Source organism: Arachis ipaensis, chromosome B7 (genome assembly GCF_059453495.1).
Source record: "Arachis ipaensis isolate K30076 ecotype BB chromosome B7, ASM5945349v1, whole genome shotgun sequence".
In the NCBI taxonomy this organism is placed as follows: Eukaryota; Viridiplantae; Streptophyta; class Magnoliopsida; order Fabales; family Fabaceae; genus Arachis; species Arachis ipaensis.
The window spans coordinates 97999137-98071225 of NC_142442.1; the positions used below are offsets into that span (position 1 = coordinate 97999137).

General features: G+C 38.6%; 2 non-coding genes across 2 annotated transcripts; one reads left to right on the forward strand and one right to left on the reverse strand.

Moving 5' to 3' along the window:
- Positions 1-33789: 33789 nt before the first annotated feature.
- LOC148553469 (small nucleolar RNA R71) lies at positions 33790-33897 on the reverse strand. Its single transcript, XR_015893616.1, has one exon. It is a non-coding gene; the product is annotated as a small nucleolar RNA R71 (small nucleolar RNA).
- Positions 33898-48632: 14735 nt separating this feature from the next.
- On the forward strand, positions 48633-48740 carry LOC148553470 (small nucleolar RNA R71). The gene has a single exon (XR_015893053.1). It is a non-coding gene; the product is annotated as a small nucleolar RNA R71 (small nucleolar RNA).
- The last annotated feature ends 23349 nt before the right edge of the window (positions 48741-72089 follow it).

The window sequence follows — 72089 nt, forward strand, 5'->3', positions numbered from 1 at the left end:
CGCCGAGGTAGCTCCTCCTGGGTCCGATCCTAATGTGGAGATGTTGAATGTCCCAGATGGGGTTGTCAATGCCGTCCCTCTTGCCACCAGACCTCCCTTTCATAAGGATGCTGCTACTGGGAAAAATTTAGATCCTTTATAAATGCTTGTATTTATAGTCCTGTTTGTGAACTTTTAGACTTTTTTTTGTAAATCTCTTTACGGTTGACTTTGTTGACACTTGGTTGCTTCTTAGCAACTTTATTTTGTTAAAAACACTTCAAACTCTAAGGCTGCCTTTCAGTAGTAGCCTTTTGAGTCTTTAAACGCTTTTATCATGGATATGCTTTTGCTGGTGTGTGATGACATGTCATCATGTCATATTTTTCTATGCTTTTTCGCACAAGAAGTTGATGATTTGTGCTTAAATATTTCATTCTTTGGTGCTTAAATGGTATATTTCCTTGATCTTTTGATTTTATAAATTTTGTAGGAAATAAGTGGAAAAAGAAGCAAAATAGCATAAAATCAACTCAAAAGGAGAAAAGAAGAATTTTGGGTACACTTTGAAGTTAGAGCACACTTTGGAACCTTAGGCCACGCTTTTAAAAGCGTGGCCCATGACCATGAAGCCTTGGCTTTATTATCATGAATTATCATATGCATGCATGCATTATTATGCCAATGGAGAATGAATTAAGTGAATGCACTCTACCTTGGCTTATTCACGTTAGTATAATGCCATATTCATTAAATGAAAACATTGGCATTAGTAATTAATAAGGCCATGGAAGCATACATGAAACATTCATTATCAATTGGCAAATAAGCAATTCAAGCTTACGTTAATACATTACATTAGTTAGTAAAGCATTTCATGAATGAATGAACGCTAGCATTCATTAAATGTAACGGAGCGCTCATCCAAGGAAGAAAGGGAGCGCTACGTTAATTTTGTTCACTTTTTCGTGACTTCTAGCCAAGCGAGCAAGAGAAAGCAAGGAGCGCTACGTTGCAACTCCCAACTGAGCGCTATGGGCAAAATGAAATTGGCAAGAGGGGAGCAGCCAGGGTTCGAAGAAGGAGCCTCACTCCAAGGCATGTAGTGCTACGTTAAAACCTCTCACTGAGTGCTACACATGATGAGGAAATTGGCTCAAAAAGGAATCGATCAGGGCTCGAAGAGGGAAACAAAAGAAAAGCAAGGGGCGCTACATTGCAATTAGTTAACTTAGTGCTATGTATGAGGCCTGGTTTGAAGGGCTTGACACAAGCAAGGGAGTGCTACGTTATTTAACTTGACTGAGCGTTCTACTGGAAGTGCACCAACCCACCTGACCCAAGCGACCAATCATCTCAAAACCAAATCAACCTATTTCATTGAAGCCCCAAAGCAAGCAGAACCCAATAGATATCACTCAAAGGCACAAGGATCAGTAGATTAGGAATTTCATTTAATTATAATTTGTTTTCAATTTCAATTTTCATTTTCATTTTGTAAAAAGCCTATATAAAGGCATCTGTTCCATTTTAGAAAAAAAAGCTGGCTCTGCTAGAGAGCATTAGGAGTAGGGTGGAATAGAAAATTCTCTTTGAAACACTTTTAATTTTTCTGCACTGTTACATTCTAAGTATTGAATTCAATATTGGCTTATGCAAATTTCAATTTCCTTTCCTGCAAAAATTTCCTTTTTTGCTACGATTCTCTTCTGCAATTTCACTTTCTACAATTTTTCATTTGAACTTACTGTGATCTGATTTACTCTTCCTGCAATTTAATTCCTCTGCAAGTGTTCTGCATTTTACAATTCTTCCTATGATCTAAATTTACTCTTCCTGCAATTTAAATTTCCAGTCACTTGTTCTCAAGATCTATTCAATTGGTTGCTTTACTGCTTTCATTTAATTTTCCAGTACCCAGTCCCCCTTTACATTTGATGCAATTTATTTTTCTTGCTCTTTAAGCTTCTGCCAATTTAAGCTTCTGTTCAATTTACTTTCTGCATTTTACAATTCCTGTAATCTACATTTTGTTGCTTCAATTTCATCCAATACACCAATGTTAGCTTGACTAAACTAATCACCCACTAAAGTTGCTTGATCCATCAATCCCTGTGGGATCGACCTCACTCTTGTGAGTTTTACTACTTGATGCGACCCGGTACACTTGCTGGTGAGTTTTTGTGTGGAATCTAATTTCCACCCATCAAGTTTTTGGCGCCGTTACCGGGGATTGATTTAGATCAACAATGATTAAGTGGGTGAGAAGTTTAGATCAAGCATTTTTTTTGTTCTCTGTTTTAAATTGAAACCAAGGTGTTTGTGTTTTTGCCTCACTAAGAAATTCTCATCTTTGATATGAGTAATTTCAATTTTCATTGGTGTTGTGTTTTACAAAATTCAAATGGCGTTCAACTCATCTTGTGATCAAACAAATCTTATGGGATATTACCCACCATCACCAATTGATTATTCTAATGGTGGCTGGGAATATTGATAAATCCCAATTTTGTGGTTTATCCATTGCTTATTTTAGGGGATTTCATCACCTTTTCCGACATTTATTCAATGAAATAGCATGGTTTTGTAATTCTCCCTTGAATTATGCTTAAGTGCAAAAACATGCTTTTTAGGCTCTTAAATTGGTGATTTTAACTCACTTTAATTCCATTCGATGCCTTGATGTGTTTGTTGAGTGATTTTAGGTTCATAAGGCAAGTATCAGATGGAAGAAATAAGGAGAAAAGTATACAAAGTGGAGAATGCATGAGGAAACAAAGATTGGAAATACTTCAAGGGGCGCGCAAGCGTACAAGGCGCGCGCGTGCAGAAGTGGCATCGCATGGCGACGCGTACGCGTACATAGTGTGTACGCGCGGATGAGAAAATTGGCCAAGCGACGCGCAGGCGGACATGGCGCGTACGCGCCGTTACTCGCACGTGACTCACTTAGAGGAAAAATGCTGGGAGCGATTTCTGAGCTACCCAGGCCCAAATCTAACGTGTTTCTGAGTATATTTCATGCAGAATTGAAGCCCAAGAAAAGGGGGAGCAATTGTTTTGTAGCTTAGCATCATGTAGGTTAGTTTCTAGAGAGAGAAGCTCCCCCTTCTCTCTAGAATTAGGGTTCTTAGGCTTAATTCCATCTTAGATCTAGGTTTTGATTATTGATTTCATCTTGTTTTCTTTACAATTTCTTGCTTCTACTCTTTCATTCTCATGGTTTCTAGTGTTAATTTTACTTTTTTGTCTCTTTTATGTTCATGAATGTTCTATGTTGGATTTGGTTTACATTTAATGAAATTTGATGTTTGATGTTTCCTTTATTGATGATTGAGTTGTGAATTTACTTTTCTTGCAATTGGTAGTTGGTAGATTTATCATTCTTGCACTTTTACCATGCTTTCCTTTTGTACCCACCAAGTGTTTGACAAAATACTTGGTTGGGCTTTAGAGTAGACTTTGAGCATTCTTGGCTTGGAAAGAGTAATTAGATAATCTTGAGTCATGAAAACCCAATTTAGATTGGTGATCTAGAGTTGTTAGTTAATATTAATTCCATTGACTCTAATCTCTTACTAATTTAATTAGTGAGTTGATTGGGACATTTGGATTGAGATTAGCTAGTCTTGTTTGACTTTCTCTCATGGAAGATAACTTACACCTTCTTCCAATGTTTGAGATGACGAAATAAGATAAATTCTTGTTAAGTATTGTTATGATTAATGACTAGGATAGAAAGTATATGATCTCAAACCTTGCCATGAATGTCTCTCTTCATTAGTTACTTTCTTTAGTTGCTCTCTTTACTTTTCTTGTCATCTATTTTATCGCCCCTTTTATCAACCAAACCCCCTTGCATTTTCATAGCCAATAATTAAACACTTCATTGCGATTCCTTGTGAGACGATCCGGAGTTTAAATACTTTGGTTAATTCTTATTGGGGTTTGTACATGTGACAACTCAAATTTTTGATTGGGAGGATTGTTTGTTGGTGTAGAACTATACTTGCAACGAGAATTCATTTGGAGAATTTCTATACCATCACAACAATTCACTCTATCAAAATAGTGCCGTTGTCGGGGAATTGCAATGGTGCTATGTTATTGGCTATTGTATATATTGTGAATAGCTTGATTTTTGGTTTGCTTGTTGGTTTTTGCTAGTTGTAGGACTTAGTTTTCTTTATTTCTTGTTAGATTTTGTTTTTATTTTCTCTTTCACCATGAATTCTCATCACTTTGGCTATGAGTGTGGTTCAAACTATGTTGTAGGAAATGGAAGCTTCAATGAGGATGTGCATCAAGGATTTGGAAATCAAAGATGGGAGGAGCCCCAAGCTTATGGACAACCTTCTTGGCAACAACCTCCTCCGAACTCTTATGGGTATAATCCTAATCCTAACGCATACCAATCCAATGTGTGTGATGACCCTTATTGTGATTGTTAACCACAACCACCACATGCATATGAACCCCCTCCTCAACATAGCCCTCCACCATACTCACAAGCCTTCTACCACCATCCACCTCCATATGATCCCAACCCGTATCCACCATACCAACCACCATATCAACCATATCTAGAGCCACCACCATTCCAACACCAATACTCCCAAGAGCCACAAATTCCACACACACCACCTCAAGAGTTTCACCAATATGAACCACCTTCTAATTACAACAACCTTCCCTCAAATAATGAACCCTCTCTTCCACCATCACCCTCCGATAAAGCCCTCATACTAGAATTGAGAGATCTTGATTCTCATATCTTAAGGCAACACGAGGAGGATGAAAAGAAATTTGAGGAGTTAAGAGCAAAAATGGCTATCATGGTAGAAGTCATTGGCAACATACACTACAAAATATTTATTTAATTTGTTTGTGGAAGTTTTTTAGTGAGAGTTATTAGAACCTCCACAATATTTTTTATTTGTAGCAATTTTAAAGAATTAACAAAAACTCCCACCATTTATTTTCAACCCAGTTAATTATAAAAAATCCAACCCAACAAATATTTACCAAGCCCATACCAAAAATAAAAAAATAAAAGAGTTACTCGAGAGAGAGAACGAGGAAGAGTCTGAAACCTTAAGATCGTGATTCCATCGCAACCGTCGTTCATCTCCTTGCCGCCGTTGCCGCCAAGTCTCCTCCGTCAACGCATCACCCACTGGAGTTATAAATGGTGGCCAGGTTCACACATTCATCCACTATTTTATCTCTCTCTCTCTCTCTCTGATTTTTTGAATTTTTTTTCTAATTATCGCTTTTCATTGTTTGCATTGAGGCCAGCTCACGGAGGAAGAAGCTCAGACTCTTTCAAAGAGGTAAATAAAACGCTCTTTCTCTCAAATCAGATCTGTTTTTAGGTTTTTTTTTTGTTCTCTGTTTTTGAGTTCTTCGTTCTCTGATCTGATTCGCCTACTAGAAAATTTTTTTTCTTGTGTTTTCTTCGATTCCCTTCGATCTTTGTGTTATTCTTCAATCTTTGTGTTTTCTATTTTTCATTCGGTTATTTTCGTTCACTTAGTTATACTTTTGTTATCTGAGTTGAACTTGTCAATCTAACTTTTACTTTTTCTTCAATGCAACATCAGTTGCTGCAGATGGTTGAGAGCAGTGAAATTAACAGATCTCTGTTGGCACTTCTTGATGAAAACATAGCCGATGCACATAGGAGTAACCAAGTAAATATATACCAATTGTGTCTCTGGAGAATAATGCTTGTTTTGACATAACATGTTTCCATGTTATTTTGTTGCAGAAACAAGCTGCAAAATATATGGAGAAGCTTCGCGGGCTCTACTCAAGTACATTACAGTTTAATGTGCATATTTTTTTTTCTTTGTTACAAGTCTGTGGAAAATATTTGTTGTTGATAATTGTAGTACTTTATTATACTAAAGAATTGTGTTGTAGCAGATTTCTCCAATGGGATATGGTATCAAACAATTGTCAATTTTGAATTACAACTATGGTTGGGTTCTCTAGTTGATCAAGTATGAAATCTAATTTGAAAACTACTTATGTACTTCATGCTCAGAATCTTCTCGCAATGAATTTCCCTTAATTACTATCAATTTTTTTTTCTTTGGCTATAGCAACTAGCCAACTACACCATTTTCGTCAGAACAAGTAGACTTCATATAGCAATGTTACCATATTGACTGAATAGGCCAATTGTGCTGATTTTGTTAAAACCCATTGTAATAGGTTTGCGAACTTGATAAATGTTAATAGAGAAACTTCATTGACAAATAACAAGATTTATGTTATAATAAGGGTAGGCATAAAGGAGGTATGGCTTTTCTTTTTCTCTTTGGTCAAGATGCCATTGCTATTTCTTCTTTTTTAAGGTCACTAACTAGGCAATCTAGTAACTGACTGAGGCGGGCCCAATCATGCCTTGATTTGATGCTCAAATTCTGCTTGGTAAGTAGCTGATATGTCATCTTAGAGAAATTCCAAACTTGGTAAGGTTCTTTCCTACCGGTAGAAATTCCAGACTTGGAAATCTTGAAGTTGTTTTCAATCAAGATTCACAAGATATGGAGCAATCCACCTTCAAATGGATGGTTTCAGAACTTAATAAAGTTAACTCTGGAAAGTTTGTAATAGATTTTTATTATAATTTATTTATTCACTGATCTAGTTAGCCATATATCAATGCATTTTATTTGCTAATGTTCATCATTATTAAGTGACCCTTATTGAATGACTTTTTATTACATCAAAATAAGTTCGTATCTTTCCTCAGTTAGAGGAGATCCAATTGAGGAGAATGGAGAAGTTAAGACATATGGCCACATGAGATGAAGTTAGTGCAGATTCATTTCCAAGTCTCATTTTTGTTGAATTGCTAGTTATATAGTTCAATTTTGATTTTACCGTAAAAGCAAATCAGTTTTGATCTCACTATAAATTGATCAATTATATTGTACTTCTTGATTGTTTACTGTAAAGATCATATTCTTTTGCAGGATGGAAGACTCAAAGATCAACTTCGTAATGATAATTTTTCTTCTTTAGAGGTAAGTCTTCTGCTGAGGTTTGATTTTGTGGAAAAATAAATGTATGTATAGATTAGGATGACAATAAATAATAAATAGAGGTTCGATATGCTGTTGTGATCTCTTTCATTTGTTGCCTGCTCCTATGGATCCCAATGAACTGATTTATATACCATGTTGATATTTATTACTTAGTGTTTAATTCCATGTCATTAATATTTTGGTATTTATATAAAGAATTTGTCATATCGCAGAGCATGTAAATTCCTTTTGATTGTAGGCTTTTTTTTATGGCTAAAATTGGAACCTTGCCTATGAGAAGGTTGCATTTTAAATAATACATGCATGAATTCTGTTGTCTTTTGATTTTTTATTTTCATTTATTTACTTTTGAAGAGACAACTAATAGAAACAAAGGAGGCAATTGAACGTCAGCGCAAATTATTCAAGAAAATACAATATGGTATTATCCTATTACCCCTTCTCTATTTAGTCCATTGTTTTCTAAAGTTGGAAGGTAGGGCTTGACCACTTGTGTGGATCAAATTTAGGGTTGTTTTTCATCTTACCATTTTCCATTCCCCTTCTTTTTTATGCGTACTAGTTATATGAACATATGATGGCTATGTGTCAATCAAGGCATTTAGTGCTTTGTATTTATTGACATCTAATGGCTTTCATTATGTATTCACTTTCCAGATATATAAATAATAACTAATATTATGCTCCTTTTGACAGCACAATTACTTGTATAAATAATAACTAATTAATTAACATTTCAATTATTTGTATATACTTGTGTAGTTATAGTTGATTAATGGGCTTAGTAATGTAGAGTAAATAACGGTCTCTATTCTCATGTCCTCTCTAATTTTATTATGTTAAAGGATGTAACAAATCCAAATCAAAGGAGTCACCAGCCAAGAATAAAGGTTAGATAATGTCAGTGTAATTATTATGTTTATTAATCTGCAAAATACAAATTGTATGGTGGATTGTCTCTGTACAGGGTGTCATCATATTTTCAAGTGACAGCTAGAATGCTTTAATCGGCCAAATTGATTTTAGTGCTTTGTATAGATGAAATACAATCTTTATTTCATCCAATTGGGATGTAAAGGGGTTCTTATATTAGTTTACTACCCAATTTGGTCGAGGTTATATTGACAGACCTTGTTTTATATTTCAAATTATTCGTGTTAAATTTTGTTCAAATATGTAATATTTTAATTTCCTTCAAATTTATAATGTGTCTTATTTAAAGATTTCTTTTAAATATAATTGATTAGTAGTATGATAATGTAATTCTAGTATTTAGATTAATTGTCTTAAGATTAATACTGATATGTTTGTGGAGGTTGAAACACCACATGAATGTCTTTTTTTTTAAATATAAAATTCTTTTTATGGGGGTTCTAAACCGCCACAATGATTAACTAAGAATTGCCACAAAACACAAGCACAGAACCCCCACAAAAGGTATAGAAAACTACCACTGAATGGAATTATGGGGGTTGTGAAAAACAGCCATAAAGGAGCTCATGGAACCTCAAATTTTGGGGGTTTCTAAAACTGCCACGATCCTTTTTGTGGGGGTTTGAACCCACCACAAACAGGAAAAAAACCGCCACAAATGAACAAAATCCTTGTAGTGATAGTCTCATCCCGCCTAAGCCTATGCGATCAAGGCACTCCCATTGTTGAATATGGAGAAGCACCCAAAGAGCTTAGTAAGGGAGTGGAATTGGGGCTTCAAGGTGGAGAAGAAGAGTTGAAGAAAGAAGTGAAACAAGAGGAGAAAGTAGAGATCATTGAACCAAAGGAAGTAGTGGTTGGAACCTTAGAATATGTTGAGTATACAGAGGAGTCACAAGTTGAAGAGCCTTCTTCCATGGAGTTTGAAGTTAATGTTGAGGAGGAGAGTGCACAACCTCCAAGACACAATGTGATTGAAGAATTGGAAGAAGTGTTCCAATCAATAGGCCCTCCTATTTATGATGATTTCGCATCAACATATGATCCTTTAGAGTTTGAGGAATCCTTCCCCATTATACTTGGAATTGATGATGAGGTAGATTTTACTCAACCTCCTATTTATGATTTGAGTGATGGGGAAGAGCTAGAGGACATTGGAGAAGAAGAACTTGAACTTGAGGAAGCTTGGCAAGAGGAGGAACTTGAAAAACCTTGCCAAGTGGTAGAAGCCTCTAGAAGAGGATGGACGGGATTAGAGCGCGCCTTGTCAAGATCATTAGGAACTCCTCCACCTAGGTTGTCATCTAATCCTTCATTTGAGTGGGTAAAACTTCTAACTCTTAGCTTTATTATCCCACTTGAATTTGGTTTGCTTGAGACGGATGGCCAACTTAGGGCGCTTTGCGGAATTAAGCGTAAAAAGAGGATGTTTAGTGGTTGGCATTGTAAGTCTAGGCTCATTATGGTTGGAAGCTCAAAATTGAGGAGCATGGATTGGTGTAGTGCTCAAGTAGATGGGTCTAGGAGGATCGTTTGGTGCCTTCATGAGAATTCATCCCTCTTGCCACCTAGAGGAAATCACCATGATCAACTCGAAGACGGGTGTAAAAACAAAGTGTGGGATCCCAGATCACACAAGGAGAATCAACTTTGGGAGCCTATGGTTTGTGAAGAACTCCATCAAAGTTTGGAGTTATTAACTTTGAATGATGAAGCACAACAGAAGTCCAAGCATTGGTGGATGTTCAAGGATGGATTCAAGAACAAGCCACCTTGATGAAGAGCTCCCCATAAGTCCAACTTAAGGACAATAAACAAAAGTGCTAGGTGGGAGACACCCCACCATGGTAACATCTTTCCCTTTTCTTCTTTGTAAATATTGGTAATTTAGGTTAAATTTCATGTTTTGATTACTTAGTTGGGTTTATTTGGGAGTCTAGTAGGTTAAATAAGGTTTTATGATGTTTTGGTAGCTGTTTGGAGGTTTGGAATGCTTGGTTTGGTGCAAAAGCATAGAAAAATTTTGAAAAATAAAGCACCATCCACGCGCACGCGTGCTTCACGCGTACGCGTGAATCAAGCAATTTCGGCCATCCACGTGCACGCGTCATGTATGTGTACGTGTGGATTGAATTTTTCCACTTCCCAGCCATTTTCCCGAGAGTTGTGCCTGCACTGTGCACGTTTTCTGCCTCTCGCGCAAGGCTATGCACGCGTACGCGCACCTCACGCGTACGCGTCGATCTCGAAATAACCCATCGATGCACACGCGTGCCTCACGCGTACGCATCGTTTCCATTTTACCAATCCACGTGTACGCATCGTTTCCAACTATCTTCTTTTCTCATCTCCTTTCCATTTCTTTCCTTCTTCTTTCTTCTCTTCTTTTCTTTCCACCCTTCAAACATCATCCAACACTACCAAACACCATATAACACCATTTCTTTTAGTTAGTTAGTTAGTTTAATTTTTGTTTAACTTTTATTTTCCATTATAAGTGTTGGATTACTAATCTTGTTTACCATTTACTGCTGCTTATTACTAATAGGATGTTAGTTTAACATCATTGTTGTTAATTGTCATTGTTGAATTTCTTTGTTGAGGTTGTATTTGGATACGTGGTCGGAACTTTTCACATTTAATGTTTTTGAATACCAAGTACTTGTTACATTGCCTTCATGCATCTTAACTCCTTGAATTGCATGTTTTGGCTACCATGCATTCATCATCTATTGTTAGGAAATTGTACATGATCAATGCATTTTTTTTAGGATGCTTGTTCTAATTGACCATCACCTATTTTATGCATTGAGAATGTGGAATTGTGAAATTGGATCGAAAGCTTACCTAGTGACGTATTTTTGAGCTTTTCAAGTTTTGTGGACCATGCTTGTTATGTGAAAGGATTTTTGACTTCTATATCCTTTTTCCTAAGTTCCATAGCACCCATGTGTTTCACCTCTATGTCACTTAAGTGTTGCAACAACTTCAATATGTGTCATTGTTTGATGTGTGAGCTCTCTATACCATTTTGTTCACCAAGTTTACTTACACATCAATCAATCTCCATTCATTATCCAATTTCACAATTGCTTGATTTTTGCTTGAATGCTTTTATGCTTCTTCACTACTTGTTTGGTTGCCTTAACCTACAAGTCTTTGAAAGTATCTCAAGCACACTAGAATGAGTGAAGTGCATGTTTTCTTTTGTGTAATTGTGACATAACTTTTTGTACTAGTGTGTGCATCCTAAACCCCACGCAATTTTAGAACCCACACACTTATTTTTCATCAATATCACACTAATTCACTCACTCCATTCTAGTGGTTCTTACCTCATTCCAACAATTCACACTTCCTCGCTTTTGTATTTTCTCATCTTATAGTGTTTATTTTCTTTTTCATGATTGATGCACCATAAGCAAAAATGGAAGCGGGAGCAAGAACACGCATCAACCGATTGACCTACCAGATGAAGGTGGCAATTTAGAGAGTTGCCGTACCCCCTTGCTCATCTTTGAGTGCACTGAGGATGGTCCAAAATTTTAAGTGTGGGGAGGTCGTCCGACCATGCGGCGTTTTTGGGTGACAAGTTTCCAATCCCAACACTTTTGCATTTCATTTTAGGATTCTTAGTTGCATTTTCTTATTCTGCATATGTATATAATAAGCTTAGTCAAAATAATGAAATTTTTCAAGAATTTTATCTATAGGGCACCCCTATTGATTGAAAAAATTTTTTTTTGGAACTTGCTTGAATTATATACTTTGTGGATCATGTTTTGAGCTAAGAACACAAGCATGTAAGTTTTGAGCCTTAATTGTGTGGTAACATCATACATAACCACTTACTTTCCTTCTTGTGTGTATTATTCTCTTCCTATGATTGTAATCCTTGATTTGTTTGATTCTTTATGTCTATTATTTTGTGTATACATGCATTTGTATGATTGAGACCATTGTTCAAATAGCTCACTTACCTAAATAGCCAACCTTTTATCTTCCATTGCTAGCCAATTTTGAGCCTATGCTTAACCCATTTGTTCTTAATTGTAGCACATTACAAGCCTTAGTTAAAAATAATAAATGTCCTTAATTTGGATCTTTGATTAGCTTAGGCTAGTGAGTGTGCTCATCATTTGATTTTGGAAAAGTTGGAAACATTGGGTAGAGATAAAAGTGTGTTTACATTTTTGTTGGAAAATCTTGGAAATTGGGTACATACTCATGTATTAATCATGTGTAAACCATATGCATTGATGTTCTTGGATATATGTTAGTTTAAAAAAATGAGAAAAAAACAAAAAGAAATATATATATATATATATATATATATATATATATATATATAAGAAGAAAAAGAAAATATATAGAAAAGAAAGAAAAAAAGAAAAGCAATAAAAAGCGGACAAAAATGCCCCAAAGTGAAGTTCAATAAGAGTCAATGCATATGTGTGGTGATCAAAAAGAGAATACATGAGTTTGTCTGAAAAGTGAAGAATGGGTAGTTAGGTTTGTTTAGAATTGTATAGGTTGTCATAAGTTAGGTGGGAAGTTTAAGTTAATAAATGATTCGAATTTCAAGCTCACTTGACCATATGCATCCTATCTTGACCCTAGCCCCATTACAACCTATAAAAAAAGTCCTCGTGATAATTGTGTGAATGCATGAAGTAATTGTTAATTGTTAGATGAAAAACAAATCTTGGAAAGCATGATTAGGGGAGAATCGAGTGAATCAGCCCCATAAAATTGAGTACCTAGAGCGGACACACATCCGGTGAGGGTTCAATCGATCAATTATATGTTTCCACCCATGATCATCTTTTCTTGCAAGTTTGTAAAATCTTTCAATGATTCAATTCAATTGTGGGTTGATTTGATTTCTATTGCCTTAGCCCTTGTGCTTGTATATGTATTCTTGGAAATTGACTTGTTTTGACCAAGTGGATGCATTCATGTAGATAGGTTGCATATAGATAGGTTGCATTTAATTAGTTTGCATTGAATAAATGTTGATACCCCTTTGCTTCTTTCTTGATTTTAGCATGAGGACATGCTTAGTTTAAGTGTGGGGAGATTTGATAAATCCCAATTTTGTGGTTTATCCTGTGCTTATTTTAGGGGATTTCATCACTTTTTCCCATATTTATTCAATGAAATAGCATGGTTTTGTAATTCTCCCTTGAATTATGCTTAAGTGTAAAAACATGCTTTTTAGGCTCTTAAATTGGTGATTTCAACTCACTTTAATTCCATTTGATGCCTTGATGTGTTTGTTGAGTGATTCTAGGTTCATAAGGCAAGTATCGGATGGAAGAAATGAGGAGAAAAGCATACAAAGTGGAGAATGAATGAGGAAACAAAGATTGGGAATATTTCAAGGGGAACGCAAGCGTAAAAGGCGCGCGCGCAGAAGTGGCACCGCATGGCGACCTGATAAACCCCAATTTTGTGGTTTATATTGTGTAGAATTTGGGGGGTTTTGTCAATATTTCTCACACTTATTCACAAAAATTGCATGGTTTTGTGTTCTCTTCCTGATTTTGCTTCATGATGAAAAACATGCTTATTTTGCCTTAGAATTGCTATATTTTAATACTCTTTTATTGCCATTCGATGCCGTGATGTATTTGTTGAGTGATTTCAGGAATTATAGGACAAGAATGGCCTAGAAGAGAGAAAGAAAGCATGCACAAGAGGAAGGACCATGAAGATTTGGATTTTGGGAACTTCGCAAAGGGCGCGCACGCGCACTGCACGCGCACGCGTGCATGAGGATAGCTGGAAGCGGCGCGCAAGAATGGACGCATCCGCGTGGATCAAAAAAATCACATCGACGCGCACGCGTGGATCACAAAAGCAATCGGCACGCACGCGCGGGAAGCTGCAGGTGACCTCATTAAAGGAAATCGTGCCTGGCGATTTCTAAGGCTCATCAGGCCCAAATTCAAGATGTTTCTGCATGAAAAAGACCCAAGGATGCTAGGGGGAAAGGGGGGGATCATTCATTTTATACTTAGACACAATTTTTAGCTAATTTTTGGTTCTTGTTCTTCTAGAGAGAGAAACCCTTTGTTCCTCTCTAGATCTAGTTTTAATTTGATCTTCCCTGTTGAATTCTGAATTGGATCTTGTTAATTACTAGTTTTGATTGTTTACTTTGAATTCCTTAGTATAATTTTGCTTACATCTTGTCTTAGTTTTATGAATTCCTGTCAATTGTCATTTTATACCCATTTCATGAATGTTGTGAACCTTGACTTGTTAATGCTACATTGATGATTTCTATGGTTAATTGTGTTGTTTGAAGGATTGTATGTTGATAATTGTTAGTGGGTATTTGTTAGTTTCAATTTAATTACAATTTGAACATGTCTTTTATTAATGCTTACCATGTGTTTGATGAATTGTTTACTTTGATTATGGAGTAGTTCTCTTTACTCTTGGCCTAGGCTAAGGGAATTGGGTAAACTTGAATCATTGGGTCTAATGGATTTGATGATTTGGGAACCCTTAGTGGTCAATTTGATAGCCATTGACACTAACCTACTACTAAGCCAATTAGCAGTGAGGTTAGACCTTATGAGTTGATGTTGACCAAACCATTTAACGTACTTCAAGTATAGAAGTAGACTTAATGAGTTTGGTTCCTCATAATTGTCAAGATATGGTTATTAGACAAGGATAGTGACTCCAATTCCCATGCCTAGCCAAGAGTTGCTTTTATTATTCATATTTGAAAACCCAAATTTTAGTTGTCTTGTCTTATTCATAGTTATTGTTTAGTTTTAGAGTGGAATTATATTGAATGCTATCTAATTAATTTGGAATTGCTCACATCTTGCTTAGTTATTTGAATAGTTCTTGCATTTCAGGATTACTTGCTTGTTAAGATTCCTCTTTTAATTTCTTGCTCATGAATCACAACCCCGGAATTCTAACCAATGATGAAGCACATGTTTGCCTATTCCTTGTGAGACGACCTGAGGTTTGAATACTTCGGTTATTTTTATTGGGGTTGAACTTGTGACAACCAAATCTCTTTCTAAATTTGATCCTCGAGGATTGTTGTTGGTAGATCTATACTTGCAACGCGACCTTATTGAGAAATTCTTTACCGACGTAGTCCACGAGGTAACATCAAATTTTTGGCTCTGTTGCTGGGGAATGGTTGCAACATATGCCTTGATATTGGTTATGTGAATATGTGAATATTGTAGATAGTTTACTTTCTTTCAATACTTAGCTCTAGTTTAGATTTCTTTTGTTTGTGTGCTATGACACCCAAGTTTGATGACTCGGTCTCAACCAAATTCTAGCTTTGCCAAGTTTGACCCTGAGATTGAAAGAACTTTGTTACACACTCGGCAAGCTAGACGACGGTTGGACTATACGGCTAGTACTTCGGCCTCTTTTGAGTAACATACCGAATCACTAGGTGGTACCGAAAGTGACTTGGAGTCCGCTACTTCCTATTCTTCTGGCACTACTAATACATCTTTGCATCCTACAGGTGAGCCATACATGGCGGAGCCACGACGGATCACTTTGCATGAGCAAGGAGCTCCGGATATCATACTCCAACCTTTGAAAGCAAGGTATCCTAACCTTGATCCAAACTTTGAGTTGAAGAGTAGCTTGATACATCTATTTGCTAAATATCATGGGTTACCGTGTCAAGACCCCATCTGACATCTAAGAAATTTTCAAGTTGCTTGCTCTACGGCTCGAAGGCATTTTGCCAATGAGTTGGCTATTATGGTTTTTGCCTTTCCTTTCTCTCTTGAAGGGCAAGAAAAAACATGGTTTTATTCGCTACCGGATGAGATTGCGACCAATTGGGATTTCTTGAGAAGAGAGTTTCTAGATAAGTTCTTCCCACCGGAGAAGACCGATTATGTCTGGAAGAAGATCTCAGGAATAATGCAAAGAGACCAAGAGAGTTTGTATGAGTATTGGACTCAGTTCAAGAGGCTATTGGAATCTTGTCCACATCATGGATTGAACACTCACTTGCTCATTAGCTACTTCACCGGATGTCTTTGTGTGGAAGATAGAAGATTGCTCACCGCTTCTAGTGATGGTTCCCTTTCGAAAAATAAGACGGAGGGAGAAACTTGGAAGTTGATAAATGATATTGCCGAGGCTACACAACATATGAGGGTGAGAAGTAATCCTCTCAAGGGTGTGGTAGAACCATCCCCTTCCAAAGCAAGCCCAACCAAAGCACTTGGGGATATGACCACCATCCTCACGCAAATACAAAAGGATCAAAAGGAATACTACTCCATCCAAGCCATCCAAGCCCCACCTCCATTTGCTCAACTTGAAGGCCCTCCTAGGATTTGTGCTTTGTGCTCTAGCACCATACATTACACCGATCAATGCCATCAAATTCAAGAGGAGCATGCCCTTGTTGTAGCCAATGTGAACTATAACAACCGTCCGCCCTATCCTTCTCAAGGCCAAAACAACTACTCTCATGGTAGTAATCAAAATCAAGGGAGGAGGGACAATGCACAAGGGAGCAATCAAAACCAAAGATGGAATAATTCTTCTTCTCATTACAACAACAACCAATCTTCATCCCAATACCAACACAACAACAATAACCACCAAGCCAACCAAAATCTCCACAACCAAAACCAAAATAACTACACCAAATACCAAGCACCACACCATAGACAACAATCTAACCAAACCTTTCCATCTTCCAACAATCAAATTGATGAACTTAGAGCCGCCATGGAGAAACGGAATGAGAGCAACAAGGCTCAATTTGATGCCTTGGGCGCTCAATTGGCTAACCTCACCAACATGCTTTCAAAGATGGCCATGTTAAACTAACCCTCAACCTCTAACAACAACACCAACTAACCCTCAAGCTCTTCTAATCTTCCATTCCAACCCCAACCAAACCCCAAAGATGGTCTCAACGCCATCACTCTACGGTCAGGGACTACATTGGAGGAGATACCTCCAAGGGTCATGGGAGACATTCATGAGGAAGAAGTGGTTGTTGAAGCTCCACATGAAGAAGAGGAGGTAGATAAAAGGCATGAGGAAGAAGGAGTAAGCCTCAAGGAACCCTAGAGGAAAGCTATAGTGGATGAGTCCATTCCTTTTCCATTTCGTTCCATGGTGAAGAAAGCAAAGAAAACGCTGGAATTTGATTTGAACATGCTTTAAGTGTTCAAGAAGGTTGAGGTAACCATACCACTTCTTGATGCTATTCAACAAATTCCAAAGTATGCAAAATTTTTGAAAGACTTGTGTACACACAAGGATAGGATAGGAGAATTGGGGACATTATCCTTGGGTAGTTCAATTTCTTCCTTGATGGAGCCTATTCCAAAGAAATGTGGTGACCCTGGACTTTGTTTGGTGTCTTGTTGTATTGGTGGGTGCATTTTTCATGACTGTATGTGTGATCTAGGAGCTTGCGTAAGTATCATGCCGTTATCCATTTTTGCACGGTTGAATTTAGCTCCATTAAAGAAGTCGGTGGTGAAGTTTACCTTAGCCGATAAAAGTGTGATCACGGTGATAGGAATAGCCGAAGATGTACTTGTGGCGATCGAGGATTTGGTTCTTCTGGTTGACTTTTACATCCTTGAAATGCCTCCAACAAAAAATAGAAGCTCATCCTCTGTTCTACTTGGTAGACCCTTCCTTAAGACCTCTAAATTCAAGTTAGATGCCTTCACCGGCACATATTCCTTTGAGGTTGGAGACAAGACTATCAAGTTTAATTTGGAAGAAGCCATGAAGCATCCTCCCGAAGAGCATTCCGTTCTCCGATGTGATGTAATTGATGAGGTGGTAGCGAAAGTGCAAGAAGAAGACCACAACAAGCTATGCTACCCTATTGTTGAAGAGACGGATGACCAAGAGGATGAACATGGGAAAATTGTTGAGAATAAACTCTGTGAGCTTGATGAAAAGGAATCTCAGCTTGAGGCAAAGAGTGAACTGAAGCCTCTTCCATCTCATTTGAAGTATGATTTCTTAAAGGACTACCAAAAGTTTTCGGTCATTATTGCTAATGAGCTTTTGTGTGAAGAAGAAGAAGAGCTCCTAGATGTTCTGAGAAGGTACAAGAAGGCAATTGGTTGGAGCCTAGCTGATATTGTGGGATTGACCCTCGCAAGTGCATGCATCGTATATTTCTCCAAGAGAGAGCTAAGCCGGTTAGGCAACCGCAAAGGAGGCTCAACCCGACCATCCTTGATATGGTAAAGAAGGAGGTCACTAGGCTACTTGATGCGGGTATCATATATCCAATTTCTGACAGTGAATGGGTGAGCCCGGTCCAGGTCATTTCCAAGAAATCGGGCATCACTGTGGTTAAAAAGGATGATAGAGGAGTGGTCACCAAGAGAGTACAAAAATGCGTGGCGCGTGTGCATCGATTATAGAATATTGAACGCCACTACGAAAAAGGACCACTACCCTTTGCCCTTTATCGATAAGATGTTGGACCATTTGGCGGGTAAATCCCATTATTGCTTTCTTGATGGATTCACTGGTTACTTCCAGATTCACATTTCCCTGAAGATCAGGAAATGACCACATTCACTTGCCCTTTTGGCACCTTTGCCTATAAAATGATGCCATTTGGACTATGTAATGCACCTGCTACTTTTCAGCGGTGTATGACCAGTGTCTTTTCTAATCTAATGGAGAATTGTCTGGAAGTCTTTATGGATGACTTCAGTGTTTATAGAACTTCATTTGATTGTTGCTTAGAGAACTTGGCCAAGGTCTTAGCTAGATGTGTTGACACTAACCTTGTCTTGAATTTTGAAAAGTGTCACTTTATGGTAAGATAAGGCATAGTGTTAGGACATGTAGTATCTCATGAAGACATTTCTGTAGACCCAGCCAAGGTCAATGTTATCACCACTTTACCTCACTCCTCGTCTGAGAGGGAGGTCCGCTCTTTTTTAGGACATGCAGGATTCTATAGGCGCTTTATCAAAGATTTCAGCAAGATTGCTTTGCCATTGTCGCGTCTGCTCCAAAAAGATGTGGATTTTGAGTTTGATAGTGAATGTGTGAAAGCTTTTGAAGAGCTAAGGAGAGTTCTTACCACGGCACCGATTGTGCGAGGCCCCAACTGGACGTTGCCATTCGAGATAATGTGTGATGCTTCAAACCATGCTGTAGGTGCCGTGCTTGCACAGCGCGATGGTAAACTCCCTTATGTCATTGCTTACTCTTCTAAAACACTAGATGCAGCACAATCCAACTATACCACTACTGAAAAGAAACTCCTAGCTATTGTTCATGCTTTAGATAAATTCAGATCTTATTTGCTAGTATCTAAGATTGTGGTATACACGGATCATGCAGCTTTAAAGTACTTGTTGATAAAGAATGAGTCAAAGCCTAGACTCATACGTTGGATCTTGCTTTTGCAAGAATTTGACATTGAGATTAGGGACCGGAGTGGGTCTGAAAACCTGGTTACAGATCATTTAAGCCGCATTGAAAATTTAAAATTTGACCCATTCCGATCAATGACTCATTCCCATTGGATAGTTTGCATGCTGTGTCGGATAGCTTTACTTGGTTTTCCCCAATGGCGAACTACTTGGTTGTAAAACTCTTCCCTCCTAACTTTTATAAACACCAAAGGGATAAGTTGAGGAGTGATTCCAAATACTACATTTAGGATGACCCTCTCTTGTGGAAGAGGGGCGTAGACCAAGTAATTCGAAGATGTATGCCGGAATCTAAAATCCAACCCATTTTTGAAGCTTGCCATTCGTCCGAATGTGGCAGTCACTTTGGCCCACAAAGGACCACTAAAAAGGTGTTGGATTATGGATTCTGGCGGCCAACCTTGTTCAAGGATGCTAACCGGTTCTGTGTGTCTTACCATCAGTGTCAGAAGTCGGGAAACACATCCCAAAGGGATGAGATGCCTCAGCAACCTATGTTGTTCTGTGAGATATTTGATGTATGGGGCATTGACTTTATGGGACCGTTTCCCAACTCAAGTGGGTATTTGTATATCCTGTTAGCGGTTGACTACGTGTCAAAGTGGGTAGAAGCAATACCTACACGCCTTGACGACGCCAATACCGTTGTTTCTTTTATTAGAAATCACATTGTATGCCATTATGGGTCGCCACGAGCAATCGTGAGCGACCAAGGAACCCACTTTTGTTACAGAAAAGTAGAGGCACTGCTCAAGCACTATGGAGTGTCGCATAAGGTTGCTACTGCTTATCATCCACAGACCAATGGGCAAGCGGAAGTGTCCAACCGGGAGATTAAGAGAATCTTAGAGAAAGTGGTCAATCCACAAAGGAAGGATTGGAGACTCCAGTTAGGAGATGCACTATGGGCGTATAGAATGGCCTACAAGACTCCGTTAGGGATGAGCCCCTTCTGGATCGTCTATGGTAAGGCGTGCCACCTTCCGGTGGAGATTGAGCATAGAGCCTACTAGGCAGTAAAGCAGTGCAACATGGATTTAGCCAAGGCGGGTGAAGCCTGGAAGTTACAGCTAGAGGAGCTCGAGTGTTTGAGGAACGAATCATATGAGAATGCCCGGATCTACAAGGAAAAGACTAAAGTATTTCATGACCATCACATCCGAAAAAAGGATTTCCAAGAAGGTGATGAGGTCCTCCTCTACAACTCGAGGCTTAGATTCATGCCTCGCAAGCTCCGTTCTAGATGGGAAGGACCTTTCAAGGTAAAGGAGATAAAGCCCTATGGAGTGGTGGAGTTATTTGATCCTAAAAGTGAAGCAACTTTCAAGGTGAATGGACATAGAGTGAAGAAGTATCATGGCTACAAGCTCCCAAAAGAGCTAGAGGTGTTCCTATTGGCGGATGCACCTAAGGAAGGAGAAGCTTGAGGGACTGACTGTCCAACTTAAGGATGTTAAAGAAAAGTGCTTGGTGGGAGGCACCCCACCGTGGTAAGATCTTCCTTATGTATACCATCTAGTTTGTAGCTTTAAATTCTTGTGAATTTTGTGATTTCTTGATGTTGTTGATTGCATAGGATTGCTAGCCTTATTGTTCTTGTTGGATAGATAGGATGTTCATATAGTTTTCCCTCATTTTGGTATGGATGAATTATTGAAGTTAGCGAAAATGCTTTGTCTTGAATGGTGCATGAATTTATAAGTGTTTTCTTGCCTACTAGCTTGACCACCTACCATGAATGTGTTAGAATAGCTCTTTATATGTTTTAAAAACAAAGGGGGGGTAAAAAGGGCAACGACGCGCCAGTGCATCATGTACGCGCGCGCCGGTGGTGTATTTCTAACTCTTGGGCCAAATACCCGAGAGTCATGCCCACTTTATGCCCATCTCACACCAGGCACCCACGCGTCCGCGTGCTTGCCGCCTGCGCGTCCCTTGCATGTTTGGCCATCGACGCGCAAGCGCACTGTGCGCGCGCGCGCCGATGGTGCTACCCAAACTCCCTGGTACAAAGACCAGAGAGTTATGCCACACTTGTGCCTAACCTGTGCCCACAACGACGTGTCCGCGCCGGTTGCCAATCCGCTCAGGCACGCGTCAGCACACTGTGCGCATCCGCGTGCCTGCACTGAATGCTAACTTTGGTACATGTTACCCGAGACTTGGGCCAACTTTGTTCCAATCCTGTGCCAAGGGCACAGCTACACTCGTGCGTCAGCGCCATTGACGCGTGCGTGCCCCTTCCCCAACCTTCACCGACGCGCTAGCGCATTGTGCATGCGTACGCCGGTCGTGCGAATCAGTTTTAAAGCTGCGCGCCCTGCCTCTCTACCCCCTTTCTTTCTTATTTCTCTCTTCTTCCTTCTCCATCACCTCTCCTCTCTTCTCTTTCTTCTTCCACAACCCACCACCACCGTCTCTGGCCACTCACCGGCAACAACCACCTCTTCCGGTGGCACTACATCTTTTCTATTTCTTTCTCATCTTCATAAAAAGAAAATTCTACCTTGTTCTTTTCCACTTCTCAAGGTTCCACTTCTTCCATATCTCCTCTATTTCTTTCTTTGCATTATTTCTTCTTCTAGTTAGACTCTTCTTGTTGCTTTGCTTAATTTCTCTTTTAGTTGCTTGATTATACTACTTATGTTCTTGTTTGATTACTTTTCCTTTTTCTTGCTTTTCCATGGATGTTGAATTTGAGTTTTAATTTGCCTTGATGGATCTTCTTAACTGTTTTTCTGTATCTTTGTCATGTAAGTAATGTTGTGTGATGATTGATATTCCATTTTGGGCTTCAAATTGGTTAAGTATCTCATAATTGCTCATTGCTTGATAATTGCACGCTAAGTGTTCGAGGAAATGCATGAATGCCATTTTGGTTTATTTTTATCATGTACTTTCAATTTGGTGCTTCTCCTCATTCACTTGCTTTCTTCTAAATGCATTGAGTGCACTTTACTTATTACTTGCCAATTAGATACTCATTGAACATGACTTGCTCTTTGTTATGGATGCTTGAGATTATGCTTCTCATGCCATATTGCATGCTTTACTACCTCTTGCATCCCATGCCAAGTGTTGTGACCCATGCCTCTATAATCACTTTGTTGTACTACTTCTTTTGGGTAAAACCCTTTATTTGCATGCTTTTGTTAAAATGATTCTTTGGGTTTAATGTTTTTTCCTGTTTCCCTTCCTTTCTCAAGATGGCCACCAAGAGAGGCAAGGAGAAAGCTTCAAGGAAACCAGCCAAAAAGAGAGCAGCCCAAAGATCAAACCCCAAGGCGCACTCTTCATTAGGAGCCAAACCCTTCTCTAAGAAGGCAAAGGCACCCACTCCTATTGATGAGAAAAAGAAGAGCAAACCGGCAAAGGATTCTTCAAGATTCCCCAACTGCTTCTGTGAACTTGTGTTTCCCGCCATGATTGAAAGGAACTATCATGCCGAACATCTACTCACTCCGCTGGACAAGGTTGCTCCTTGTATTTTACCCTACATTGAACGGCGAGGATGGGAGTTCCTTCTGAGGAAACCACAAGAGGTCAACCTCTCATGCATGGTAGAATTCTACACTAACTACCATCTCCCCTCTCTTCAATCGGTATACATGCGCCGGAAGCAAGTCGCAATTTCAGAAGAGGCTATTCAGGAAGTACTTAATATCCTATTGGTACCAAGTGATATGGATGGCTACCAAGAGGTCTTACGTCAATGAGAAAAGTTTGGATTTGATTGGGACTCGATCCTCCAAGTCATTGCGGAGCCAGAGACATTTTGGACCCATGGTCGACTTCGGATGAGGCCCAAATGCATTGACGCTCGCTTCCTCACTGTAGATGCTAGAGCTTGGGCCTAGATTCTATTCCACTACGTGCTACCTAGCACCCACAAGTCGTCCTTCACGACGGATCTCGCCTTGCTTGTTTGGTGTGTTCTCATGGAGAGACTAGTGAATATTCCGCTTCTTATCAAGCAAGCGATGGGACAGGTCCACGCCCGGGGCAATTTGCCATTCCAACATTGGTATCCGATTTTGTTGCTGCTGCGGGTGTTCCTTGGGAAGACATGGACACGAAGGCTATCATTTCGGCTAAGGGCGATGTGGTCCCAAGCGGAAAATACTTACATCTTCTCATGAACAACCCAAGCCTTGACATAGCCCTCCCATCTACTATTCCTTCCACCTCATCATCACCACCACGGCAAAGATCCACACATCAAAGGATAGAAGATCTACACCGGAAGCGTGATAGATATGAGCAGCGCAATCAACGCCGATACACCTACATCAAGAAGCTTCTACGTTGTGTTACCCCTAGCATGGAGGAAACCGAAATATTCACATCCACCTCAAACCCAAGTGATGGGAGCTCTGACAGAGGGGATAGTGAGGGTTCTGGTCCCGACCATCCTTTGCCCATTGTTAGTAGCACGGAGGACCGTGTTAAATTCTAAGTATGGGGAGGTCGTTCGACCGATCTCCATGGGTAACAATCTCTTTCTTTCAACACCCATGGATTTATCTTTTGCTTAGTAGTTAGTACATTACATGTGTAGTTAGTTTTGTTTGTAAATAATCCTTGCATAATAATTAGTTTCTATAGAGTTGCTTGGTCAAGATAATAACTTCTTCCCCAAGAAACTGTGTTTTGGGGTACCCTACCAAATTTTGAAAATTTTTTTGCGGAAAACTTGCTTTAAGAATGTATTTTGGGACATAGTGATTGAGCTAAGAACACAAGCATGTAAGTTTTGAGCATATTGTGTGGTTATATCTTCTAACCATTAATTCACATTCTTGTGTGTATTGTTCTCTCCCTATGATTATAATCCTTGCTTTGTCTGATTCTATTTGTCTATTACTTTGTATATGAATGCATTTACATGATTGAGTCCATCATTTCAATAGTCACTTTTCCCAAATGGCCTTAACCCTTTTATCTACCATTGCTAACCAATTTTGAGCCTATGGTAAACCCTCCTTGCTCTTAAAAAGAGCACATCAATAACCCTAAGAGAAAAACAATGATTATCCCTAAATTTGGATCCTTGATTAGCTCAGGTAAGTGGAGGTGTATATCAATTAATTGGGAGGGTGTACTTGGGACATTTGGGTAGATATAAATAGGTGTATTGTAGTTGTAATTGGAAATTTTGGGAAGTGGGAACATAATCATGTATTGAATGATTGAGCCATGTGCATTGGAACTTTTATACATGAAACCCCAAGAAAGAGGGGACCAAAAAGAAAAAGAAATTGTATATGTGTATATATGAGAATGTAAGAAAAAGAAATAGAAAAATAGAAGAAACAAAAAAATAGAAAAAAAGAAAGCAATGAAAGGGGACAAAAATGCCTCAAGACAAATTGATAATAACAATGCATATGGAATGTGAATTGGAAAAAAATGCATGAGTATGCAAAAAAAAAGTGAAACCCAAGGGTAGCTAGGTAATGTATTATAGTTGTATAGGTTGTTCTATGTGTCTAGTGGGATCCTAGGTTAATCAAGGACTCAAATTTTAAGCTCACTTGGCCATATACATCCTTACCTTGACCCTAGCCCCATTACAACCCATGAATAAGACCTCATGATACTTGTAAGCATGCATCCTAAAGTAAAATCATCTATCTACTTGGTCAAGGGTAAATATATCCTCCAAGAACACATATGAGCATACGGGGTGAAAATGCTATGTAGTTCATGAATCCTACCAAATTGAACATCAACATGAAATGCATATAACTTGCTAGATGAATGCTTGTGAAAGCCGGGAACAAGGAGTTGAGCATCGAACCCTTACCGGAAGTGTATCCGCTCCTAATCAATAATTACTTAATGCATGCTTACAAGTATCATGAGGTCTTATTCATGGGTTGTAATGGGGCTAGGGTGAAGGTAAGGATGTATATGGCCAAGTGGGTTCAAAATTTGAGTCCTTGATCAACCTAGGATCCACTAGAAACATAAAATAACCTATACAACTACAATACATTCCTAGATACCCTTGAGTTTTACCCTTTTTGCATACTCATGCATTCTTTTCAATTCACACCCGTATGCGTTGTTTTTGTTACTTTATCTTGGGGCGTCTTTGTCCCCTTTCATTGCTTTCTCTCTCTTTTTATTATTTTTTTTTCTTTTCTTTTCTTTTTTTTCATATATATATATATATATATGTATGTATCCCCTTTTCTTGGGATTTCTTTGTGAACCAAAGTATCAATGCATACGGTGTAATCATTTAACACATGAGTATGTTCCCAAAATCCTAGAATCTTCAATTACACTACAATTACATGCCTATATATCTACCCGAATTTCCCAAGTATACCCTCCTATTTGAATGATACACATCCTAACACACCTAAGCCAATCAAGGATTCAAATTCAGGGACATTCATGGTTTTTCACTTAGGGTTGTTGATGAGCTCTATTTAAGAACAAGAGGGTTTATCAAAGGCTCAAAATTGGTTAGCAATGGTAGATATAAGGGTTAAGGCTATTTGGAAAAAGTGACTTTTGAAATGATGGCCTCAATCATGCAAATGCATTCATACATTAAGCAATGGACATATAGAATCAGACAAAGCAAGGATCACACTCATAGAGAGAGAGAAATGCACACAAGAATGGAAATAATGGTTAAAAGATGTAACCATGCAATAGGCTCAAAACTTTCATGCTTGTATTCTTAACTCAATTACTATGTTCCAAAATACATTCTTAAAGCAAGTTTACTGCAAAAATTTTCAAAATTTTTGGTAAGTCACCCAGAACACAGTTTCTTAGAAAGAAAGTTATTGTTTTGACCAAGTAACTCTATAGAAACTAACTATCATGCAAAGAGTATGTACAAGCAAGACTAACTACACATTGAATATATAAAAAGAGAAAAATAAATCCATGGATATTGAGGAGAAGAGAGCGTTACCCATGGAGATCGGTCGGACGACCTCCCCACACTTTTAGAATTTAGCACGGTCCTCCGTGCTACGAATGATACGCAAGGGACGGTCAGGACCGGAGCCTTCACTATCCCCTTCATCAGAACTCCCATCAGTTGGGTTCGAGGTGGACGTGAATATTTTGGGTTCCTCCATGCTAGGGGCAACAAAACCCAGAAGTGTTTTGATGTAAGTATAGCGGCGGTGGTTGCGCCGCTCATATCTATCAAGCTTTCGGTGAAGATCTTCTATCCTTTGATGTGTGGATCTCAGTGGTGGTGATAATGAGCTAGAAGGAAAAAGAAGTGGCGGGGCCATGTCGAGGCTTGGTTTGTTCATGGGAAGGTGTAGGTATTTTCCGCTTGGGACTACATCGCCCTTAGCCGGAATCATAATCCTCTTATCCTTGGCTTCCCAAGAAACACCCGCAGCAGCAATTAAGTCAGACACTAATGCTGGAAATGGCAAATTACCCCGGTCATGAACTTGACTCATTGCTTGCTTGACAAGAGGTGGAATGTTCACCGGCTTCTCCGTGAGAACACACCACACAAGCAAGGCAAGGTCCGCCGTGATGAATGACTTGCGGGTGCTAGGCAACACATAGTGGAATAGGATTTGGGCCTAAGCTCTAGCTTCCACAGTGAGGAAGCGAGCGTCAATACTCTTGGGCCTCATCCGCTGTCGACCTTGGATCCAAGAAGATTCTGGCTCAGCAATGACTCGGAGGATCGAGTCACAATTGAATCCATACTCCTCTCGCTGACATAAGACTTCTTGGTAGCCATCCATGTCACTTGGCACTGGTAAAACATTAAGCACTTGTTGAATAGCCTCTTCTGAAACTGAGACTTGCTTCCGGCGCATGTATACCGATTGAAGAGAGGAAAGGTGGTAGTTAGTATAAAATTCTTCCACCCAAGAGAGGTTGATTTCCTTTGGTTTCCTCAAGAGAAACTCCCATCCTCGCTGTTTAATGCGGGGCAGAATATAAGGAGCAACCTTGTCCGGTGGAGCTAGTAGATTCTCAGGGTGATAGTTCCTTATGGCTATGGAAGGGAACTTAAGTTCATAGAAGCGGTTGGGGAACCTTGAAGAGTCTCTTGCCGGTTTGCCCTTGTCATTCTCATCAATAGGAGCGGGTGTCTTTCTTTTCTTTGATAGGGGTTTGGCTCCTATTGAAGAACGCACCTTAGAATTTGATTTTTGGGGTGCCCTTTTTGCGGCTGGTTTCCTTGGAGCTATCTCCTTGCCTTTCTTGGTGGCCATCCTAAAAAGGGATTGAAAGAAGGAAAACATTACACCCAAGAATTAATTTAACAAAAGACATGCAAGTGAATTGTAATGCCCGTGGTAGATGTAAAAGCAAGGGTCATAACACTTGGCATGGGATGCAAGAGGGAGTAATGCATGCAATGGCATGAGAAGAGTAGTCTCAAGCATCCATAATAAAGAGCAAGTCATATTCAATGAATGTTTAACTGGTAAGTATCAACTACAAGCACACAAGTTAGGCTCAATGCATTTAAGAGAAACTAAGTGAATGAGGAAGGAGCAACAATTGAAAAGTACATGGCTAAATTGAGCCAAAATGGGATGTGTGCATTTCCTCGAACACTTGGCGTGCAATAATCAAGCAATGAGCAATTATAAGATACTAAACCAATTCAAAGTCCAAAATGGAACATCAATCATCACATAAACATCACACAATGGTAAAAAAGTGACAAAAGATCTAGTAATGCAAATTAAGCTCAAGTGCAACATCCATGGAGAAATAAAGGAAGAGTAAGCAAACAAAAACAAGAAACATCATCATCAAGTAAAAAAGAAACTAAGTAAGGCAATAAGAAGTATCTAATTAGAAGAAATAATATAAGGAAAAAAATGGAAGTAAAGAAATGGAAGAAGCTAAACCTTGATGAGTATGAAAAAGCAAGGTTGAATCTTCTTTTGTGAAGATGAGAGAGAAAATAGGAGAAGTGTAGCACCACTGGGAAAGGGTGATTGTCACCGGTGAGTGGCCGGAGACAATGGTGGTGGGTTGTGGAAGAAGAAGAAGAGAAGAGAAGTGATGGATTGAGAGTAGAAAGAAACTAAAGAAGAGAAGGGGTTGAAAGAAAGGAAAACAGGGCAAGGCGCGAAGGTCTTAAATTGACTCGCGCAACCGGCGCGCGTGCGCAAGGTGCGCTGGCGCATCGGTGAGAGTGATAGCAGATGGCGCGGGCGCATCAGTGGCGCGCGCGCGCAAGAGAGGTTGTGCCTCATGCACAAAACTAGCACAAAGTTAGCACAAGTCTCTGTTTTTTGTACCAGGGTGAGTCAGTGAGGTAGGCGCGCGGGCGCGCACCCTGTGCGGACACGTGCTTGAGGTGTTTCGCCACTGGCACGGACGCGTATGTTCTGGCACAAGGTTGGCCCAATTATGGCACAACTCTCTGGTTTTTGTAACAGAGAAGTCATATTCGCCATTGGCGCGCGCGTACACCGTGCGCTAGCGCGTCGATGGGTAAATTGCCAGGGTGCGCGCAGGCGGCATGTACGCGGACGCGTGAGTACCTGGCGCGAGTTGGGCATGAAGTGGGCATAACTCTCGGGTAATTGGCCCAAGAGTTGGGAATTGCTACCGGCGCGCGCACGCACTGTGCGCTGGCGCGTCGGTGCTCTTTTTCAAAGACAAATTGTTGTTTTCTTCACTTTTGCACACCCTATCTACAAGAACATTTTTTCTACCCAATAAAATCAGCAAAAGTAACATCTCTATGCACTCAATCAATCAAAAAAAGATCCTAAAATTCACAAGAAACCAGAAATACTAAGAAGATGGTATAAACAAGGAAGATCTTACCATGGTGGGGTGCCTCCCACCAAGCACTTTTCTTTAACGTCCTTAAGTTGGACGGTCCTTCTCTTAAGCTTCCTTTCTTCTTGGTGCATCCTGCAATATGTACACCTCTAGCTCTCTTGGAGGCTTGCAACCATGATACTTCTTCACTCTATGTCCATTCACCTTGAAAGTCGCTTCACTTTTGGGATCAAACAATTCCACCACTCCGTAGGGCTTCATCTCCTTCACCTTGAAAGGTCCTTCCCATCTAGAGCGGAGCTTGCCAGGCATAAATCGGAGCCTTGAGTTGCAGAGAAGGACGTCATCTCCCTCTTGAAAGTCCTTCCTCCGAATGTGATGGTCATGGAATGCTTTAGTCTTTTCTTTGTAGATTCGGGCATTCTCATATGACTCATTCCTCAAGCATTCAAGCTCCTCTAATTGTAGCTTCCTAGCTTCACCTGCCTTGGCTAGATCCATGTTGCACTGCTTTACCGCCCAATAGGCTCGATGCTCAATCTCCACCGAAAGGTGGCATGCCTTACCATAGACGATCCGGAAAGGGCTCATCCCTATCGGGGTCTTGTAGGCCATCTGATGAGCGGATAATTTATACGCTTTTTGGCATTGTTTTTAGTATGTTTTTAGTAGAATCTAGTTACTTTTAGGGATGTTTTCATTAGTTTTTATGTTAAATTCACATTTCTGGAATTTACTATGAGTTTGTGTGTTTTTCTGTGATTTCAGGTATTTTCTGGCTGAAATTGAGGGACTTGAGCAAAAATCAGATTCAGAGGTTGAAGAAGGACTGCTGATGCTGTTGGATTCTGACCTCCATGCACTCAAAATGGATATTCTGGAGCTACAGAACTCCAAATGGCGCGCTTCCAATTGCGTTGGAAAGTAGACATCCAGGGCTTTCCAGAAATATATAATAGTCCATACTTTGCCCAAGTTTAGATGACGCAAACTGGCGTTCAACGCCAGCTCTCTGCCCAATTCTGGCGTCCAGCGCCAGAAACAAGTTGCAAAGTGGAGTTCAACGCCCAAAATGGCACAAAAGGTGGCGTCCAACTCCAAGAATGACCTCTCCACGTGTAGACTTCAAGCTCAGCCCAAGCACACACCAAAACCCTAGTAGCTAGTTTATTATAAATAGGACTTTTTACTACTGTATTAGATATCTTTGATCAGTTGTATGCTATCTTAGATCACATTTGAGGGCTGGCTTCTCGGCCATGCCTGAACCTTTCACTTATGTATTTTCAATGGTAGAGTTTCTACACTCCATAGATTAAGGTGTGGAGCTCTGCTGTTCCTCAAAGATTAATGCAAAGTACTACTGTCTTTCTATTCAATTCAACTTATTCCGCTTCTAAGATATCCATTCGCACCCAAGAACATGATGAATGTGATGATTATGTGATGCTCATCATCATTCTCCCTTATGAACGCGTGCCTGACAAACACTTCCGTTCTACATGTGAACAAGCTAGAATGAATATCTCTTGGATCACTTAATCAGGATCTTCGTGGTATAAGTTAGAACCCATGGATGGCCATTCCTGAGGTTCGGGAAGTCTAAACCCTGTCTGTGGTATTTCGAGTAGGATCCGGGAAGGGATGGCTGTGACGTACTTCAAACTCGCGAGTGCTGGGCGTAGTGACAGACGCAAAAGGATAGTAAATCCTATTTCAGTATGATCGGGAACCTCAGATGATTAGCCATGCCGTGACAGAGCATTTGGACCATTTTCACAAGAGGAGGGGATTGTAGCCACTGACAACGGTGATGCCCTTGCATAAAGCTTGCCATGGAAAGGAGTAAGACTGAGTGGATGAAGACAGTGGGAAAGCAGAGGTTCAGAGGGACGAAAGCATCTCCATACGCTTATCTGAAATTCTCACCAATGATTTACATAAGTATTTCTATCCTTAGTTTCTGTTTAATTAGTATTATTTTCGAAAACTCCATAATCAATTATTATCCGCCTGACTGAGATTTACAAGGTGACCATAGCTTGCTTCATACCAACAATCTCCGTGGGATCGACCCTTACTCACATAAGGTTTATTACTTGGACGACCCAATGCACTTGCTGGTTAGTTGTATCGAAGTTGTGACAAATTATGAATTGAGATTAGAGCACCAAGTTGTTGGAGCCATTACCAGAGATCACAATTTCGTGCACCAAGTTTTTGGCGCCGTTGCCGGGGATTGTTCGAGTTTGGACAACTGACGGTTCATCTTGTTGCTCAGATTGGGTAACTTTCTTTTCGTTTTCTTTTCAAAAATTTTTCAAAAATTTTTCAAAAAAAAATAAATTTTCCTTTGTTTTCGAAAAAAAAATATTTTCAAAAAATTATTTTTCTTCAAAATTTTTAAGAATGAATTCTAGTGTTTTATGAAGCATGTTGAAGCCTGGCTGGCTGTAAAGCCATGTCTCAATTCTTTTGGACTCAAGAGAAGAGCTTCTTTATCTTTCTTAGCAAATTGGCTGCTGAATGTAAAGTTCTGCTAAAGCTTGACTGGCTATTAAGCCATGTCTAACCCTCAGATTGGAGCTTTAGACTAACATGGCAAGATTCCTGGAATTCATATTAAAAATTTTGGAATCCTTATTTTTGTTTTTCAATTAATTTTCGAAAAAAATACAAAAAAATTAGAAAATCATAAAATTCAAGAATATTTCATGTTTCTTGTTTGAGTCTTTAGTCAAGTTATAAGTTTGGTGTCAATTGCATACTCATCTTGCATTTTTCGAAAATTTTCATGCATTCATAGTGTTCTTCATGATCTTCAAGTTGTTCTTGGTAAGTCTTCTTGTTTGATCTTTGCATTTGCATGTTGTGTGTCTTTTCTTGTTTTTCATATGCATTCCTGAATTCTTTATGTCTAAGCATTAAAGAATTCTAAGTTTGGTGTCTTGCATGTTTTCTTTGCATTAAAAATTTTTCAAAAATGTGTTCTTGATGTTCATCATGATCTTCATAGTGTTCTTGGTATTCATCTTGACATTCATAGCATTCTTGCATGCATTCATTGTTTTGATCCATAACTTTCATGCATTGCATCATTTTTTGTTTTTCTCTCTCATCATAAAAATTCAAAAATAAAAAAAAATATCTTCCCCTTTTTCTCCCATAAAATTCGAAAATTTGAGTTGACTTTTTCAAAAATTTTTAAAATCTAGTTGTTTTTATGAGTCAAATCAAATTTTCAATTTAAAAAAATCTTATTTTTTTCAAAATCTTTTTCAAAAATCAAAACTTTTTCATTTTTCTTAGTTATTTTCAAAAATTTTAAAAATATTTTTCAAAAATCTTTTTCTTATTTTTATATCATATTTTCGAAAATAACATCATCAATTAATGTTTTGATTCAAAAATTTCAAGTTTGTTACTTACTTGTTAAGAAAGATTCAAACTTTAAGTTCTAGAATCATATCTTGTGATTTCTTGTGAATCAAGTCATTAATTGTGATTTTAAAAATCAAATCGTTTTCAAAACCAATTTCAATCATATCTTTTCAAAAATATCTTCTCATCTTATCTTTTTCAAAATTTGATTTCAAAATATCTCTTCTAACTTCTTATCTTCTTATCTTTTCAAAATTGATTTTCAAATTTGTTTCAACTAACTAACTAACTTTTTTGTTTATTTCTTATCTTTTTCAAAACCACCTAACTAACTCTCTCTCTCTAATTTTCGAAAATATCTTCCCCCTTTTTCAAAATTTCTTTTTTTTATTTAACTAATTATTTTAATTTTTGATTTTAATTTTCGAAAATTACTAACCTTTTTCTAAAACTATTTTCGAAAATCACTAACTCTTTTTCAAAAATAATTTTCGAAAATCCTCTCCCTCTCTCATCTTAGTCTATTTATTTATTCATCTACTAACATCTCTTCCTCACATCACTCACCAAATTCGAACCCCCTCTTCTATCTGTGTTCGAATTTTTTCGTCTTTTCTTCTTCTACTAACAATAAGGAACCTCTTTACTGTGACATAGAGGATTCCTCTTCTTTTCTTTTTCTCTTCTCTTTCTTATGAGCAAGGACAAAGAAAAAGGCATTCTTGTTGAAGCTGATCCAGAACCTGAAAGGACTCTGAAGAGAAAACTAAGAGAAGCTAAATTACAATAATCCAGAGACAACCTTATTGAAAATTTCGAACAAGTAAAGGAGATGGCAGCCGAACCCAACAACAATAATGCAAGGAGAATGCTTGGTGACTTTACTGCACCTAATTCCAATTTACACGGAAGAAGCATCTCCATTCCTACCATTGGAGCAAACAATTTTGAGCTGAAACCTCAGCTAGTTTCTCTGATGCAACAAAACTGCAAGTTTCATGGACTTCCATCTGAAGATCCTTTTTCAGTTCTTAACTGAATTCTTGCAGATCTGTGATACTGTTAAGACTAATGGAGTAAATCCTGAAGTCTACAGGCTCATGCTTTTCCCTTTTGCTGTAAGAGACAGAGCTAGAATATGGTTGGACTCTCAACCTAAAGACAGCCTGAACTCTTGGGATAAGCTGGTCACGGCTTTCTTAGCCAAGTTCTTTCCTCCTCAAAAGCTGAGCAAGCTTAGAGTGGATGTTCAAACCTTCAAACAAAAAGATGGTGAATCCCTCTATGAAGCTTGGGAAAGATACAAACAGTTGACCAAAAAGTATCCTTCTGACATGCTTTTAGAATGGACCATCCTGGATATATTCTATGATGGTTTATCTGAGCTATCAAAGATGTCATTGGATACTTCTGCAGGTGGATCCATTCACCTAAAGAAAACGCCTACAGAAGCTCAAGAACTCATTAACATGGTTGCAAATAACCAGTTCATGTACACTTCTGAGAGGAATCCTGTGAGTAATGGGACGCCTATGAAGAAGGGAGTTCTTGAAATTGATACTCTGAATGCCATATTGGCTCAGAACAAAATATTGACTCAGCAAGTCAATATGATTTCACAGAGTCTGACTGGAATGCAAGCTGCATCCAACAGTACTCAAGAGGCTTCTTATGAAGAAGAAGCTTATGATCCTGAGAACCCTACAATAGCAGAGGTAAATTACATGGGTGAACCATATGGAAACACCTATAATCCATCATGGAGAAATCATCCAAATCTCTCATGGAAGGATCAAAAGCCTCAACAAAGCTTTAATAATGGTGGAAGAAACAGGTTTAACAATAATAAACCTTTTCCATCATCCACTCAGCAACAGATAGAGAACTCTGAACAAAGTACCTCTAATTTAGCAAACTTAGTCTCTGATCTATCCAAGGCCACTGTAAGTTTCATGAATGAAACAAGGTCTTCCATTAGAAATTTGGAAGCACAAGTGGGCCAGCTGAGTAAAAGGATCACTGAAATCCCTCCTAGTACCCTCCCAAGCAATACAGAAGAGAATCCAAAAGGAGAGTGCAAGGCCATTGACATAAGCACCATGGCCAAACCTGTAAGGGAAGGAGAGGACGTGAATCCCAAGGAGGAAGACCTCCTGGGACGTCCAGTGATCAATAAGGAGCTTCCCTCTGAGGAACCAAAGGACTCTGAGGCTCATTTAGAGACCATAGAGATTCCATTGAACCTCCTTATGCCATTCATGAGCTTTGATGAGTATTCCTCTTCTGAAGAGAATGAGGATGTTACTGAAGAGCAAGTTGCCAAGTTCCTTGGTGCAATCATGAAGCTAAATGCCAAATTATTTGGTATTGATACTTGGGAAGATGAACCTCCCTTGTTCACCAATGAACTAAGTGATCTGGATCAACTGACATTGCCTAAGAAGAAACAGGATCCTGGAAAGTTCATAATACCTTGTACCATAGGCACCATGATCTTTAAGGCTCTGTGTGACCTTGGTTCAGGGATAAACCTCATGCCCCTCTTTGTAATAGAGAAATTGGGAATCTATGGGGTGCAAACTGCTAAAATCTCATTAGAGATGGCAGATAATTCAAGAAAACAGACTTATGGACAAGTAGAGGACGTGTTAGTAAAGGTTGAAGGCCTTTACATCCCTATAGATTTCATAGTCCTAGATACTGGGAAGGATGAGGATGAATCCATCATCCTAAGAAGACCTTTCCTGGCAACAGCAAGAGCTGTGATTGATGTGGACAGAGGAGAATTGATCCTTCAAATAAATGAGGACAACCTTATGTTTACAACTCAAGGATCTCTCTCTGCATCCATGGAGAGGAAGCAGAAAAAGCTTCTCTCAAAGCAGAGTCAACCAAAGCCCCCACAGTCAAACTCTAAGTTTGGTGTTGGGAGGCCACAACCAAACTCTAAGTTTGGTGTTGAACTCCCATATCCAAACTCTAAGTTTGGTGTTGGAGAGTCTCAACAAAGCTCTGCACATCTGTGAGGCTCCATGAGAGCCCACTGTCAAGCTATTGACATTAAAGAAGCGCTTGTTGGGAGGCAACCCAATTTTTATTTATTTATATTTTTATTAGTTATATGTCTTTATAGGTACATGATCATGTGGAGTCACAAAATAAATAAAAAAAAATTGAAAACAGAATCAAAAACAACAGAAGAAAAATCACACCCCGGAGGAAGGCCTTACTGGCGTTTAAACGCCAGTAAGAAGCATGTTTTGGGCGTTCAATGCCAGAACAGAGCATGGTTCTGGCGCTGAACACCAGAAATGGGCATCATCTGGGCGTTTGAACGCCAGAAATGCACCCTGGAGAAGAGCTGGCGCTGAACGCCCAGAACAAGCATGGTTCTGGCGTTCAACGCCAGAAATGGGCAACAAATGGGCGTTCAACGCCCAGAACAAGCACCAATCTGGCGCTGAACGCCCAGAGTTGTGTGCAAAGGCATTTTATATGCCTAATTTGGTGCAAGGTTGTAAATCCTTAAGCACCTCAGGATCTGTGGACCCCACAGGATCACCTCAGGATCTGTGGACCCTACAGGATCCCCACCTACCTCCACTTACTTCTTCTCACCCCTCTTTCACACAATCCCATTAACACTCTTCCCCAAAACCCCTCACCAATCACCTTAATCTCTCTTCCCCATCACCTCTTCACCACTCACATCCATCCATTCTTCCCCATAAACCTACCTCATAAACTCCACCTACCTTCAAAATTCAAAATCAATTTCCCACCCAACCCCACCCTATATGGCCGAAACTTAACCCCCCTCCCTTCCTTATATATAGCCCTCCATTCTTCTTCATTTTCACACAACACAACCCTCTCTTTCCTTCTTGGCCGAAACATACCTCCCCCCTCTTCTCCATATTTTCTTCTTCTTCTTCATCTAATTCTTTCTTTTCTTGCTCGAGGGCGAGCAATATTCTAAGTTTGGTGTGGTAAAAGCATAAGCTTTTTGTTTTTCCATTACCATTGATGGCACCTAAGACCGGAGAATCCTCTAGAAAAGGGAAAGGGAAGACAAAAGCTTCCACCTCCGAGTCATGGGAGATGGAAAGATTCATCTCCAAAGCTCATCAAGACCACTTCTATGATGTTGTGGCCAAGAAAAAGGTGATCCCCGAGGTCCCTTTCAAACTCAAAAGAAATGAGTATCCGGAGATCCGACATGAAATTCAAAGAAGAGGTTGGGAAGTTCTAACAAATCCCATCCAACAAGTCGGCATCCTAATGGTTCAAGAGTTCTATCCCAATGCATGGATCACCAAGAACCATGATCAAAGTAAGAACCCGGATCCAAAGAACTATGTTACAATGGTTCGGGGGAAATACTTGGATTTTAGTTCGGAAAATGTGAGGTTGGCGTTTAACTTGCCTATGATGCAAGGAGATGAACGCCCCTACACTAGAAGGGTCAACTTTAATCAAAGGTTGGACCAAGTCCTCATGGACATATGTGTGGAAGGAGCTCAATGGAAGATTGACTCCAAAGACAAGCCGGTTCAACTAAGAAGATTGGACCTCAAGCCTGTGGCTAGAGGATGGTTAGAGTTCATCCAACACTCCATCATCCCCACTAGCAACCGATCTGAAGTTACTGTGGATCGGGCCATCATGATCCATAGCATCATGATTGGAGAGGAAGTAGAAGTTCATGAAGTCATCTCCCTTGAACTCTACAAAATAGCCGAAAAGCCCTCTCCTGGGGCAAGGCTAGCTTTTCCTCATCTCATTTGCCATCTATGTTACTCAGCTGGAGCTTTCATAGAAGGAGACATTCACATTGAGGAAGAGAAGCCCATCACTAAGAAGAAGATGGAGCAAGCAAGAGAGCCCATTCATGGAGCTCAAGAGGCGCATGAAGCTCATCACCATGAGATCCCGGAGATGCCTCAAATGCATTTTCCTCCACAAAACTATTGGGAGCAAATCAACACCTCCCTAGGAGAATTAAGCTCCAACATGGGACAACTAAGGATGGAACATCAAGAGCACTCCATCATCCTTCATGAAATAAGAGAAGATCAAAAAGCAATGAGGGAGGAGCAACAAAGACAAGGAAGAGACATAGAAGAGCTCAAGGACATCATTGGTTCCTCAAGAAGGAAACGCCACCATCACTAAGGTGGATTCATTCCTTGTTCTTATTTCTTCTGTTTTTCGTTTTCTATGTTAAGTGCTTATCCGTGTTTGTGTCTTCATTACATGATCATTAGTAGTTAGTAACTTTGTCTTAAAGTTATGAATGTCCTATAAATCCATCACCTCTCTTAAATGAAAAATGTTTTAATTCAAAAGAACAAGAAGTACATGAGTTTCGAATTTATCCTTGAACTTAGTTTAATTATATTGATGTGGTGACAATGCTTCTTGTTTTCTGAATGAATGCTTGAACAGTGCATATGTCTTTTGAAGTTGTTGTTTAAGAATGTTAAATATGTTGGCTCTTGAAAGAATGATGATAAGGAGACATGTTATTTGATAATCTAAAAAATCATAAAAATGATTCTTGAAGCAAGAAAAAGCAGCAAAGAACAAAGCTTGCAGAAAAAAAAAAAGAGAAAAAAAAATTTAGGCGAAAAAAAATAGAAAGAAAAAGCAAGGAGAAAAAGCCAAAGCTCTTAAAACCAAGAGGCAAGAGCAAAAAGCCAGTAACCCTTAAAACCAAAAGGCAAGGGCAAATAAAAAGGATCCCAAGGATTTGAGCATCAGTGGATAGGAGGGCCTAAAGGAATAAAATCCTGGCTTAAGCGGCTAAACCAAGCTGTCCCTAACCATGTGCTTGTGGCGTGTAGGTGTCAAGTGAAAACTTGAGACTGAGCGGTTAAAGTCAACGTCCAAAGCAAAAAAAAGAGTGTGCTTAAGAACCCTGGACACCTCTAATTGGGGACTTTAGAAAAGCTGAGTCACAATCTGAAAAGGTTCACCCAATTATGTGTCTGTGGCATTTATGTATCCAGTGGTAATACTGGAAAACAAAGTGCTTAGGGCCATGGCCAAGACTCATAAAGAAGCTGTGTTCAAGAATCATCATACTGAACTAGGAGAATCAATAACACTATCTGAACTCTGAGTTCCTATAGAAGCCAATCATTCTGAACTTCAATGGATAAAGTGAGATGCCAAAACTATTCAAGAGGCAAAAAGCTATAAGTCCCGCTCATTTAATTGGAGCTATGTTTCATTGATAGTTTGGAATTTATAGTATATTCTCTTCTTTTTATCCTATTTGATTTTCAGTTGCTTGGGGACAAGCAACAATTTAAGTTTGGTGTTGTGATGAGCGGATAATTTATACGCTTTTTGGCATTGTTTTTAGTATGTTTTTAGTAGAATCTAGTTACTTTTAGGGATGTTTTCATTAGTTTTTATGTTAAATTCACATTTCTGGACTTTACTATGAGTTTGTGTGTTTTTCTGTGATTTCAGGTATTTTCTGGCTGAAATTGAGGGACTTGAGCAAAAATCAGATTCAGAGGTTGAAGAAGGACTACTGATGCTGTTGGATTCTGACATCCCTGCACTCAAAATGAATTTTCTGGATCTACAAAACTCAAAATGGCGAGCTTCCAATTGCGTTGGAAAGTAGACATTCAGAGCTTTCCAGCAATATATAATAGTACATACTTTGCCCACGTTTAGTGGACGCAAACTGGCGTTCAACGCCAGCTCTCTGCCCAATTCTAGCGTCCAGAGCCAGAAACAAGTTGCAAAGTGGAGTTCAACGCCCAAAATGGCACAAAAGGTGGCGTCCAACTCCAAGAATGACCTCTCCACGTGTAGACTTCAAGCTCAGTCCAAGAACACACCAAGTGGGCCCCGGAAGTGGATTTATGCATCAATTACCTACTTCTGTAAACCCTAGTAGCTAGTTTATTATAAATAGGACTTTTTACTACTGTATTAGATATCTTTGATCAGTTGTATGCTATCTTAGATCACGTTTGAGGGCTGGCCTCTTGGCCATGCCTGAACCTTTCACTTATGTATTTTCAACGGTAGAGTTTCTACACTCCATAGATTAAGGTGTGGAGCTTTGCTGTTCCTCAAAGATTAATGCAAAGTACTACTGTCTTTCTATTCAATTCAACTTATTCCACTTCTAAGATATCTATTCGCACCCAAGAACATGATGAATGTGATGATTATGTGATGCTCATCATCATTCTCCCTTATGAACGCGTGCCTAACAAACACTTCCGTTCTACATGCGAACAAGCTAGAATGAATATCTCTTGGATCTCTTAATCAGGATCTTCGTGGTATAAGTTAGAACCCATGGATGGCCATTCCTGAGGTCCGGAAAGTCTAAACCTTGTCTGTGGTATTTCGAGTAGGATCCGGGAAGGGATGGCTGTGACGTACTTCAAACTCGCGAGTGCTGGGCGTAGTGATAGACGCAAAAGGATAGTAAATCCTATTCCAGTATGATCGGGAACCTCAGATGATTAGCCGTGCCGTGACAGAGCATTTGGACCATTTTCACAAGAGGAGGGGATTGTAGCCACTGACAATGGTGATGCCCTTGCATAAAGCTTGCCATGGAAAGGAGTAAGACTGATTGGATGAAGACAGCGGGAAAGCAGAGGTTCAGAGGGACGAAAGCATCTCCATACGCTTATCTGAAATTATCACCAATGATTTACATAAGTATTTCTATCCTTAGTTTCTATTTAATTAGTATTATTTTCGAAAACTCCATAATCAATTATTATCCGCCTGACTGAGATTTACAAGGTGACCATAGCTTGCTTCATACCAACAATCTCCGTGGGATCGACCCTTACTCACGTAAGGTTTATTACTTGGACGACCCAGTGCACTTGCTGGTTAGTTGTATCGAAGTTGTGACAAATTATGAATTGAGATTAGAGCACCAAGTTGTTGGAGCCATTACCAGAGATAACAATTTCGTGCACCACCGTCCTATATGCCCATAGTGCATCCCCTAACCGGAGGCTCCAATCCTTTCTTTGTGGATTGACCACTTTTTCCAAGATTCTCTTGATCTCCCGGTTGGACACTTTCGCTTGCCAATTTGTTTGCGGATGGTAAGCAGTAGCAACCTTATGCGTCACTCCATAGCGCTTGAGCAATGCTTCTACTTTCCTGTTACAAAAGTGGGATCCTTGGTCGCTCACGATTGCTCGTGGCGACCCATAACGGCATACAATATGATTCTGTATGAAAGAAACAACGGTATTGACGTCATCAAGTCGGGTAGGCACGGCCTCTACCCACTTTGATATGTAGTCAACCGCTAACAGAATATACAAATACCCACTAGTGTTGGAAAACGGTCCCATAAAGTCAATGCCCCATACATCAAATATCTCGCAGAACAACATAGGTTGCTGAGGCATTTCATCCCTCTGGGATGCGTTTCCTGACTTCTGACACTGATGGCAAGACACACATAACCGGTTAGCATCCTTGAATAAGGTTGGCTACCAGAATCCACAATCCAACACTTTTTTAGCGGTCCTTTGTGGGCCAAAGTGGCCACCACATTCGGACGAATGGCAAGCTTCAAGAATTGGTTGGAATTCGGATTCCGGGACACACCTTCGGATTACTTGGTCCACACCTCTCTTCTACAAGTGAGGGTCATCCCAAATATAGTATTTGGAATCACTCCTCAACTTGTCCCTTTGGTTTTTCGAAAGGTTGGGAGGGAAGATTCTTGCAACCAAGTAGTTTGTCATTGGGGCAAACCAAGGAAGGCTATCCGACACAGCATGCAAACTATCCAATAGGAATGAGTCATTGATCGGAAATGGATCAATTTTTAAATTCTCAATGCGGCTTAAATGATCCGCAACCAGGTTTTGAGATCCACTCCGGTCCTTAATCTCAATGTCATATTCTTGCAAAAGCAAGATCCAACGTATGAGTCTAGGCTTTGACTCATTCTTTGTCAATAAGTACTTTAAAGCTGCATGATCCGTATATACCACTGTCTTTGAACCTAGCAAATAAGATCTGAATTTATCTAAAGCATGAACAATGGCAAAGAGTTCTTTTTCAGTAGTGGTATAGTTGGATTGTGCTGCATCTAGTGTCTTAGAAGAGTAAGCAATGACTTAAGGGAGTTTACCCTCGCGCTGTGCAAGCGCGGCACCTACAGCATAGTTTGACGCATCGCACATTATCTCGAATGGCAACGTCCAATTGGGGCCTCGCACAATCGGTGCTATGGTGAGACCTTTCCTTAACTCTTCAAATGCTTTCACACACTCACTGTCAAACTCAAAATCCACATCTTTAGGCGCGACAATGGCAAAGCAATCCTGCTGAAGTCCTTGATGAAGCGCCTGTAAAATCCTGCATGTCCCAAAAACGAGCGGACCTCCCTCACGAATGAGGGGTGAGGCAAAGTAGTAATAACATCGACCTTGGCCGGGTCCACAGAAATGCCTTCACTAGAGACTACATGTCCTAACACTATGATGTCTGGTGCGCAGAAATTGTGATTACACTTTAATTATGTAAAATTCATTGCTCTTTCTTTCCCTGGTAATGGCGCCAAAAACTTGGTGCCAATACCATGGTTCACAACTTCGCACAACTAACCAGCAAGTGCACTGGGTCGTCCAAGTAATACCTTACGTGAGTAAGGGTCGAATCCCACGGAGATTGTTGGTATGAAGCAAGCTATGGTCACCTTGCAAATCTCAGTCAGGTAGGGTTAAATGTGATTAGATTAGATAATTAAAAGATAAATAATAAAGGATAGAAATACTTATGTAATTCATTGGTGAGAATTTTAGATAAGCGAATAGAGATGCTTTTTGTTCCTCTGAACCTTTGCTTTCCTGCTGCCTTCATCCAATCAGTCTTACTCCTTTCCATGGCTGGCTTTATGTGATACATCACCATTGTCAATGGCTACTTTCGGTCTTCTCTCGGGAAAATGATCCAAATGCCCTGTCATGGCACGGCTAATCGTTTGGGGGCATCACCTTTGTCAATGGTTTCATATTATCCTCTCAGTGAAAATGGTCAATGCACCCTGTCACGGCACGGCTATTCATCTGTCGGTTCTCGATCCTGCTGGAATAGGATTTACTATCCTTTTGCGTCTGTCACTACGCCCAGCAATCGTGAGTTTGAAGCTCGTCACAGTCATTCAATCATTGAATCCTACTCGGAATACCACAGACAAGGTTTAGACCTTCCGGATTCTCTTGAATGCTGCCATCATTCTAGCTTACACCACGAAGATTCCGATTAAGAGATCTAAGAGATACTCATTCAATCTAAGGTAGAACGGAAGTGGTTGTCAGGCACACATTCATAAGGAATGATGATGATTGTCACGTTCATCACATTCAGGTTGAAGTGCGAATGAATATCTTAGAAGCGAAATAAGATGAATTGAATAGAAAACAGTAGTACTTTGCATTAATCTTTGAGGAACAACAGAGCTCCACACCTTAATCTATGGAGTGTAGAAACTCTACCATTAAAATTACATAAGTGAAAGGTCCAGGCATGGCCGAGATGGCCAGCCCCCAAAACGTGATCACAGGATCAAAAATACAATCCAGGATGTCTAATACAATAGTAAGAGGTCCTATTTATAATAAACTAGCTACTAGGGTTTACAGAAGTAAGTAATTGATGCATAAATCCACTTCCGGGGCCCACTTGGTGTGTGCTTGGGCTGAGCTTTGAGTGTTGCACGTGTAGAGGTCCTCCTTGGAGTTGAACGCCAGCTTTTGTGCCAGTTTGGGCGTTCAACTCTGGTTTTGGATCCTTTTCTGGCGTTGGACGCCAGAATTGGGCAGAGAACTGGCGTTTAACACCAGTTTGCGTCATCTAAACTTGGCCAAAGTATGGACTATTATATATTTCTGGAAAGCCCTGGATGTCTACTTTCTAACGCAATTGGAAGCGTGCCATTTTGAGTTCTGTAGCTCCAGAAAATCTACTTTGAGTGCAGGGAGGTCAGAATCCAACAACATCAACAGTCCTTCTTCAACCTCTGAATCTGATTTTTGCTCAAGTCCCTCAATTTCAGCTAGAAAATACCTGAAATCACAGAAAAACACACAAACTCATAGTAAAGTCCAAAAATGTGAATTTAACATAAAAACTAATGAAAACATCCCTAAAAGTAACTAGATCCTACTAAAAACATACTAAAAACAATGTCAAAAAGCGTATAAATTATCCGCTCATCACAACACCAAACTTAAATTGTTGCTTGTCCCCAAGCAACTGAAAATCAAATAGGATAAAAAGAAGAGAATATACTATAAATTCCAAACTATCAATGAAACATAGCTCCAATCAAATGAGCGGGATTTATAGCTTTTTGCCTCTTGAATAGTTTTGGCATCTCACTCTATCCATTGAGGTTCAGAATGATTGGCATCTATAGGAACTCAGAGTTCAAATAGTGTTATTGATTCTCCTAGTTCAGTATGATAATTCTTGAACACAGCTTCTTTATGAGTCTTGGCCGTGGCCCTAAGCACTTTGTTTTTCAGTATTACCACCGGATACATAAATGCCACAGACACATAACTGGGTGAACCTTTTCAGATTGTGACTCAACTTTGCTAAAGTCCCCAATTAGAGGTGTCCAAGGTTCTTAAGCACACTCTTGTTTTCTTTTTTGGTTTGGACCTTGATTTTAACCGCTCAGTCTCAAGTTTTTACTTGACACCTACACGCCACAAGCACATGGTTAGGGACAGCTTGGTTTAGCCGCTTAGACCAGGATTTTATTCCTTTAGGCCCTCCTATCCACTGATGCTCAAAGCCTTGGGATCCTTTTTATTTGCCCTTGCCTTTTGGTTTTAAGGGTTATTGGCTTTTTGCTCTTGCCTCCTGGTTTTAAGAGCTTTGGCTTTTTCTGCTTGCTTTTGCTTTTTCTTTCTTCTTTTTTTTTTCCGCCTATATTTTTTTTTTCTGCAAGCTTTGTTCTTTGCTGCTTTTTCTTGCTTCAAGAATCATTTTTATGATTTTTCAGATTATCAAATAACATGTCTCCTTGTCATCATTCTTTCAAGAGCCAACATATTTAACATTCTTAAACAACAACTTCAAAAGACATATGCACTGTTCAAGCATTCATTCAGAAAACAAGAAGCATTGTCACCACATCAATATAATTAAACTAAGTTCAAGGATAAATTCGAAACTCATGTACTTCTTGTTCTTTTGATTTAAAAACATTTTTCATTTAAGAGAGGTGATGGATTCATAGGACATTCATAACTTTAAGACAAAGTTACTAAATACTAATGATCATGTAATGAAGACACAAACATAGATAAGCACTTAACATAGAAAACGAAAAACAGAGAAAGTAAGAGCAAGGAATGAGTCCACCATAGTGATGATGGCGTTTCCTTCTTGAGGAACCAATGATGTTCTTGAGCTCTTCTATGTCTCTTCCTTGCCTTTGTGGCTTGATTCCTAGTGATTTTTGGTATTTATATCCTCAGTTGCTTCCAATAACTATGTGGAGGGAAGTGCATCCCCTGAGGTATCTCAGGGATCTCTTGATTTGTAGCCACATGTTCTACCACTGAGCTATAGATCCTTTACATAATTATTTTACCACACCAAACTTAGAATGTTCTTACCCTCGAGCAAAAGAAGAAGGAATAGATGAAGAAGAAGATGTGGAATAAAAAAACTAGGATTATGAGGAAGGAAGGTGGGGATTCTGTGGGGTCCACAGATCCTGAGATGATCCTGTGAGGTCCACAGATCTTGAGGTGTCAAGGCATTTACATCCCTACACCAATTTAGGCATGTAAAATGCCCTTGCACCCAACTCTGGGCGTTCAGCGCCAGGTTGGTGCCCATTTTGGGCGTTCAACGCCCATTTGTTGCCCATTTCTGGCGTTGAACGCCAGAACCATGCTTGTTCTGGGCGTTCAGCGCCAGCTCTTCTCCAGGGTGCATTTCTGGCGTTCAAACGCCCAGATGGTGCCCATTTTGGGCGTTCAATGCCCAGACACTGCCCATTTTGGGCGTTCAGTGCCAGAACCATGCTCTGTTCTGGCGTTGAACGCCAGGCAGGTGCTTCCTCCAGGGTGTGATTTTTCTTCTGCTATCTTTGATTCTGTTTTCAATTTTTATATTTATTTTGTGACTCCACATGATCATGAACCTATAAAGACATATAACTAAGAAAAATATAGTTAGATAAATAAAAATTAGGTTGCCTCCCAACAAGCGCTTCTTTAATGTCAATAGCTTGACAGTGGGCTCTCATGGAGCCTCACAGATGTTCAGAGCATTGTTGAGACCCTCCAACACCAAACTTAGAGTTTGGATATGGGAGTTCAACACCAAACTTAGAGTTTGGTTGTGGCCTCCCAACACCAAACTTAGAGTTTGACTGTGGGGGCTTTGTTTGACTCTGCTTTGAGAGAAGCTTTTTCTACTTCCTCTCCATGGATGCAGAGAGAGATCCTTGAGTTGTAAACACAAGGTTGTCCTTATTCAATTGAAGGATCAATTCTCCTCTGTCCACATCAATCACAGCTCTTGCTGTGGCTAGGAAAGGTCTTCCTAGGATGATGGATTCATCCTCTTCCTTTCCAGTATCCAGGACAATCAAATTAGCAGGGATGTAAAGGCCTTCAACCTTTACTAACACGTCCTCTACTTGTCCATAGGCCTGTTTTCTTGAATTGCCTGCCATCTCTAATGAGATTTTAGCAGCTTGCACCCCATAGATTCCCAGTTTCTCTATTACAGAGAGGGGCATGTAAAAGAAGAAGGAATAGATGAAGAAGAAGATGTGGAAAAAAAACTAGGATTATGAGGAAGGAAGGTGGGGATCCTGTGGGGTCCACAGATCCTGGGATGATCCTGTGAGGTCCACAGATCTTGAGGTGTCAAGGCATTTACATCCCTGCACCAATTTAGGCATGTAAAATGCCCTTGCACCCAACTCTGGGCGTTCAGCGCCAGGTTGGTGCCCATTTTGGGCGTTCAACGCCCATTTGTTACCCATTTCTGGCGTTGAACGCCAGAACCATGCTTGTTCTGGGCGTTCAGCGCCAGCTCTTCTCCAGGGTGCATTTCTGGCGTTCAAACGCCCAGATGATGCCCATTTTGGGCGTTCAATGCCCAGACACTGCCCATTTTGGGCGTTCAGTGCCAGAACCATGCTCTGTTCTGGCGTTGAACGCCAGGCAGGTGCTTCCTCCAGGGTGTGATTTTTCTTCTGCTGTCTTTGATTCTGTTTTCAATTTTTATATTTATTTTGTGACTCCACATGATCATGAACCTATAAAGACATATAACTAAGAAAAATATAGTTAGATAAATAAAAATTGGGTTGCCTCCCAACAAGCGCTTCTTTAATGTCAATAGCTTGACAGTGGGCTCTCATGGAGCCTCATAGATGTTCAGAGCATTGTTGAGACCCTCCAACACCAAACTTAGAGTTTGGTTGTGGCCTCCCAACACCAAACTTAGAGTTTGACTGTGGGGGCTTTGTTTGACTCTGCTTTGAGAGAAGCTTTTTCTACTTCCTCTCCATGGATGCAGAGAGAGATCCTTGAGTTGTAAACACAAGGTTGTCCTTATTCAATTGAAGGATCAATTCTCCTCTGTCCACATCAATCACAGCTCTTGCTGTGGCTAGGAAAGGTCTTCCTAGGATGATGGATTCATCCTCTTCCTTTCCAGTATCCAGGACTATGAAATCAGCAGGGATGTAAAGGCCTTCAACCTTTACTAACACATCCTCTACTTGTCCATAGGCTTATTTTCTTGAATTGTCTGCCATCTCTAATGAGATTTTAGCAGCTTGCACCCCATAGATTCCCAGTTTCTCTATTACAGAGAGGGATATGAGGTTTATCCCTGAACCAAGGTCACACAGAGCCTTAAAGATCATGGTGCCTATGGTACAAGGTATTATGAACTTTCCAGGATCCTGTCTCTTCTGAGGCAATGTCAGTTGATCCAAATCACTTAGTTCATTGGTGAACAAGGGAGGTTCATCTTCCCAAGTTTCAATACCAAATAATTTGGCATTCAGCTTCATGATTGCACCAAGAAACTTGGCAGTTTACTCTTCAGTGACATCCTTATTCACTTCAAAAGAGGAATACTCATCAGAGCTCATGAATGGCATAAGGAGGTTCAATGGAATCTCTATGGTCTCTAAATGAGTCTCAGATTCCTTTGTTTCCTCAGAGGGAAGCTCCGTATTGATCACTGGACGTCCCAGGAGGTCTTCCTCCTTGGGATTCACGTCCTCTCCTTCCCTTACAGGTTCGGCCATGGTGCTTATGTAAATGGCCTTGCACTCTCCTTTTGGATTCTCTTCTGTATTGCTTGGGAGAGTACTAGGATGGATTTCAGTGATCCTTTTACTCAGCTGGCCCACTTGTGCTTCCAAATTTCTAATGGAAGACCTTGTTTCATTCATGAAACTTACAGTGGCCTTGGATAGATCAGAGACTAAGTTTGCTAAATTAGAAGTATTTTATTCAGAGTTATCTGTCTATTGCTGAGTGGATGATGGAAAAGGTTTATTATTGTTAAACCTGTTTCTTCCACCATTATTAAAGCCTTGTTGAGGCCTTTGATCCTTCCATGAGAGATTTGGATGATTTCTCCATGATGGGTTATAGGTGTTTCCATAAGGTTCACCTAAGTAATTCACCTCTGTTATTGCAGGGTTTTCAGGATCATAAGCTTCTTCTGCATAAGAAGCCTCTTGAGTACTGTTGGATGCAGCTTGCATTCCATTCAGACTCTGAGAAATCATATTGACTTGCTGAGTCAATATTTTGTTCTGAGCCAATATGGCATTCAGAGTATCAACTTCAAGAACTCCCTTCTTCATAGGCGTCCCATTACTCACAGGATTCCTCTGAAAAGTGTACATGAACTGGTTATTAGCAACCATGTCAATGAGTTCTTGAGCTTCTGCAGGCGTTTTGTTTAGGTGAATGGATCCACCTGCAGAAGTATCTAATGACATCTTTGATAACTCAGATAAACCATCATAGAATATATCCAGGATGGTCCATTCTGAAAGCATGTCAGAAGGACACTTTTTGGTCAACTGTTTGTATCATTCCCAAGCTTCATAGAGGGATTCACCATCTTTTTGTTTGAAGGTTTGAACATCCACTCTAAGCTTGCTCAGCTTTTGGGGAGGAAAGAACTTGGCTAAGAAAGCCGTGACCAGCTTATCCCAAGAGTTCAGGCTGTCTTTAGGTTGAGAGTCCAACCATATTCTAGCTCTGTCTCTTACAGCAAAAGGGAAAAGCATGAGCATGTAGACTTCAGGATCTACTCCATTAGTCTTAACAGTATCACAGATCTGCAAGAATTCAGTTAAGAACTGAAAAGGATCTTCAGATGGAAGTCCATGAAACTTGCAGTTCTGCTGCATCAGAGAAACTAATTGAGGTTTCAGCTCAAAGTTGTTTGCTCCAATGGCAGGAATGGAGATGCTTCTTCCATGTAAATTGGAATTAGGTGCAGTAAAGTCACCAAGCATCCTCCTTGCATTATTATTATTTTTGGCTGCCATCTCCTCTTCCTGTTCGAAAATTTCTGAAAGGTTATCTCTGGATTGTTGTAATTTAGCTTCTCTTAATTTTCTCTTCAGGGTCCTTTCAGGTTCTGGATCTGCTTCAACAAGAATGTTCTTGTCCTTGCTCCTGCTCATATGACAAAGAAGAGTGCACAAAGAAAATAATAATAATAATATGGATCATTTATATCACAGTATAGAGGTCCTTGTGTTAGTAGAAGAAAAGAAGAAGAAAATCTGAACTCAGAGAGAGAGAGAGAGAGAGGGAGTTCGGATTTTTGGTGGGTGAGGGAGAGATGTTAGTAGATGAATAAATAAATAGAATAAAATGAGAGAGGGAAAATTTTCAAAAATAATTTTTGAAAAAGAGTTAGTGATTTTTGAAAATAGTTTTTGAAAAAGGTTAGTGATTTTCGAAAATTAAGTTTTAAAATTGAAATAATTAGTTAATTAAAAAGAAATTTTGAAAAAGAGGGGAGATATTTTCGAAAATTAGAGAGAGAGAGTTAGTTAGGTAGTTTTGAAAAAGATAAGAAACAAACAAAAAGTTAATTAGTTAGTTGAAACAAATTTTGAAAATCAATTTTTGAAAAGATAAGAAGATAAGAAGTTAGAAAAGATATTTTGAAATCAAATTTTTTAAAAAGATATGATGAGAAGATATTTTTGAAAAGATATGATTGAAATTAGTTTTGAAAAAGATTTGATTTTTAAAATCACAATTAATGACTTGATTCACAAGAAATCACAAGATATGATTCCAGAACTCAAAGTTTGAATCTTTCTTAACAAGTAAGTAACAAACTTGAAATTTTTGAATCAAAACATTAATTGGTGATGTTATTTTCGAAAATTTTATGATAAAGATAAGAAAAAGATTTTTGAAAAACATTTTTATAATTTTCGAAAATAACTAAGAAAAATGAAAAAGATTTGATTTTCGAAAAAGATTTTGAAAAAGATAAGATTTTCAAATTGAAAATTTGATTTGACTCATAAGAAACAACTTGATTTTAAAAAATTTTTGAAAAAGTCAACTCAAATTTTCGAATTTGATGAGAGAAAAAGGGAAAGATATTTTTTTGATTTTTTGAAATTTTATGAAAAACATGAAAATGATGCAATGCATGAGAATTTTAGATCAAAACAATGAATGCATGCAAGAATGCTATGAATGTCAAGATGAACACCAAGAACGCCAAGAAGATCATGATGAACATCAAGAACATGTTTTTGAAAAATTTTTAATGCAAAGAAAACATGCAAGACACCAAACTTAGAATTCTTTAATGCTTAGACATAAAGAATTCAGGAATGCATAAGAAAAACAACAAAAAGACACAAAACATGCAAATGCAAAGATCAAACAAGAAGACTTACCAAGAACAACTTGAAAATCATGAAGAACACCATGAATGCATGAAATTTTCAAAAAAATGCAGGATGCACATGCAATTGACACCAAACTTATAACATGACTCAAGACTCAAACAAGAAACACAAGATATTTTTTATTTTTATGAATTTATAAATTTTTTTGTATTTTTTCGAAAATTATTTGAAAAACAAAAATAAGGATTTCAAAATCTTTAATATGAATTCCAGGAATCTTGTGCTCTTTAGTTTAAAGCTCCAATCAAAGGGTCAGACATGGCTTAATAGCCATTCAAGCTTTAGAATGGATTTACATCCATTGAGGTGATTAGTTGAAGACCAATCCCAAAGGAGTTTGGGTATGGCTTTTCAGCCAGATAGGATTCAACATGTTACCATGAAACTCTAGAATTCATTCTTGAAAGTTTTGAAGCCATAGAATAATTTATTTTTTGAAAACATTTTTATTTTAAAAATATTTTTTTTTTCGAAAACAAAGGAGAAAATTTTGAAAGATTTTTTTTTTAAAAAAAATTTTGAAAAACAAAACAAAAAGAAAATTATCTAATCTGAGCAACAAGATGAACCGTCAGTTGTCCAACTCGAACAATCCCCGGCAATGGCGCCAAAAACTTGGTGCACAGAAATTGTGATTACACTTTAATTATGTAAAATTCATTGCTCTTTCTTTCCCTGGTAATGGCGCCAAAAACTTGGTGCCAATACCATGGTTCACAACTTCGCACAACTAACCAGCAAGTGCACTGGGTCGTCCAAGTAATACCTTACGTGAGTAAGGGTCAAATCCCACAGAGATTGTTGGTATGAAGCAAGCTATGGTCACCTTGCAAATCTCAGCCAGGTAGGGTTAAATGTGATTAGATTAGATAATTAAAAGATAAATAATAAAGGATAGAAATACTTATGTAATTCATTGGTGAGAATTTCAGATAAGCGAATAGAGATGCTTTTCGTTCCTCGGAACCTTTGCTTTCCTGCTGCCTTCATCCAATCAGTCTTACTCCTTTCCATGGCTGGCTTTATGTGATACATCACCATTGTCAATGGCTACTTTCGGTCTTCTCTCGGGAAAATGATCCAAATGCCCTGTCACGGCACGGCTAATCGTCTGGAGGCATCACCCTTGTCAATGGTTTCATCTTATCCTCTCAGTGAAAATGGTCAACGCACCCTGTCACGGCACGGCTATTCATCTGTCGGTTCTCGATCCTGCTGGAATAGGATTTACTATCCTTTTGCGTCTGTCACTACGCCCGGCAATCGCGAGTTTGAAGCTCGTCACAGTCATTCAATCATTGAATCCTACTCGGAATACCACAGACAAGGTTTAGACCTTCCGGATTCTCTTGAATGCTGCCATCATTCTAGCTTACACCACGAAGATTCCGATTAAGAGATCTAAGAGATACTCATTCAATCTAAGGTAGAACGGAAGTGGTTGTCAGGCACACATTCATAAGGAATGATGATGATTGTCACGTTCATCACATTCAGGTTGAAGTGCGAATGAATATCTTAGAAGCGAAATAAGATGAATTGAATAGAAAACAGTAGTACTTTGCATTAATCTTTGAGGAACAACAGAGCTCCACACCTTAATCTATGGAGTGTAGAAACTCTACCATTAAAATTACATAAGTGAAAGGTCCAGGCATGGCCGAGATGGCCAGCCCCCAAAACGTGATCACAGGATCAAAAATACAATCCAGGATGTCTAATACAATAGTAAGAGGTCCTATTTATAATAAACTAGCTACTAGGGTTTACAGAAGTAAGTAATTGACGCATAAATCCACTTCCGGGGCCCACTTGGTATGTGCTTGGGCTGAGCTTTGAGTGTTGCACGTGTAGAGGTCCTCCTTGGAGTTGAACGCCAGCTTTTGTGCCAGTTTGGGCGTTCAACTCTGGTTTTGAATCCTTTTCTGGCGCTGGACACCAGAATTTGGCAGAGAACTGGCGTTGAACGCCAGTTTGCGTCATCTAAACTTGGCCAATGTATGGACTATTATATATTGCTGGAAAGCCCTGGATGTCTACTTTCCAACGCAATTGGAAGCGCACCATTTTGAGTTCTGTAGCTCAAGAAAATCCACTTTGAGTGCAGGGAGGTCAGAATCCAACAGCATCAGCAGTCCTTCTTCAACCTCTGAATCTGATTTTTGCTCAAGTCCCTCAATTTCAGCCAGAAAATACCTGAAATCACAGAAAAACACACAAACTCATAGTAAAGTCCAAAAATGTGAATTTAACATAAAAACTAATGAAAACATCTCTAAAAGTAACTAGATCCTACTAAAAACATACTAAAAACAATGTCAAAAAGCGTATAAATTATCCGCTCATCAATGTCCGCATCCAGTAATCGAGTGACCTCTTTCTTCGCTACATCAAGGATGGTCGGGTTGAGCCTCCTTTGCGGTTGCCTAACCGGCTTGGCTCCATCTTGGAGAAATATCCTATGCATGCACTTGTGGGGGTCAATTCCCACAATATCCGCTAGGCTCCATCCTATCGCTTTCTTGTACTTTCTTAGAACGTCTAGGAGCTTTTCCTCTTCTTCACTTGAGAGCTCACTAGCAATAATGACCGGAAACCCTTGGTTGTCCTCTAAGAACGCATATTTCAAATGAGATGGAAGGGGCTTCAGTTCACTTTTTACCTCAAGATGAGGTTTCTTTTCATCAAGCTCATGGGACTCATCCTTGGCAATTTCTTTTTCTTGTTCATCCTCTTGGTCATCCTTCTCCTCAACAGTGGGGTAGCATAACTTATCATGGTTTTCCTCTTGCACTTCTGCTACCACTTCATCAATTACATCGCATCTGAGCATAGAATGTTCTTCAGGAGGATGTTTCATGGCTTCCTCTAAATTGAACTTGATAGTCTTGTCTCCGACCCCAAAGGAATATATACCGGTGAAGGCATCTAGCTTGAATTTGGAGGTTTTGAGGAAGGGTCTACCAAGTAAAACAGAGGATGAGCTTCTATTTTCTGTTGGAGGCATTTCAAGGATGTAGAAGTCGACCGGAAAGACCAAATCCTTAATTGCCATAAGTACATCTTCTGCTATTCCCATCACTGTGATCACACTTTTATCGGCTAAGGCAAACCTTGCCGCCGACTTCTTCAATGGAGCTAAATTTAACCGCACATAGATAGAAAGCGGCATGATGCTAACACAAGCTCCCAAGTCACACATACAATCATGAAAAGTGTATCCACCAATACAACAAGACACTAAGCATGGTCCCGGGTCACCACATTTTCTTGGAATAGGTTCCATCAAGGAAGAGATTGAACTACCCAAGGATAATGTCTCCAATTCTCCTATCCTATCTTTGTGTGTACACAAGTCTTTCAAAAATTTTGCATACTTTGGAATTTGTTGAATAGCATCGAGGAGCAGTATAGTTACCTCAACCTTTTTGAACACCTGAAGCATGTTCAAATCAAATTTCGGTGTCTTCTTTTCTTTCTTCACCATGGAAGGGAATGGAATAGGAACGGACTCATCCACTATAGCTTTCCTCTTGGGCTCCTTGAGATTTACTCCTTCTTCCTCATGTCTTTTATCTACCACCTCTTCTTCATGTGGAGCTTCAACAACTACCTCTCTCTCATGAACCTCCTCCATTCCCCTTTGAGGTATCTCCTCTAATGTAGTCCCCGACCTTAGAGTGATGGCGTTGAGACCGCCCTTTGGGTTTGGTTGGGGTTGGGATGGAAGGCTAGAAGAACTTGAGGGTTGGTTGGTGTTGTTATTGGAATTTGGTGGGTGGTTTGACATATTCATCTTTGAAATCAAGTTGGTGAAGTTAGCTAATTGAGTACTCAAGGCATCAAATTGAGCCTTGTTGCTTTCATCTCGCTTTTCCATAGCGGCTCTAAGCTCTTCAACTTGATTGTTGGAAGATAGAGGAGTTGGGTTTTGATTTTGTTGTCTATGATGTGGTACTTGGTACTTGGTGTAGTTGTTTTGGGTTTGGTTCGAGTGGCCATGGTTGGCTTGGTAGTTGGTATTGTTGTGGTGATATTGGGGTGAAGATTGGTTGTTGTTGTGATGAGAAGGAGAGTTGTTCCATCTTTGGTTTTGATTGCTTCCTTGTGCATTATCTCTCCACCCTTGATGTTGACTACCACCTTGATGGTAATTGTTTTGACCTTGAGAAGGGTAGGGTGGACGGTTGTTGTAATTCACATTGGCTACCACAAGAGCATGTTCCTCTTGAATTTGACGGCATTGGTCGGTGTAATGTGTGGTGCTCGAGCACAAACCACAAATTCTAGGATGGCCTTCAAGTTGCGCAACTGGAGGTGGGGCTTGGATGGCTTTGATGGAGTAGTATTCCTTTTGATCCCTTTGAATTTGTGTAAGGATGGTGGTCATATCCCCAAGTGCCTTAGTTAAGCTTGATTCGGAAGGGGATGGTTCTGCCACACCCTTAAGGGGGTTACTCCTCACTCTTGTGTGTTGTGTAGATTCGGCAATATTCTTTATCAAATCCCAAGCTTCTCCCTCCGTCTTGTTTTTCGAAAGGGAGCCACCACTAGAAGCGGTGAGCAATCTTTTATCCTCCGTACAAAGACCTCCGGTAAAGTAGCTAATGAGCAAGTTAGTGGTCATTTCGTGGTGTGAACATGACTCCAATAACCTCTTAAACCGAGACCAATACTCGTACAAACTCTCTTGGTCTTGTTGCATTATGCCCGAAATCTCCTTCCGGATGTAGTCGGTCTTCTCCGATGGAAAGAATTTATCAAGAAACTCTCTTATCAAGAAATCCCAATTAGTCACAATCTCATCCGGTAGCGAATAGAACCATGTTTTTGCTTGCGCTTTAAGAGAGAATGGGAAGGCAAAAACCATGATAGCTACCTCATCGGCTCCATGCCTTCGAGCCGTAGAACAAGCAACTTGAAAATCCTTCAAATGTCGGATGGGGTCTTGACCCGGCAACCCATGAAACTTAGGAAGTAGATTTATCAAGCTACGCTTCAACTCAAAGTTCGGATCAAGGTTAGGATACCTTGCTTGCAACGGTTGAAGTATGATATCCGGAGCTCCTTGCTCATGCAAAGTGATCCGGCGTGGCTCCGCCATATGTGGCTCACCTGTAGGGTGTAAAGATGTATTAGTAGTGCCAACAGAAGAATAGGAAGTAACAGACTCCAAGTCACTCTTGGTAATGTCTAGTGATTCGGTGTTTTCCTCAAGAGAGGCCGAAGTACTAGGTGTATAGTCCAACCGCCGCCTAGCTTGCCGAGTGTGTAATAAAGTCCTTTCGATCTCGGGATCAAAATTGGCCAAGCTAGAGTTCGGTTGAGACCGAGTCATCAAACTTGAAAGTCATAGCATAAATGTAAAGGAAATCTAAACTATGGCTAAGTAATTAAAGAAGTAAACTATCTACAATATTCACATATTCCCATAACCAATATCAAGGCATATGTTGCAACCATTCCCCGGCAACGGCGCCAAAAATTTGACCGCTGTCACAGAAGCACCCAAAGATGTATTGGTAAAGATTCTCTTTAAGAAAACCGCGTTGTAAGTATAGCTCTACCAACAACAATCCTCGGGGGTCAAATTTAGAAGAGGGATTTGGTTGTCACAAGTTCAACCCCAATAGAATTAACCGAAGTATTCAAACCTCGGGTCGTCTCACAAGGAATGGACAATCATATGCTTCGACATTGGTTAGAAATTCGGGGTTGTGAGTTATAAGCATGAAAATAAATGGGAATCTTAACAAACAAGTAATCTTAAAATGCAACAATTAATTCAATCAACTGAACAAAACATAAGCACTTTAAATGAATAAACAACATTCCACTTAATTCTATTGTGACCCAAACAAGAAACTACAACTAGAGCAATTGGTTGAGAAAGTTGGTTTTCAGGTATGAATAATAAAGGTAACTCTTGGCTAGGCTCAGGAATTGGGATCACCATCCTTGTCTAACAACTATACCTTGACAATTAGAAGGAACCAAGCTCATTAAGTCTACTCTCAAGTCTTAAGTACGTGATATCTACTCCTTGACTTAAAGTACGTCAAATGGCCCTGATCACATCAACCCATAAGTCCTAACCTACCTACTAATTAGATTAGTAGTGGTTGGCATCAATGAGTATCAAATTGACCACCTAGGGCTCCCAAATCATCAAATCCATTAGACCCAATGACTCAAGTTTACCCAATTCCCTTGACCTAGGCCAAGAGTGAAAAAGAACTACTCCATGATCAAAGTAAACAATTCATCAAACACTTGGTAAGCACTAACAAAAGACATGTTCAAAGTAGCAATTAAATTGAGTTCTACAAATACCCACTAACAATTATCAACATGCAATCATCCAAACAACAAGGCTAAGCATAGAAATCATCAATGTAACATCAACAAGTCAAGATTCACAACATTCATGAAATGGGTATAAAATGGGAATTGACAAGAATTCATAAACTATCACAAGATATAAGCAAAATTGTAACAAGAAATTCAAATTGAACAATTAAAGCTAGTAATTAACAAGATCCAAATCACAAATCAACAAGGGAAGATCAAATTAAAACTAGATCTAGAGAGGAACAAGGGTTTCTCTCTCTAGAATAACCAAAGAACCAAAAACTAACTAAAAATTGTGTCCTAGTGTAAAATGAGTGATCCCCTCTTTCCCCTTAGCATCCTTGGGTCTTTTTCCATGCAAAAACAACTTGAAATTGGGCCTAATGAGCCTCAGAAATCACTAGGCACGATTTCCTTTAATGAGGTCACGTGCAGCCTTCCACGCGTGCGCGCCATGCGTGCGTGCGCGCCGATTGCTCTTGTGATCTACGCGTGCACGCCACGTGCACGTGCGCGTCGATAAGATTCTCCTGATTCGCGCGGATGCGTCCATCCTCGTGCGCTGCTTCCAGCCAATCCCATCCACGTGTGTGCGTGGAGTGCGCGAGCGCGCCGATGCTGCTTTTCCAAAGATCTCAATTCTTCATGTTCCTCCCTTTTGTACATGCTTTCTCCCTCTCTTCTAAGTCATTCCTACCCTATAATTACTGAAATTACTCAACAAATACAACACGGCATCGAATGGCAATAGAAGAGGATTAAAATATGGCAATTTTAAGCCAAAATAAGCATGTTTTACATCATAGAGCAATATTTGGAAGTGAACACAAAACCATGCATTTCTTGTGAATAAGTGTGAGAAATGTTGATAAAATCCCCCAAAATAAGCACTAGATAAACCACAAAATCGGGGTTTATCAGGTACTTGTTAGTTTCAATTTAATTGAAATTTGAACATGTCTTTTATTAATGCTTACCATGTGTTTGACGAATTGTTTACTTTGATTATGGAGTAGTTCTCTTTATTCTTGGCCTAGGCTAAGGGATTTGGGTAAACTTGAGTCATTGGGTCTAATGGATTTGATGATTTGGAAATTCTTAGTGGTCAATTTGATAGCCATTGACACTAACCTACTACTAAGCCAATTAGCAGTGAGGTTAGACCTTATGGTTGATATTGACCAAACCATTTAACGTACTTCAAGTATAGAAGTAGACTTAATGAGTTTGGTTCCTCATAATTGTCAAGATATGGTTATTAGACAAGGATAGTGACCCCAATTCCCATGCCTAGCCAAGAGTTGCTTTTATTATTCATATTTGAAAACCCAAATTTTAATTGTCTTGTCTTATTCATAGTTATTGTTTAGTTTTAGAGTGGAATTATATTGAATGCTATCTTATTAATTTGGAATTGCTCACATCTTGCTTAGTTATTTGAATAGTTCTTGCATTTCAAGATTACTTGCTTGTTAAGAATCCTATTTTAATTTCTTGCTCATGAATCACAACCCCTGAATTCTAACCAATGTTGAAGCACATGTTTGCCCATTCCTTGTGAGATGACCCGAGGTTTGAATACTTCGGTTATTTTTATTGGGGTTGAACTTGTGACAACCAAATCCCTTTCTAAATTTGATCCTCGAGGATTGTTGTTGGTAGAGATATACTTGCAACGTGACCTTATTGAGAAATTCTTTACCGACGTAGTCCACGAGGTAACATCACGATGCGTACGCGTACATGGCGCGTACGCGCGGAGGAGAAAATTGGCCAAGCGATGCGGACACGCACATGGCGCGTACACGCCGTTACTCACACGTGACTCACTTAAAGGCAACACGCTGGGAACAATTTCTGAGCTGCCCAGGCCTAAATCCAACGTGTTTATGAGTGTATTTCATGCAGAATTGAAGCCCAAGCAAAGGGGGAGCAATTGTTTTGTAGCTTAGGATCATGTAGGCTAGTTTCTAGAGAGAGAAGCTCCCTCTTCTCTCTAGAATTAGGGTTCTTAGGCTTAATTCCATCTTAGATCTAGGTTTTGATTATTGATTTCATCTTGTTTTCTTTACAATTTCTTGCTTCTACTCTTTCATTCTCATGGTTTATAGTGTTAATTTTACTTTCATATCTCTTTTATGTTCATGAATGTTCTATGTTTCATTTGGTTTACATTTAATGAAATTTGATGTTTGATGTTTCCGTTATTGATGATTGAGTTTGAGTTGTGAATTTACTTTTCTTGCAATTGGTATTTGGTAGATTTATCATTCTTGCACTTTTACCATGCTTTCCTTTTGTACCCACCAAGTGTTTGACAAAATGCATGTTTGGGCTTTAGAGTAGTCTTGAGTCATGAAACCCAATTTAGATTGGTGATCTAGAGTTGTTAGTTAATATTAATTCCGTTGACTCTAATCTCTTGCTAATTTAATTAGTGAGTTGATTGGGACATTTGGATTGAGATTAGCTAGTCTTTTTTACTTTCTCTCATGGAAGATAACTTACACCTTCTTCCAATGTTGGAGATGACGAAATAAGATAAATTCTTGTTAAGTATTGTTATGATTAATGACTAGGATAGAAAGCCTATGATCTCAAACCTTGCCATGAATGTCTCTCTTCATTAGTTGCTTTCTTTAATTGCTCTCTTTACTTTTCTTTTCATCTATTTTATCGCCCCTTTTATCAACCAAATCCCCTTGCATTTTCAAAGCCAATAATTAAACACTTCATTGCAATTCCTTGTGAGATGACCTGGAGTTTAAATACTTCGGTTAATTCTTATTGGGGTTTCTATATGTGACAACTCAAATTTTTGATTGGGAGGATTGTTTGTTGGTGTAGAACTATACTTGCAACGAGAATTCATTTGGAGAATTTCTATACCATCACAACAATTCGCTCTATCAAATATCACCAAGAAAATGCAAATTCTGAGCACTCCACTCAATGGAGATATGCTTCAAAACCACAAGATGAGCAAGAGAATCATATGGGATACCTCCCACCACCACAAAATGATTCGAGTCATTATTCTAATGGTGGCTGGGAATATCACCAAAAAATGATAGATGATGAAGCAATTCACATGAGATATGATCCAGAACCACCGAATAATTCATGTCATTTTTCTCATGGTGTCTGTGCATATCAACAAGAGTGTGAACAATCAAGTGAAAGGAATTTCCTCCCAGAGCCATAAAGTAAATTATACTGTTATGATGCTAACACTAACTATGGCTGGGAAGGGAATTCTGTTGCTCCATATGACACTCAGCAAGAGACATCATCTCTTGATTATGCCTCAACACACAGTTTCCTCCAAGATTCATACAACTCATCTCACCAACCACAAAATTCATTCCACAACTCACAAAATTTACTCCATAACCCTCAAAACACTTCACCACAACACGTTCATGTCCACAAAATTACTCTCAACCTTCAGAGTATCTCCTTCAAAAGTCCAGAGAATTTTTTGAAAGACAAGAATAATCCTGGAAAAGACAAGAAACCCTCTACAATAAGATGAATGGATATTTGGAGCAAGCAAGGAGAAACAAAGAATTGCTAAGCAAGGAAGATGAAGGTCAATTGGTGGATAAAAAGGAAGAAGTGCAGAAGGAAGATGAAGAGACCCCTGTGTCAAGCAAACCTTCAATGAAGAAGGAGGTGGTGGAGGCAATTGAACCTGAAGCTGCATATCCACAGAAGCCACTTGAGATGACAAAGGAACATGAAAACTCACAACCTCCACAAACTCCTCTGAACCAAAACGTCTCAGCACTTGAGTTCATGATTGAAAGATATGAAGAGGAGATGAAAAAATCTTGGGAAGAATAACAGACCTCCTCCATGAAAGTGATATTAAGTCAAATATTGAGTGCAAAGGAGGAAGTGGAAGAACAAGAAAGTGAGGAAGTCAATCAAGAGAATTCACACTCAATCAAGAGAATTCACACTCAAGTGAAGCAGAAAAGTGCATAGAGGAAGGGCTCATGGAACCACTAATTCAAATGGCTCTGGATGAAGATAAAACTCCAATAATTACACAACAACCAAGTCTTGAATCCAAAGAAATTAAGGAAACTAACAAAAGCACCAATCCTGTCCCTGATCCAGCAAGCAAGCTCAATCAAGCCATTTACAAAAGGAAGCTTGCTGAGGAAAGACCAAGACAGGAGACAATAGCTGAATCTTCTTCTCACATGAGGTCATTCCTCTTAACAAACTGGAAGAAGAGAAAGAAAGTGAAGAACAACATGTCAAGCTAATGACACTAAAAGAGCGCTTGTTAGGAGGCAACCCAACCTTAGGTAACATAACATTTCTCTGCTTGGTTTATTTTCTCTCTTTGCTTTGTTTAAATTTCAATAAATTGGAATATGGTTACTAATAAACCCCAATTTTGTAGTTTATCTTGTTCTTATTTTGGGGGATTTTATCACTTTTTCCCACATTTATTCAATGAAATAGCATAGTTTTGTAATTCTCCCTTGATTTGTACTTAACTATGAAAACATGCTTTGTATGCCTTAAAATAGCTAAATTTAATTCACTTTAATTCCATTCGATGCCTTGATATGTTTGTTAAGTGATTCCAGGTTTATAAGGCAAAGATTGGATTGAAGGAATGAAGGAAAAGCATGCAAAGTGGGAGAACTCATGAAGAAATGAAGGAACTGCAAAGCTGTCAAGCCTGACCTCTTCGCACTCAATCGACCATAACTTGAGCTACAGAGGTCCAAATGAGGCGGTTCCAGTTGTGTTGGAAAGCTAACATCAATGATATAAAATTTACCATAGTTTCCTAACGTCTAGGGACGCGCATGCATACTGTACATGTGCGCGCTGATTGGTGCATGTGATTTACTAAAAGCAACTCATGGCCAGCGATTTGTAGAGCATTTTGGGCCCAATCCAACTCATTTCTAATGCTATTTCATGTAGAATTCAAGCTTGGGAATAGAGGGAACAATTGTTTGAAGTTTTAGCATCATGTAGGTTAGTTTCTAGAGAGAGAAGCTCCCTCTTCTCTCTAGAATTAGGGTTCCTAGGATTAATTGCATCATAGATCCATGTTTAATTCCTTGCTTTCATCTTGTTTCTTCTATATTTTCATGCTCTAGTGATGTAATCTTCTTGTTCCCTCTTGTTAATTTTCCTTTTTATGCCACTTTGTTTAGGATTGATGAACACTTGTTGGATTTGGATTTTCTATTAATGTAATTGATGTTTGATGTCTTTTATTGTGAATTTGAGTTGTTGATCTTGTCTCCTTACAATTTGTAGTTGGTAGATTTTACTATTTCTTGTCATTTATTATGCTTTCCTTTTATGCCTTCCAAATGTTTGACAAAATGCTTGGTTGGATGTTAGAGTAGATTTTGAGCATTCTTGGCTTGGAAAGAGTAATTAGGCAATCTTGAGTCATGAAAACCCAACTTATGTTGGTGATCTAGAGTTGTTGGTTATTATTATTTCCATTGACTCTAATCTCTTGCTAATTTAATTAGTGACTTGATTGGGACATTTGGATTGAGATTAGCTAGTCTTGTTTGACTTTCTCTCATGGAAGATAACTTACACTTCTTCCAATGTTGGAGATGACGAAATAAGATAAATTCTTATTGATTATTGTTATTAGTGACTAGGATGGAAGGCCTATGATCTCAATTCTTGCCATGAATGTCTCTCTTTATTACATGCTTTCTCTTATTTACCTTGCTTTCTTTAACTACTTGCTTGATTTATTTTTCTTGCCCCTCTTACCAATTAATCCCCCTTTGCCCTTTCATAGCCAATAATTGACCATTTCATTGCAATTCCTTGTGAGATGACCCAGAGTCCAAATACTCCAGTTAATTCTTAATTGGGGTTTGTACATGTGACAACCAAAATTTTTTATGTGAGAATTGTTTTTTGGTTTGGAGCTATGCTTACAACGAAGTAATTCTTTTCTATAAGAAGAAAATCTAGACCATTGAGCAAATTCTCATTCATCAGTCACATTCTAAGTTTGGTGTTGCCCTGCAACAATTTGTTTTCAATCCCTTTGAATGATTGCATCGATTCTACAAAGAAGTGTCACACTAAGATTCTAAGTTTGGTGTGCCACTTATTTTTCTATGCAATTCATTCAGCAACACCACTTGTCTGCATAATCATAAGGCCCTTTGTAGTCTTATCTTTCTTTTAGTTAGACAATTTTAGTTTTCTCTTTGTTTTAGTCATCTCCTTGTTTTTAATGCTTTCTTTTATTAACTGGTTTTGTTAATACATCACCAAGAAATCCTCATTCACGACAGATTCTTGGCTTGGTGATTGTATCCAACATATAACAGTTTTATTTGCTTAGTTTTAGTTTAAATAAAATGGACATGTGACTGTATTCTAAGATTGGTGTTGCTATGCAATAAAATTTGCTTCCAATCCTTACTGGATACTTACATCAATTCCAAGTGAAAGTGTCACACTAAGTTTGGTGTGCCACTTATATTTTTATGCAATGTATCATGCACACCCTCTTATGTTTGCAATCACAATGTCTCTGTTTTCTGTGCCTTGAGGGTTATTTTAATTTTTCTTGCTTAAAATACATGAACTACTAACATTTCATTGTGTAAGACATTCATGATCCATCTTAGCCCCATAGCCATTGTTCTAATTGTTGCTTGAGGATGAGCAAGCATTCTGAGTTTGGCAAGGGAAAGGGAAGAATAGAAGGAAAAGGATAACAGTAGAGAAGGTGAATTACAAGGTTGTAAAGTTTCTTTTCCTCTAATTTGTTTCCAGCACTTTAAATTGCATGATTGTCTTTATCTTCTCTGTATGCATGTGTGGTATAAATAAGCATAGCCTGAATTTTGATTTGAAACATGTTGCTGTGACATTATGACTACCAACTTGAGTTTTATGAATTCAAAAGCAATAAAGCATCATGATCCTAAACAAACAAGGCATTAAAGAAGAACTTAGCATGTGCATACAAGTATTGGAAAGCTAGTATGGTTAATTGTTGCTCAATTGCATTAGATTTTATTTAATTGAAGTTTCCATCTAGGACATTTTGTGAAATCTTTTGAACTCATGAAAACCTTGAAGAAGCAATTGTAAATTAAGAAAAGCAAAAGGGAAAGAATGAGAAAGCTGAAGGCTCTGAGTACCAATGATAATTCCATTGTTAAGTACTTGTGGTGTTTATGTATTAGGCAAAAAGCTTGAAAACAAAACACTTAGACTCAAGGTTAGGCTCAAGTGCAAATGCATTCCCTCAAAGCTCAAGGCTCTGAGCATCAATGATTAGAGAGTCAAGAAAAGAAACAAACGAGCTTAATGAAGTCCTCTAATTCAAATGCTTGTAGTGCTTATGTATCAAGTGGTAATACTTAAAAACAAAGCATTTAGAATTATAGCTTTGTTATCAACTCATGGGGAAAAATACCCAAAAGGAGAAGCTAATAAGAAAATCAAAAGCTTGTTTCAAGGAACAAATATAAGGAAAAGATTTCATAAAATGAGCTAGATAGAAGCATCAATCATTTACATTTCTTTTGTGATTGTAGCATGCATAGAAAACTAGCTTACCATGAACATTAACTTGCTATTCTTCTCACCTAGGATTGTCAATCTCTATTGCATGATTCTTTTCTTGCTTGGGGACAAGCAAGGTTTAAGTTTGGTGTTGTGATGACATGTCATCATGTCATGTTTTTCTATGCTTTTTCATACAAGAAATTGATTATTAGTGCTTAAATATTGCATTCTTTTGTGCTTAAATGGTATATTTCCTTGATATTTTGATTTTATAAATTTTGTAGGAAATAAGTGGAAAAAGAAGCAAAATAGCATAAAACCAACTCAAAAGGAGAAAAGAAGAATTTTGGGGCACACTTTGAAGTTAGAGTACGCTTTGGAACTTTAGGCCACGCTTTTAAAAGCGTGGCCCATGACCATGAAGCCTTGGCCTTATTATCACGAATTATCATATGCATGCATGCATTATTATGCCAATGGAGAATGAATTAAATGAATGCACGCTACCTTGGCTTATTCACGTTAGTATTATGCCATATTCATTAAATGAAAACATTGGCATTAGTAATTTATAAGGCCATGGAAGCATACATGAAACATTCATTATCAATTGGCAAATAAGAAATTCAAGCATACATGAAACATTCATTATCAATTGCCTTATTACATTACTAAGTAATATAATAAGATCATGCATTAGTTAGTAAAGCATTTCATGAATGAATGAACACTAGCATTCATTAAATGTAACGGGGCGCTCATCCAAGGAAGAAAGGGAGCGCTACGTTAATTTTGTTCACTTTTTCGTGACTTCTAGCCAAGCGCGCAAGAGAAAGAAAGGAGCGCTATGTTGCAACTCCCAACTGAGCGCTATGGGCAAAATGAAATTGGCAAGAGGGGAGTAGCTAGGGTTCGAAGAAGGAGCCTCACTCCAAGGCATGTAGCGCTATGTTAAAACCTCTCACTGAGCGCTACAAATGATGAGGAAATTGGCTTAAAAAGGAATCGGTCAGGGCTCGAAGAGGGAAACAAAAAAAAGCAAGGGGCGCTACGTTACAATTAGTTAACTTAGCGCTATGTATGAGGCCTGGTTCGAAGGGCTTGACACAAGCAAGGGAGCGCTACGTTATTTAACTTCACTGAGCGCTCCACTGGAGGTGCACCAACCCACCTGACCCAAGCCACCAAGCATCCCAAAACCAAATCAACCTATTTCATTGAAGCCCCAAAGCAAGCAGAACCCAATTGACATCACTCAAAGGCACAAGGATCAGTAGATTAGAAATTTGATTTAATTATGATTTGTTTTCAATTTCAATTTTCATTTTCATTTTGTAAAAAGCCTGTATAAAGGCATCTGTTCCATTTTAGAAAAAAGGCTGGCTCTGCTAGAGACATTAGGAGTGGGGTAGAATAGAAAATCGTCTTTGAAACACTTTTAATTTTTCTGCACTGTTACATTCCATGTATTGAATTCAATATTGGCTTATGCAAATTTCAATTTCCTTCCCTGCTACAATATCCTTTTTAGCTACGATTCTCTTCTGCAATTTCACTTTCTACAATTTTTCATTTGAGCTTACTGTGATCTGATTTACTCTTCCTACAATTTAATTCCTCTGCAAGTGTTCTGCATTTTACAATTCTTGTTGTGATCTAAATTTACTCTTCCTACAATTTAAATTTCCAGTCACTTGTTCTCAAGATCTCTTCAATTGCTTGCTTTACTGCTTTCATTTAATTTTTCAGCACCCAGCCCCCCTTTACATTTGATGCAATTTACTTTTCTTGCTCTTTAAGCTTCTGTCAATTTAAGCTTCTGTTCAATTTACTTTATGCATTTTACAATTCCTACAATCTATATTTTGTTGCTTCAGTTTCATCCAATTCACCAATGTTAGCTTGACTAAACTAATCACCCACTAAAGTTGCTTGATCCATTAATCCCTGTGGGATTGACCTCACTCTTGTGAAAGTAAAGAATAAAGCGCAAATAGTTAATTTCATTTAGAGACATTGAAAAGAAAACTACTTTCATTTGCAGTATTCATCGCTCGCCTTATATATACTTCTTTTGAAAACTAATGGCTCAACATTCAAAAATCTAAAACCTTCTTTAGAAGCATTAATTAATTATCCAAAATCCTAAACCCATATTTTTCTTTATATACGTCTTAAAAGCTTTCCTAGACTGTATGAATGACTAATTTGTTCCAAGCATAGGTTCATTAAGTCTATGCTGAACCAGCTTAATCTTTCATACTTTACCAAACCTCAAACACAAACCAATCACGGCCTTAGGCCCAAGCAATTCAATCAACACCTAATTCACTACAACCTAGCCAATCAGATACAAACACAAGTAAAGAGATTCAAACACAAGAGCAATTACATCAAGTATATCAATTAGCAGTTAAACAAAATTATTCACATAGGCAAACCAATTACAATATACACACCCAAACAATGTCACATAGATGCATATGATGAATGTCTAGTCCTAGTACAGGCCATGAGCTCACGTGTCGGTTGGCTGCCCGTAATCCCGACATTTACCCGGTCACGAGTAATCCCGATTTTCCAGATACAATTTTCCGTTCCTAAATAAATGCACATATAATAATAGCTGCTCATTTGAGACAGCCTCTGCTTACTGCAGGAAAATATATATATACTCTGCTCTGCTCTGGGGAAGCAGAAAATAGCTGTAGGTAACTTAGTTTCCCTACAGAAGCTCTGGGTTGCATTAAGCAACTAATATATATTAAATATAGCTCTGGGTCGCATCAAGCAACTAATATATATATAAATATAGCTCTGGGTTGCATCAAGCAACTAATATATATATATATAAATATCTCTTTATTATATTACTCTTCTCTTTATATCTCTTTACTCTGTTCTGGTTTCTCTTTTCTCTATATCTCTTTACTCTGCTCTGGTTACTCTGTTCTCTGTATCTCTTTACTTTTCTTTGATTACTCTTTCCTTTATATCTATGTTACTCTTCTTCTCTTTATCTCTTTACTCTTTTGTAATTGTAAATATGCAAGCGGGACAAAACCCACGTCGTTGCTAACAACTTTATAAACCAAATATATTTTCTCAAAAGAATCAGTAAAGTTATTATCATCAAATAAACCTTAAATATTGATTTTGATTAAGTCCTTATACTTTTATAAAAATTTGGACATAATCTCCTTTAAAAATAGGACTTATCCACCCTTACGGGTTCCTTCTTTCTCAATATTTCATCAGCCTCTTTCAGCAATTGCCACAACAATATATCCTCAAAAACATTTGATAATAAAAAAATCTATTTCTTAAATTCCATATCCAAAATAATTACCAACATAACTTGGCAGCCTTATTTCCATTTTGTTTTTAAAATATCAAATGAATTCGGAATTACGCAAACTTTATATCCATGCGACCGTCTCGGATTAAGCTTTCTATTAAATCAAAAATCGTAATTTTTCGCTGACTCTTGCTTTGGGAATATAAGCAAAACCGTGACTGCTCTGCAGTGTTTTAAATCCAGAAGACAGCAGCAGCATACAACATTCGAAATTTCATATAAAATCCAAATTAAATCCAAACACCTTTAAAATTAATCTGGTTATACTTAACTTACCCAAATTTCTTTCTCAATTGGTTCCAGGGTCATACCAATTTTAATGAAGGAGTTACGTAGCTTGGAACTTAGGTAATTTTCTGCAGAATTCTATTTTACAAATCATTAAACACAACCTCTTCCAAGTCCCACAAATCACTTATTAAAACATGAAAAACCCTGAAATTTAAATCACATATGCTAAACATACTTAATTTTTACCTCCAATTGGTTGCATCTCAATATCTATTCATGATCAAAAGTTATAAACTCCCAAAGTGACTAATTTAAGAAAACAGAATCTGGTTTTTTCAGCATAATGCATCATCTTTCACAAATTCATATCTTTAAAACTACAAGTCCAATTGTTCTGAAATTTTACGGCATTAAAATAATAGGAATAAAGTTTTATTTAAAATTGGTTTCATTTCAAAATTCCAACTGAAAAATTTTCAATAGAAGAAACAAGTTGCTGCTGTGTTAAACGTTCTGCAGAAAAACTAGATTTGACATCCATAATTCAAAAATTTACCATAAATCATAAACTTAATGAAAAAGTCTCAAATTCACCAGTCCAACTCCCTATATTCCCAAGCTTAATCCAGACTTAGTCCCACACAAATCCGATTATCATAGAATTAGTTATAGATTTTTCAAAGTTTCTAATTTCATTTAAAATAGTGCAGAAAATCAGATTCACGATTTAACTTTGAAAAATCATAACTAATGTTCCAGTTAATATGAAACCTTCAAAATTAAATCTCAACAATCACACTTAATATAATTTACTTAACATTTAAATTCTCATCATTTCAGTCACTATAGAGCCACTGATTTTGAGTAAACCATTTTGTATTCAAAATCCAACACTTCAATACCCCTCAAAACCGATTCCAAATCAACCACAAACCAAGTTCATTAACATTACAATAAACAAAATAACATCTCAACGGCAACAAACCCAACCTAACCCTTTAAAATTCAGGAATTCTCAACAATTATTCATCAAACAGTTCCCAATCCACACAATCAATCAATATCATTAATCAAAAATTTTCAAATCACAATCTCAACCATTCCAATCACAATTTCAGCCACAATTCAATATTCACATAGTCAATCAATTACTCACAGCTATTGAATCTATTTACAGTTATTCAATAAACCTTGTAGGCATTCTTAAATTAAAATCATTTTAAACCCCCTACATCGATGTCGTAATTGCATAATTTAACGTAACAATTCCCTTCCCTTTTAGTTTCATGGCAGCAGCAGTGACTGTCACGCAACCAGAATGGCAAGGCAGCAACCGGAACAGCAGCATTGTTAATCTTCACGGTAGTGAATAGAAATTAAGAGCAATCACAGCCCTGGAGATCTCAAGACAAGGCACATACCGGGATCGACTCAGAACAAGTATAGCAGTGACAAAAATATGTGTAAATAGACAATGATCAAGGAAAAGATCAATCCAGAATTAAAGTAGCATCAGACTCACCAATAGCAACTCTAACAGATTCATAATAGCATCAACGCTGGTACTCCAAATAATAGCAGTAGAGAAACAGGGGCAGCAAGGGGCATGAACGACGGAGACGACTAGGATCCAGATTGGCGATGGCGACAACAATACAAAATATGAACATACACTATTGTATTCAGAATTAAAACATAGTAGAGAAATAAAATCGGGAAGCAGAGCATGAGCAAGAGTGTTACAGTTTCAAAAATGGAATTGGGAACGCAGGGGAAGCTGCTGTCGGGCAATATTAGTGGCGCTTCCCTTCAGGTCTGATGGTGATTAAACTGTGATAGCGAGCTCCATTCGATGGCAGCACTGACGGCGGTGCGCGGCGTTAGCAGGGACGACTCCATCGCGGTGATGAAGACAGCTTCTTCTCGGTTAGCGGCTTGTAGCTCAGTTTCCTCCCAACATCGTTTTTCCTCTCCTCTTCATGGTTTTGTTTCCCCTGGCGGCAAGACGCGATGGCTCTTAACGCACGACTCCTCTCCTCTCTACAAACAGTGGTGGCAACGCGTGGAGGACGGCGGCGAGCTGGGCGCGACGGTGGCGCGGTAGCAGCGCAACTGGACAGCATAGAGTGCGGCTTCTTCCCCTCCGATTCCAAGCTCTCTCTTCTTCCTCAGCCCTCTCAGAAGCTCTCCTCTCCTCCGTGTGTGTATGTCTTCGGTTTGGGAGAAAAGGGGGGTAAGGGTTTGTGAATTAGGGAAATTAGGTTTAGAAATTAGGATTTTATAAAAGAATATAGATAGATATGAATAGATATTTTGATAAAATTAGAAGGTAGAGTAATTTTAAAACCAAATATACTCTCTTAAAACTATTTAAAAACATTATTTATCAACATATTGCTAAGTTCAATTAATTATTTCTAATTTAAATTATAAAATAAGCATATTAATCACATTTTTATAAAATATAGTTTAAACTCAATACTAATTATTCAAATTAAATGATATAACTTTTTATTATTTTTCTATCGCCGAAACTTTAATTTCAATTTATAAAATATCTAATTATAATATAATTACTTAAACTTTAAGTATTTATAAAAATCTATTTAATCATTTCTAATAAATTAATCTCTAAAACTCAAACTAATAAAATAAACCATAATTCATTCATAATAGAAATTACCTAAATTAAATTATATAATACTTTCATTACTAAATTTTATTTCCAAAGCATATGAAATAACCAATTATAAAAATTACATAAGAATATTAATCAACTTAAACTCCAAATATTAATAAAACTAATTTAATTACTCTTAATTAATTAATTTATAAAATAAGATATCAAATTAATAAAATAAATCGTAACCTTTTCAGAATAAAAGTTACTTGAATTAAATTATACAAATTCTTTCTTATTTTTCAATTACTAAAATTATACAAAATATTATATTATGATAAAATTACTTAAAAATATTAATTGATTCAAAATAAAACTATCTCCGAATCTATTTAATTATTTCTAACAAAATAATTTCTAAAATTACAAAATTTAAACTTAACAAGATAAAATCACAATTTATTTATATTTAGGTTTTCAAAAATGCGGGATGTTACGTAGTTGATTATGGGAGTCATCCATCCTTGATCCTATCCTGATATGGCTAGGATCTTTTCTTCCTCCAAGGTTGATGGACTTCGAAGTGTTTCTTGGATGAGACTTCTATTGTTGCCCCCTGGTTTGGTGTTGGCTAGTTTTGAGAGTGCATCAGCTCGGGCATTCTGCTCTCGGGGTATGTGTCAGACCTCATATCCCTTGAATTGTCCGAGCTGTTCTTTAGTTTTGTCAAGGTAATTTTTCATAGTGGGATCATTAGCTTGATAGCTTCCTTCTATTTACGAAGTGACTATTTGGGAGTCGCTAAAGATGGTCAGTCTTTGAGCTCCCACTTCCCTAGCTAGCCTCAAACCAGCCAGTAGTTGACGAACAGCTTTTTGCCGGTAAAGAAATTCACAAATAAATCTTCATTGAAAGTATAGTTTCTAAACCAACAAAGAATCCTTTCGTACCAAATTTTGGTTGTCACAAGTAACAAACCCTAGTAAAATTGATAACCAAAGTATTTAAACCTCGGGTCGTCTCCCAAAGAATTGCAGGGAGGTTTATTTATTATTGGTTATGGAAGATTATCTTTTTGGGGTTTTTGAATAATGAATAGGAAAAGTAAATTGCAAGAATTAAAGTAATAACTAATAAAGCTCTTAGCAAGGTATGAGAACTGGAAATCCTATCCTAGTTATCCTTATCAATTGTGATGAGAATTGTTCATTACTCCCACATAGTTAACCCTTACTAAATAAAAGAAAGTCAAGTGGACTAATCAACTTGATTCCTTAAGTCCTAGTCAACTCCTAAGGAAAGACTAGCTTTAGAGAGATCCAAATCAACCAACAAATTCCAATTATCAATCAACAAAGGAGTTTGATAACTCAAGTGTCACCAATTACTCAACCAAAGCCAAAAGGAGAGAAATCTAAATATTGAAAGCATCAATCACATAAATTGAAGAAAGCAACCA